This window comes from Coregonus lavaretus (genome assembly GCF_964263955.1).
Source record: "Coregonus lavaretus genome assembly, contig: HAP1_SCAFFOLD_716, whole genome shotgun sequence".
In the NCBI taxonomy this organism is placed as follows: Eukaryota; Metazoa; Chordata; class Actinopteri; order Salmoniformes; family Salmonidae; genus Coregonus; species Coregonus lavaretus.
In genome coordinates this window covers 1-70859 of record NW_028161759.1, presented here as the reverse complement: position 1 = coordinate 70859, position 70859 = coordinate 1, and the positions used below count along the sequence as shown (strand labels likewise).

Genomic DNA, 70859 nt, shown 5'->3' with positions numbered 1-70859 from the left:
TTTGTTGCCTTGGCCGTGTGTTTTGGGTCATTGTCATGCTGGAATACCCATCCACGACCCATTTTCAATGCCCTGGCTGAGGGAAGGAGGTTCTCACCCAAGATTTGACGGTACGTGGCCCCGTCCATCGTCCCTTTGATGCGGTGAAGTTGTCCTGTCCCCTTAGCAGAAAAACACCCCCAAAGCATAATGTTTCCACCTCCATGTTTGACGGTGGGGATGGTGTTCTTGGGGTCATAGGCAGCATTCCTCCTCCTCCAAACACGGCGAGTTGAGTTGATGCCAAAGAGCTCGATTTTGGTCTCATCTGACCACAACACTTTCACCCAGTTCTCCTCTGAATCATTCAGATGTTCATTGGCAAACTTCAGACGGGCCTGTATATGTGCTTTCTTGAGCAGGGGGACCTTGCGGGCGCTGCAGGATTTCAGTCCTTCACGGCGTAGTGTGTTAGCAATTGTTTTCTTGGTGACTATGGTCCCAGCTGCCTTGGGATCATTGACAAGATCCTCCCGTGTAGTTCTGGGCTGATTCCTTACCGTTCTCATGATCATTGCAACTCCACGAGGTGAGATCTTGCATGGAGCCCCAGGCAGAGGGAGATTGACAGTTCTTTTGTGTTTCTTCCATTTGCGAATAATCGCACCAACTGTTGTCACCTTCTCACCAAGCTGCTTGGCGATGGTCTTGTAGCCCATTCCAGCCTTGTGTAGGTCTACAATCTTGTCCCTTACATCCTTGGAGAGCTCTTTGGTCTTGGCCATGGTGGAGAGTTTGGAATCTGATTGATTGATTGCTTCTGTGGACATGTGTCTTTTATACAGGTAACAAGCTGAGATTAGGAGCACTCCCTTTAAGAGTGTGCTCCTAATCTCAGCTCATTACCTGTATAAAAGACACCTGGGAGCCAGAAATCTTTCTGATTGAGAGGGGGTCAAATACTTATTTCCCTCATTAAAATGCAAATCAATTTATAACATTTTTGACATGCGTTTTTCTGGATTTTGTTGTTGTTATTCTGTCTCTCACTGTTCAAATAAACCTACCATTAAAATTATAGACTGATCATTTCTTTGTCAGTGGGCAAACGTACAAAATCAGCAGGGGATCAAATACTTTTTTCCCTCACTGTATGTACTGTAAGAGAAGCAATCTCACATTGTTGTAATGTCTTATATTTCATATCTCCTAGTTTCGAATGATCTGCTGAAGTAAGATATTTACCAGGGTGAATCTCCACTGCAGAGCCAGTTTCATCACTCCATGGTTTCTTTTTCCCACCTATCAGTGCTTTAAGTCTTCATCATTATTTTGTTATTAATTATCTTGGAGATTAAAACAGAGACACAATTACTGACGTTACTGTAGATTGTGACACTGACACAACTATGTAGACTCTATATTACTGTATAATACTCTAATCGCTCTCATTGCATATTATTTGTAATCAGATGCTTGTGTAGCTAATGGTTTGATACTGAAAAAACTAAAAGTAAATCCATGTCTTTGTCTTCATTTCTTATACAGACTGATGGGTTGCAACCTGACAGAAAAATGCTGTGAAGCACTGGCCTCTACTCTCAGCTCTTCTCAACTGAGAGAGCTGAACCTGAAAAATAATGAGGAGTGAAGCTGCTCTCTGCTGGACTGGGGAGTCCACACTGTAAACTGGAAGTTCTTACGTGTGTACAATTGGAGTGTAAAGTATTATGTGACATAGGATTTTTTTTTTTATAAACATTGTATGTTTGAATGTGAATGACAATGGCCCCTTAATTGTATTAATGGCTTCATACTTTTGTGCAATAATTGGTCAACTGAATACCGGTGATCATATTTGACATGGGGTGCAGCTATGCCACTAGGTGAGTCCAAATCCTTCATTGAATGTTCTCTTCCTGCAGTTTGTCATTATGTGGAGTCACAGAGGAAGGCTGTGCTTCCTTGGCCTCAGCACTGAGTTCAAACCCCTCACACCTGAGAGAGCTGAATCTGGACTACAGTCACGTAGGAGACTCAGGAGTGAAGATTCTCTCTGCTGCACTGGAGCATCCAGACTGTAATGTAAAACTCAGGTAGAAATACAATGTATGGATGTAAAATGAGTATTTTAGTTAAATAAGGTATGTGTACAAATCATTGATTCCTCCTGACAGTTCTAGAACAGTATAGGCCTCCTGTTAAGGTGTTTATTTTCCACACTGAACTTCAAACACATGCTGTTTGTGTCACTGTGAATCTCTTTCTCCTACAGTGTGAACAATCATGCAGAGCACTGGTATCTACAAGTATCTGGCCTGAAGAAATGTAAGTGTGTAATTATGTTTGTTTTATAGACCTGACCAGCACAAAAACACACACAGTGAGTTAAGGGAGATCATATTTAGAAGGAGGTATTCTGGGAACTCTCTTGTCAGTTATTTCATTAATGAATAGTACATAGGATCTCATGATCACTATCAATCAAACATATTTGTCAAAAATACACTCAAAACATGTAATTATTTGTAATGTAATTAGTCTCTCTGTCTCCCTCATCAGATGCCTATGAGCTGACACTGGACCCAAACACAGCCCACTGACACCTCTCCCTGTCGGAGGGGAACAGAAAGGTGACGGGAGACAGAGGAGCAACGGTATTCTGATCATCCAGACAGATTTCAACGCTGGCCACAGGTTTTGTGTAGACAGAGGAGCAACCATATCCTGATTAGGGTTGCTGTTATCCAATACATGTATGATATAGGCTACTGCACATTACGCACGACAGAAAAACATAAAAGCCCATAGATGTAGCTAGCTATATGCTCTCTTGGGTAAATAAATGAAACTAGATCCAGTAGGCTAATCTTTTTTAGTGTGAACTGTATTACTGTACTGTGCTGTATTATATTGTATTATATGGACTGGAATTACGCACATTGTTCAAACCATGATAAAGAAGAAGAGAACTTGCGATTCTGATGCAGCACATGCGGCCAACAAAGTTACAAGTATAGGCTAGTGAATTTGATTTTAATTTTGAAATATAATAGGGCCTATTTGTATAATTAGTAGGCTGTCGCATATATACCTTTCATAATATTTCCCCTAATGTTATTAGCCTACCTCCGCTTTCTCTCTATTGTTGCTTTATTCCTTCCTTGCTTTCAACAGTTAAATGAAATACGTTTTGTTGTCCTTATCTTCATCATTCTAATGACACTTGAATAATATAGGACTAGAATTGGATGCAGAATGCTTTAATTTCTCTTCACGAAGATTGAATGATTATGGGTCTGAATAAATAACTGCTATAGCCTACCGCCATCGCACGCGTTCGCTCTTCTTTCAAATTACCCGTGAGTTCTATTGGCTGCTGTACTTAACAATCAGCAAAAAAGAGCTTATGTCCCTCTTCGAATAGTTTATTGGTATAAGAAATGCTAAACATATAATGTCCAGCTAGCTATTCTAGTCTAGCTTTTCCTGCATGGGATTGCAAGAGCTAATGAGCGTTGTTTAAGGCGAGGCCAGCGGAGCACAGGTGTGTGCGTATTGCGCAAGAGAAAAAGTATATACTGTAAATTAGACGCTTTTATGCATAACCCATAATTAATTAACTAAATATAAGGCTAATACTGGATTTAATGTATTCCCTGAAAGAGGTAGGCTACGACATCTATATATAGGGCTATATATCAATCGAGAACAGGATTATCTATTTTGGATGCAATTTGAATGGAGTTGATGGAGAGAGAGAAAGACTGGGCGAGAGTGCTCGCGCGTGCACTGATTTCAAGCAACGATATTCGAGTGGTAGGCTGTTTTAAAACTATGCAGCTGCAATTGAAAAAAGTATAATCTTTCAAAAAGCCAGATGGAGATGGGTAAATTAGACGGGCATTCGGTCTTTATATTACTGTAGCATAGGCTATGCTGCAGAAAATGTAGGCCTACCTGTCACAAGGAGTTACCATGATGAGATGATAGGTCTACATGCATTGTGAACTGCGCTCCATACTGAGATGGGCTGTCTGTCCCCACCCTGAGCGTTGATTCATCATGCAGACGCTGTAGAGAAGTCAGATTTAGACATTGCATATCATTTAACAGTTCCATTTCATGGCATGCTGTTCACATAAATAATTTATTATAATTTACCGGTTTCTCGCAGTTATTTATCCCGGGAAAAGGGAGTGGTTTTGGGGCGGTAAATCTCGGTAACCGGGTTCCCGCCATTCAACCCTAATCCTGTTCACCCAGACAGATTTCAATGCTGGCCACAGGTTTTGTGTAGGCCACCGTAGCTCAATTGGTAGAGCATGGCGCTTGTAACGCCAGGGTAGTGGGTTCGATCCTCGGGACCACCCATATGTAAAAATGTATGCACAAATGACTGTAAGTCGCTTTGGATAAAAGCGTCTGCTAAATGGCGTATTATTATTATTTTTCTTACTGGGTGTTGTTACTGGGAAGTAGAGTGGCATGGGACAGAAAGTATAGGAATGACCAGGGGCGCAACTGTCCCCCCTCCCCCCTCCCAGAGATCTCCTGCCACAGCCCAAGAGCGCCACCTCAGGCAGGGAAACATACCAGTCCCACAGGCCTGTCAGAGCCAGAACAGAACAATATAGAACAGTTTTACATTCTTTATTATTGTATTCATTATGTTACTCTGAGGACGATGTCTTCTGTCAAGTGAATGAAAGAAAACGACAACTGTGTCTGTGGGGAAATTTTGTAATCCATACATTTGTAACAGTGTAAATGATCTATAAAACGATTATATTTGTTTGTAACATGCCTTGATTTTATAGCCATTCATTATGAGTGATTTACACAGATGTACACAATAGACAAGTTCAGGTTTTATGGCGTTTGTAGCATGCTGTACTACAGTACTTATCTTACTAAAGACATTCCTGAAGCTAACACTAAATATATTTATTAAGATTTTTACCATATTTCTAAAATGTGTTGTGTCTTCCTCTGCTATAACTAAAAGGAGGTGTAGCATGATGTAATGCAGTACCAATGATGTTCTGTATCTGGTTTTATCTTACTAAAGACCTTCCTGAAGCTAACACTTTGGTGTCCCGTCTCATTATTAATACAGCATTGTACCAACGTTTAAAGTGCATGAAATGTGTAGAGTTAATGTCCAACTACCGGTCGGCCATCTGTGTACAGTACAAGAGATGATTTGTGAAAACTCATGTGCTATAGTCTATATAAGCTATTAATCATTCAATTAAATGTTTTTCTTCCAATTGTGGTTCATCATGAGTACATTGTACATAAAATTCTACTTTTAACTCCTTTAGATTTTGACTTGGGTCTGCCAGACACAAACACAGCACAGAGAAATAGTTTTACATGTTTATTCACAGAAACAAACACCTGTAACAAGTTTTAAAAAACAGCAACACTGAAACACACTAAGCCCTTTACATGTCAGCACAGGCAAAGATTAGGTAAAAATACTATGTAAATAGAAATGGCGGAAAAGTCATTTAAAATGCTTTTTTTAAATGTGATATTGAATATTAAATTCAGTCTTCAGTCTTTAGTCACATAATATAATAAGACAAAGCAAAACCTGCTTTAAAACTTTAAAAACTTTACAAAATATCCTGTGTGGCTTAGTTGGTAGAGCATGGCGCTTGCAATGCCAGGATTGTGGGTTCGATTCCCACTGGGGACCAGTAAGACAAATGTGTGTACTCACTACTGTAAGCTGCTTTGGATAAGAGGTTCTGATAAATGACCAACAAAAACGCAACTCCTAAATTACGATAAGCAAAGAGGAACAGGTCAACTGTCGTCTCTTTTTGTTACCACAATCAAACTATCTGTGTGAGATCTATTTGAAAGTCATCTTTGAAGAAACAGTATCTCCAGTTGTGTGTGTGTGTGTGTGTGTGTGTGTTACACACTCTCATTCCCCTCCTCGTAGTTGGGTCCAGGTGAAATGATGATGTCACCATAAGGTTCATCCTGCTGCACACATAGTCTCCTGGCAGTTACCATCTCTGTAGAGAACACACACACATCTGACTGTTACACACACACAAACACACACACACACATCTGACTGTTACACACACACAAACACACACACACACATCTGCATTGTCTTACCCAGTAGGGTCCAGAATGAGTGAGTGACACTACTGCGTTGGGCCAGTGGGGGCAGCAGAGAGTGGAACAGCACCCCTTCATGATCCTCAAGAGGCTCTGTCACTGTGCTGGATAAACACACAGAAAGAGGGTGAGTGAGCTCTTTAGAAGAAGAAAAAAAAAACTATAATTTGACGATGTAATAGCTAGATTATTACTCCAGTAGCTCTGCTGATAGGTCAGCCAGGGGTATGTGCTCTGGCTCTCTCTCCAGCGGTCCCTCGCCCTCCTCTGGAATGTCCATCAGTTTGGACACAGACCTGGGGACAGGAGACCTGAACACAACACAATATTACATTATCATGTATGTAACTACCAGTTGCACACAATATACAACTCCCTTCCTCCCCTCTCCCCACTCTTCTCCTCCCTCTCCTCTCACCCTCTGCTCTCGGGTGTGTCCAGAGGGGAGATCTCCCGGGACATGTCTCTATCAGAGCCCTCCAGGGACAGCGGCGACCGAGCTGGAGGAACACACAGAGTTAACATCTATCTTGAGATGGAGAGGGAGCACTGTCTGCAAGATGACCAAGCATCTTGCAGTCCCCCAGCCATATGAATGATCTATGGAATTATACTACAGTATTGTAATATCTTACTGGAAACATCAGGCTGGGACAGGCCTGACTCTGCCAACTCTCTAGGTACCTACACACACAGGGATAATTGTCGATATTGTCATTGTCCAGTTATTAGGTGCACACATGTGTAGTCACCTAAAAAACGGTTTGATCCCTCCTCACCTCTTTAGAGCTGAGCTCTTCCTCCTGCTCTCTGTCTCCCTCCTCCGCTGCCTCCATCACTCTCTCTCTATCCCTCTCTCTCTCTGACTCCGAGTCTGTCTCTGTCCTCCCTACCAGCAGGGCGGAGCCAGTGAGCGCTGTGACGACCGCCACCTGTTTCCATGGCAACAGCAGCTCCGGAGGGAGGGCTGAGGAGGAATAGAGACCTAACATTATTTCAGTGTTGATTAAAGGTTGTTTAACAGTGAGAAAGAGAGAGTATGAGAGTTGATACTCACTGGTGCATGGGTTACCAAGGAGATCAGCTGGAGACACTGTTCTCTTAGAGAGACCACTGATTACAACCTGGAACACACATCTTAATTACTCTCACACTTTCACTAACTGATTAACTTGTTTATGAATACCTTGTAAATGATAACAGTTTTGGGTGTATAGTTCAAATGTGTGTGTGTATGTATTTGTGTGTGTGTGTGTGTGTGTGTGTGTGTACCAGGGGCCTGGTCTGTATGAGCGTGTTGTCTATCTGTTGCTGCAGTGCCTCCTGGGTAATCTGTGTTTCCTGGTCGATGAAGAGCAGCTGCCTCCTGCGAGGTCGCTTCATTGGGGGAGTAACATCCTGTAGGGTGGGGCTATCTCTCCATCTCTCCCTCTCTCCATCCATCCTTCTCTCCTCTGGTTCACCGGGTGTGGAAGGGGGCAGAGGAACAGACACTGGGGTCCTCTCCTCTGCCAGCGCTGCAGACATCTCCATGGGCAGCAACTCTGTCTCCTCATCAGGCAGCACTGTGGGGTCCTCGCTGGATAGGGTGGTGGGCGGCAGTCTGACAGAGGAGACAGCAGGAACCAAAGTTACTGTGTGTGTGTGTGAGTGTGTCAGTATACATTAACCTACCCAATAAGGGATCCAATCAGCTCTCTTGTCCTCTCTATCTCTTCTTCTCTGTCTCTTTCTATTTCTTGTTCACTTTCTCCCTCTCTCTCCAAGTCCCCTTCTCCCACAGATTCTCCTTCTCTCTCCCCCTCTTCTCTCTCTGGGCCCCTCTCTCGCTCTGTCTCCATCTCTCCTGAAACACAGACTCATTTTTACAGCTGCCCTGTGTACAGGCGGCAGGGACAGAGGAGAATTCACCTGTCACTCACCCTCTGGGAAGTGATCCAACTGGTCCATCAGCAAGTCAATCATCCCCATGTCTTGATGTGTGACCTCAGTGAGCTCCGCCCCTTCAAACTGCCAGCGAGAGAGAGAGATGGTTTGATTGGAAGGTTAGTTTGATTGACAGCTGTACTGATTGACAGGTGTACCTCTGCTGAGGGGATGGTGATGGGTTCAGTCTCTATCAGAGTGATGGAGTCTGGAGATGCCGTGATACCTGGGAATGAATGAGGGATAAGACCATAAACAACAATAAAGGAAACCCAATGGATTACCATTTAACTCATGACCACTCTTCCTTTCCTCCACTCCCATTCCCCTTAATGTATTGAACTCCCCCCTCCTCTCTCACCGTCCTGAGGGGGAGTTCCTGGACTCAGAAGCAGGGGGCGTTCAGGAGTGGCATCCCTCCTAAACTCTCCACCCAGCTGACAGACAAGAAGAGGAACAGAACAAGAGATCAGAGAAAGACGAGATGTGTCAATTTACCACACATACACACACACACACACAGTCATTTGAGCCACTGTCTGATGTACCTGTATTAGTGTATTGGGGCTGGGTATGGCGTACCCAGAATGCATTTCTCCAAAGAAGGGGTGCGCGGCCCACCCACTTTCCTCCAGGAGAGACAACGCGTCAGGAAGAGAAAGAGCATGTCTGAGGGAAAGAGAGCGAGAGAGAGAGAGAGATCCTAATTCATGGCAGACATTTTGTGTCAGCGCCCTCGCCAGACAACTCTCTCTCCCCCTGGAAGAACATGAGAGTTGAGAAACAGGGTTTGTTGTACCCACCTGTCAGGCTCATCCACGTCGATCTTCTGGATGGTTCTGGTCTTGGCTAGTCTGTCCAGGATTTGCTGGATCTCCTCTGGAAACACACACACTATAGGTCAGAGGTCATAACTCTCCTGTCACACTATAGGTCAGAGGTCATAACTCTCCTGTCACACTATAGGTCAGAGGTCATAACTCTCCTGTCACACTATAGGTCAGAGGTCATAACTCTCCTGTCACACTACAGGTCAGAGGTCATAACTCTCCTGTCACCCTAATGTCAGAGGTCATAACTCTCCTGTCACACTACAGGTCAGTGGTCATAACTCTTGTGTCACACCACAGGTCAGAGGTCATAACTCTACTGTCACACTACTGTCTTTTCCACACCTCCTATTCTCCCCTACCTGCACCATCCCTCTCTCCAACCTTCTCTTTTCCTACTCACTCCCCCTCTCTTTCCCCTTCCCTCTCTCCCTCCCTCGCATTCCCTCTATGACTCCCCCTCTCTCCTTCTCTGACTCCCCCTCTCTCCTTCTCCCTCTATGACTCCCCCTCTATTCTTCTCCATCTATGACTCCCCCTCTCTTCCTCTCCCTCTATGACTCCCCCTCTTTTCCTCTCCCTCTATGACTCCCCCTCTCCCTCTATGACTCCCCCCTCTTCCTCTCCCTCTCCCTCTATGACTCCCCCTCTCTTCCTCTCCCTCTATGACTCCCCCTCTCCCTCTACGACTCCCCCTCTCTTCTTCTCCCTCTACGACTCCCCCCTCTTCCTCTCCCTCAATGACTCCCCCTCTTTTCCTCTCCCTCTATGACTCCCCCTCTCCCTCTATGACTCCCCCTCTTTTATCCTCTCCCTCTATGACTCCCCCTCTTCCTCTACGACTCCCCCTCTCCCTTTATGACTCCCCCTCTCTTCCTCTCCCTCTACGACTCCCCCTCTCTTCTTCTCCCTCTACGACTCCCCCCTCTTCCTCTCCCTCTGACTCCCCCTCTTCCTCTATGACTCCCCCTCTCTGACTCCCCCTCTCTTCCTCTCCCTCTATGACTCCCCCTCTCTGACTCCCCCTCTCTTCTTCTCCCTCTATGACTCCCCCTCTCTTCCTCTCCCTCTATGACTCCCCCTCTCTGACTCCCCCTCTCTTCCTCTCCCTCTATGACTCCCCCTCTCTGACTCCCCCTCTCTTCTTCTCCCTCTATGACTCCCCCTCTCTTCTTCTCCCTCTACGACTCCCCCCTCTTCCTCTCCCTCTGACTCCCCCTCTTCCTCTATGACTCCCCCTCTCTGACTCCCCCTCTCTTCCTCTCCCTCTATGACTCCCCCTCTCTTCTTCTCCCTCTATGACTCCCCCTCTCTTCCTCTCCCTCTATGACTCCCCCTCTCTGACTCCCCCTCTCTTCCTCTCCCTCTATGACTCCCCCCTCTTCCTCTCCCTCTATGACTCCCCCTCTCTGACTCCCCCTCTCTTCTTCTCCCTCTATGACTCCCCCTCTCTGACTCCCCCTCTCTTCTTCTCCCTCTATGACTCCCCCTCTCTTCCTCTCCCTCTATGACTCCCCCTCTCTGACTCCCCCTCTCTTCCTCTCCCTCTATGACTCCCCCTCTCTTCCTCTCCCTCTATGACTCCCCCTCTCTTCCTCTCCCTCTATGACTCCCCCTCTCTTCCTCTCCCTCTATGACTCCCCCTCTCTTCCTCTCCCTCTATGACTCCCCATCTCTTCCTCTCCCTCTATGACTCCCCCTCTCTTCCTCTCCCTCTACGACTCCCCCTCTCTTCTTCTCCCTCTACGACTCCCCCCTCTTCCTCTATGACTCCCCCTCTCTGACTCCCCCTCTCTTCTTCTCCCTCTATGACTCCCCCTCTCTGACTCCCCCTCTCTTCTTCTCCCTCTATGACTCCCCCTCTCTTCCTCTCCCTCTATGACTCCCCCTCTCTGACTCCCCCTCTCTTCCTCTCCCTCTATGACTCCCCCTCTCTTCCTCTCCCTCTATGACTCCCCCTCTCTTCCTCTCCCTCTCTGACTCCCCCTCTCTTCTTCTCCCTCTATGACTCCCCCTCTCTTCCTCTCCCTCTATGACTCCCCCTCTCTGACTCCCCCTCTCTTCCTCTCCCTCTATGACTCCCCCTCTCTTCCTCTCCCTCTATGACTCCCCCTCTCTTCCTCTCCCTCTCTGACTCCCCCTCTCTTCTTCTCCCTCTATGACTCCCCCTCTCTTCCTCTCCCTCTATGACTCCCCCTCTCTTCCTCTCCCTCTATGACTCCCCCTCTCTTCCTCTCCCTCTATGACTCCCCATCTCTTCCTCTCCCTCTATGACTCCCCCTCTCTTCCTCTCCCTCTACGACTCCCCCTCTCTTCTTCTCCCTCTACGACTCCCCCCTCTCCCTCTATGACTCCCCCTCTCTTCCTCTCCCTCTATGACTCCCCATCTCTTCCTCTCCCTCTATGACTCCCCCTCTCTTCCTCTCCCTCTACGACTCCCCCTCTCTTCTTCTCCCTCTACGACTCCCCCCTCTCCCTCTATGACTCCCCCTCTCTTCCTCTCCCTCTATGACTCCCCCTCTCTTCCTCTCCCTCTTACCCAGGAGCATCCCACACTGGCGGTGGAAGACGATGATGACACCATATTGGAGCTGGGAGGAGAGGTAGAGGGAGAAACGGGGGCGGGGCAATCCCGGCAGAGGGGGCGGGACTCGCACCAGCACATAGTCCATGATGTCATCACTGTAGGTGCACAACAAATGGGATATGGCATGATGGCATCCATGTAGACTACTATAGCACAGGGCTAAGAAAGGAATGATTAAAAAACTAAAAATTAAACAGTAGCCTATATTTATATACGTTTTCAATTGTAGAACACTGAAGCTAGCTATACACAAGGATGATGATGATGATAATCCCACCAGAAACGAATGTATGAAGCAAAAGTTTTTCAATGACAAACAGGCAAAGGCAAACCATCTCTTACCATGTTCGTTGGACATTGACTTTCAGGAAATCTTTTCGTGGGATCTTTATCCCTTTGGTGGCAGCCAGCCTAGAATCACCACACAACAGACAGATATTTCCATCATTACAGACAAATGGATATCAGCAATCAGATAGCCCGCCTGCCTTGCGATAGCCCGCACTGCTCCGTTTCACTGCACTGATATGGAAAAAACACTGGAAGCGGTATGATTGGACAGTAATGTCGACCGGAAACCTCTGAAGCGCTCTGATTGGACAAAAGTAGCAGAGCGTGCGCTCTTCGGGTTCGCGGTACATTGAAATTGCTGGACTGAGAGGCTGGCGGGGAAATCAAACTTCTCTTTCAAGCTTTCAGACTGATGATCTCTCTCCTATTCTCTAATATTTTCCTAAACGTTTAAAAGTTTGTCATTTTATGCGTCTCAGTTTAATTCTAGAGCGGCATTCATTGATGTGTCTCTGTTGACAATGAGAAGAGCACAAATGTTTTCTTTATGTTTCCTCTGTGTTTACCTGGTCTATCATTGTTATGTCTGGCTGTTGCACCTGTTCTCCTTTACATGACCCCAGACCCAGACACTAGCAGCTAGATTTAACAGCACGAGAAATATCAGAAAACCATTTTAGATAAATGTATATAGGATAGGCCTAACTAATATTATAATAGTGTTACATTATTATAATAGAGTTATAACTGTGTCTTATTCATTGCAAGGTAGGCCTACATTCATCTTTCATGAAGTAGTCTAGGCTGACTTAGCTATAATTGATCATACAGTAGGCTAGGTAGGCATGATAAGCAGGTAATAGTCAAACTAGGCTATGCCGTGGAGCTCGGGTAGGATTATGACAAAGTTACAAAAACATAATGAGAATCGAATGATCTATTATCCCCATACTTCATTAATATTGCTCCTTCATCCAAATGAAACGGTTCTCTAGCCTACATATCAAATATCAACCGCAATCTTTTAGCAACTTGGCCTACTCACCATATTGTGGAGAAGCAGCCTGTATGACGATTCAAAACGCTCTGGTAGAAAAACATGACTGGTTCCTTACAGATTGATGAGCTAAATAAATCTAACTTTACAACTTTAATTGAAATATAGAATGTAAACCGTTAGGCCTATGTAAAAAATATAATTTATCGTACTGACTGACTTGAACAAGAGGATTGAGGAACAATTTTATTTGATGCAGATGCCCTGACACAACTGCCAATAAGAACCGCCGCGAACTGACAGAAATTGGGCGCGTCTGCACATTTTAGACCATTCCATTGGTCCTTAAGTGAAATCGCCACTTACCTGTGGCACCGGGCCATGCAAAACGAACTCGCCCATTTACAGACATCGTTTACCATTGTCTGGCTCTTAACCAATAGACTGGTCGAACACATGTTGACAAGTAGCCACCTACTCAAGTAATGGGCATAGGGGAATCACATTTTACTCATCATATTTTCAATGAATGTGAATAATATGAACGTTGAAGTTAAACCACATTTATCAAACCCTGACTAATACAGGAAAATCTACTTGATCTTTTCATAACTTCACATGTTTTTTTTGTGCATTATATCCTTCAAATATGGTAAGCAGCAAAACAAATTCACTTGTCAATTAATGTTAACCCAGTCATCTAGGCTATAGACCTAGATCTAGGTGACCAAAAACGAAAACTGAAATAAACTGAAAATATACCTATGACTCCAGGACAAGCCTATTATAATACATTCCCATTAAAACAAATTATCATGATCTTGAATTTTGTTAAATAGAAAGCTTAATCTGGGTCCTTGAAACCTGTCAGAAATGTTTTAAAGATTTATAAACTACCATGGACTCCTGAGCTACATTTGAAGAGTATATTTCCAAAACCCTATTGCCGCGTTAACATGCTAGTCAGAATAGGAAACTCGAAAATGTCTGACTTGACAACTGGTGTAGGCTAGTTATACACGTGCCGCATTCAACCAGTTAGCAAGTCGGAAATATTCGAGTTACCTAGTTCCGACTATGCGCCATAAATCCACTAATTTTTCACATTTGTGTTTTTTCATCAGATATTATTTCTTATGGGTGGGTACCTTAATGTGTGTGTAAAATATTACTCTTCTCAAATTTTAGATGTGTACAAAAATGTTTTTTTGTTGCAAAACGTTATATATCAATTATTTAGCTGGAATGGAATGTTGTATCCTGTATATTTGACTGTGATATTTGGTTGTCTCACGTAGTTATCTTAAGATGAATGCACTTACTGTAAATCGCTCTGGATAAGAGCATCTGCTAAATGCAAAAGTTTTACATAATAGATTACTGTTTTTAAACATTTTTTAAATCATAAAAAAAAATATTGATGTCTCAAATGTAGCATTTTTACATTTCTTTATTAAAAATGTAGTTATTTGTTACATTTGATTGTGTAAAACCTAGCAGTACTAATTATTTATTTCAGAGTGAGGCGGATATACTGTATAGCATTTAGTAAAATAACATGATTATTTGTCTCTCTGAAATGAAACCATCAAGTGATATGACACACACACAGAGACAGACAGACAGACAGACAGACAGACAGAAATACAGACAGGTGTACAGTGAGCTGAAACACAGATAAATGTTAAACATAAAAGTGCCATGAGGGATAGAGCAATGACATTGTGACTGCAAAAATACCAATTACCTATCTATTGTACTGTATTGTATTCTATATTGTATATTGTGTAGTAAACACAACTGTGAACAGATTGACAAACTAATACAGAAAATACTTTACAGAGATCTACTAAAATAATGATTGTTTGTGTATTGATCTGAACTTGTTGTAATTTTACCTTTACACATTGTCTTTGCTGTGTACTTGCCTCTTGACCAGGTTGTCAATACAAATAAAAATGGCATCTCAATTGACCAACGTGATTAAATAGAAGTTGAAAAAACAAAAACAAAACAAAAAGCATTACTAAACACAGAGATTTCTATACAAACTTTAAGGAATAAAGGGGTAGCTGTAACAAAGTAACAGGTGGGATTCTCCCATGGCCTTAAACAACTGCACATTTGAATGACTTGGCATGAAATTATCTTTACCTGTGTTCTGTTACATCACTCAGCCCTTGGCTATGTTCCCAAAATGTTCCACGAGGACACCAACACCAGTGTGTATATAAAGAAGGGGACTGAGCCCAGTAGACTACATTAGTTCTGAAGAGACATTGTTTCAGAATGAGGGGTGCTGTAGCTCTGCAGGTGTTGCTGTTCTGTCTGTCTGGGACATGGGCTCAGGGAGAGAGAGGAGGGGTCAGTGAAGGAGGAGAGAGCAGAGAGAGGGATGCTGAACAGTTGACTACCCAGCCTGAAATCTGGACTGAGCTGAAGGAGCTGAGAGACATTGTGGTGTAACAGAGAGTGGAGCTGAGGAACATGGGGGCCAGACTGAGCACCAGTGAGAGCCAGGTGGAGGAGCTGCAGAAAGAGGTGGTGAACCAGAGAGTGGAGATGAGTGTCACTAAGAATTAACTGCAGTTCTACAAGAATAAGGTGGAGGAACTGGAGAGTGAGAAAACAGGTACTACGTTATGTATATACAGTATCTGAAAAGGATCTAGTTTGTAAATTGATATACATCAGATAAAGAGCCCCTCACATTTTTCTTATAATTCCAGTCCAAGCAGCAGAACTGTCAGCCATGGGGGCCAGAGTGACAGCTAATGAGAGAGAGGTGGAGGAACTGAAGAGAGAGAACACAGGTGAAAGAGGATATTCATTTGAATTTCAGTGTATGTTTGCAGTGGATTGGATTGCACATTCTTCATTCAGTATGGATTAAAAAGCCTCTCTTCATGTTATTGCAGGTTTGAAGGCCAGACTGAGTGCCAGTGAGAGCCAGGTGGAAGAGCTGCAGAAAGAGGTGGTGAACCAGAGAGTGGAGCTGAGTGTCACTAAGAATGAACTACAGTTCTACAAGAACAAGCTGGAGGAACTGGAGGGAGAAAATGCAGGTAAATTGAGGCAGCTATAACTTATGTTATTTGATTACTGTAATTAACAAATAACTAAGTTGGGTTTTGAAGTCATCAACAGTTTATTTGTATCTTTTTACATCATATTCTAGGACTGGAGGTCAGAGTGACAGCCAGTGAGAGAGATGTGGAGGAGCTGAAGACAGAGAATGCATGTAATGTAGCGATAGGAACATATCAGACTGGTCTCATAGACTAGATGTAACATAGTAAATAAATAAATAAAAGATATAAAAAAAGATATAAAAATGTCACATGCGCCGAATACAACAGGTGCAAATAAACTAAAGTAAAACATAAAATAAAAAGTAACAAAATAAAATAACAATAACGAGGCTATAAACAGGGGGTACCGGTACCGAGTCAATGTGCGGGGTTACAGGTTAGTCGAGGTAATTTGTACATGTAGGTAGGGGTAAAGTGACTATGCATAGATAATAAACAGTGAGTAGCAGCAGTGAGCTAGCTAATGTTAGCTTTAGCCACCTAGCCACCTAGCTAACGTTAGCAACAAGAAATTGGAATTCGTAACATTTCATAAATTTTACAAATTCGTAACATATTGTACGTTTTTAGAAAATTTGTCCCATATTGTACGAATTGCAATTTGGTACATATCATACAAATTCTAAACCGTAACATACATGAAATGGATAATGGATTAACACATACCATACAAAACCTAACATATCAAACTAAATGGAGTATCTCAGATATACAGTGGAGAGAACAAGTATTTGATACACTGCCGATTTTGCAGGTTTTCCTACTTACAAAGCATGTAGAGGTCTGTAATTTTTATCATAGGTACACTTCAACTGTGAGAGGCGGAATCTAAAACAAAAATCCAGAAAATCACATTGTATGATTTTTAAGTAATTAATTTGCATTTTATTGCATGACATAAGTATTTGATACATCAGAAAAGCAGAACTTAATATTTGGTACAGAAACCTTTGTTTGCAATTACAGAGATCATACGTTTCCTGTAGGTCTTGACCAGGTTTGCACACACTGCAGCAGGGATTTTAGCCCACTCCTCTATACAGACCTTCTCCAGATCCTTCAGGTTTCGGGGCTGTTGCTGGGCAATACAGACTTTCAGCTCCCTCCAAAGATTTTCTATTGGGTTCAGGTCTGGAGACTGGCTAGGCCACTCCAGGACCTTGAGATGCTTCTTACGGAGCCACTCCTTAGTTGCCCTGGCTGTGTGTTTCGGGTCGTTGTCATGCTGGAAGACCCAGCCACGACCCATCATCAATGCTCTTACTGAGGGAAGGAGGTTGTTGTGCAGTCGTCCTGTCCCCTTTGCAGAAAAGCATCCTCCAAACACGGCGAGTGGAGTTTAGACCAAAAAGCTCTATTTTTGTCTCATCAGACCACATGACCTTCTCCCATTCCTCCTCTGGATCATCCAGATGGTCATTGGCAAACTTCAGACGGGCCTGGACATGCGCTGGCTTGAGCAGGGGGACCTTGCGTGCGCTGCAGGATTTTAATCCATGACGGCGTAGTGTGTTACTAATGGTTTTCTTTGAGACTGTGGTCCCAGCACTCTTCAGGTCATTGACCAGGTCCTGCAGTGTAGTTCTGGGCTGATCCCTCACCTTCCTCATGATCATTGATGCCCCATGAGGTGAGATCTTGCATGGAGCCCCAGACCGAGGGTGATTGACCGTCATCTTGAACTTCTTCCATTTTCTAATAATTGCGCCAACAGTTGTTGCCTTCTCACCAAGCTGCTTGCCTATTGTCCTGTAGCCCATCCCAGCATTGTGCAGGTCTACAATTTTATCCCTGATGTCCTTACACAGCTCTCTGGTCTTGGCCATTGTGGAGAGGTTGGAGTCTGTTTGATTGAGTGTGTGGGCAGGTGTCTTTTATACAGGTAACGAGTTCAAACAGGTGCTGTTAATACAGGTAATGAGGGGAGAACAGGAGGGCTTCTTAAAGAAAAACTTACAGGTCTGTGAGAGCCGGAATTCTTACTGGTTGGTAGGTGATCAAATACTTATGTCATGCAATAAAATGCAAATTAATTACTTAAAAATCATACAATGTGATTTTCTGGATTTTTGTTTTAGATTCTGTCTCTCACAGTTGAAGTGTAATTACAGACCTCTACATGCTTTGTAAGTAGGAAAACCTGCAAAATCGGCAGTGTATCAAATACTTGTTCTCCCCACTGTACGTACAGAATAATACGAAATGCTCTGAGACCACGTTGGAAAATATCTACAGAATTGTGTTTTCATTAGTCTCTATCAGATTGAACACTGTAGGTATATTTCCTGTAATTCTAGTCCAAGCAGCAGAATTGTCAGCCATGGGGGCCAGAGTGACAGCCAGTGAGACAGAGGTGGAGGAGCTGAAGAGAGAGAATGCAGGTAATGGAGGCTATTTCATTGATCCCACTGATTACCATTTTGATAATTTGTTTTTTTATTCAGTATGGATCAGAAAGTATTTTAATATGGTTTTGTCTTTGGAGGACAGGGTGACAGCCAGTTGAAGGAGCTGAATAGAATATATATATATATTATACAGCATATTACATTATTGTGGAACCTCTGTGTTCACAGATAGACCTAAAGTGGCATTCCATGCTGGTTTAGAAAGAACGGTTGGACCCTTTGCTGATAGTAAAATAACTCTGGACTACACTAATGTCACCACAAATATTGGCCAAGCCTACAGCCCAGTTACAGCTCCTGCTTACACACCTGTATCAACTCACATGTCCACATTGGGTAACTACAGGCACCGACATCACTACCAGGCTGCTCCCTGTTTTTCCTCTGATGCAGGTGTCTTCACAGCACCAGTGAGAGGAGTCTACTACATCAGATTCACTGCCATGGACAACCTCTCACCAGCACGGGTAGTTGTGTCTATGTTCAAGAATAACCAGCTTATAACATGGGCAGCTCAGAACAATCACGGAGGCAACCAGTATCTATCCAGTGCGGTGACTCTGGAGCTGGAAGAGGGGGACTTGGTCTACATGCGCCTCCCCTCAGGCAACAAACTCTTTGATGATGATACAATTAGTCACAGCCCCTTCAATGGCTTCCTGCTCTTCCCTATGTGAGGGGAAATCAGATGGAAAGTCAGAGGGTTAAAAGAGCCCCAAATCTTCCTCTAACAACCTGATGACAGAAAAGCAAATTGACTTATTTCTGTTCTACTGATATAGATGTTTTATGTACTAGATTATATGCTATTTTTGAGATGACAGAAAATAACATAAGTCCATTTTGATTGAACTTTATTCATGTGTGTATATTCAGAGGTAATCTGAAGTACATAAACAAATGAATGAACAAATGAATAAATACATGATAAATACATAGGTAAATAACAAAAACAAACAAAGTAGGTTGGTGTTGAATACGTACTAGGTTCATTAACATACTGTAAATATCCAATAAAACTGAAGAACTGTGAACCAGTCATTAAGCAATGGAAATGATTTGAAGTGAGGAATGGTTAGATCAGAATGTTAAGACCAGGGAGTTCAGTCTCAGATCATCTCAATGTCAGCCTCCCTGGCAGGGTTCTTCTTGTGGTACTCAGAGATGCGGCTCTCCATGACCGGACGGAAGTGCCGGACCAGACCCTAAAGTGGAAGAGAAGGTTGGAGTGAAGGAAGAGAAGGAGGAGGGGGTCAGGATGTTACTTCACTAGTATCTCCACATCCGTTCTCATCTAACTCTTCACCCCACTCTAACAACCTGTATCAACCATTGACCTCAGTAGTCTCACCTGTTCCTGTATCAACCTTTGACCCCAGTAGTCTCACTTGTACCTGTATCAACCTTTAACCCCAGTAGTCTCACCTGTTCCTGTATCAACCTTTGACCCCATTAGTCTCACCTGTTCCTGTCTAACCTCTGACCGTAGTAGTCTCACCTGTACCTGTCTAACCTCTGACCCCAGTAGTCTCACCTGTACCTGTCTAACCTCTGACCCCAGTAGTCTCACCTGTACCTGTCTAACCTCTGACCCCAGTAGTCTCACCTGTACAGGCCATGCGGCCCCGTCCCCCAGGGCACAGATGGTATGGCCCTCAATCTGTTTACTCAGCTCCCAGATCATATCAATCTCTGAGTTGGCCGCGTCACCACGCACAAACCGCCACATCATCTTATCCATCCAGTCCACTCCTGGTGGGGGGGAGAGAGAGAGATAGGGCGAGGGACAGAGAGATCAACTAACCACCCAGTTACCTGGTTTTCTTTGTGCCACACAGATATCAAATTATCAGAAGTGAGATGGGGTTTTATGTTTGAGCAATAAGCTATATAGTAGCAAAACCTGTGGACATTATATTATCAAAATAATATAGGGTGGCAGGTAGCCTAGCGGTTAAGGGCGCTGGTTCGAATCCCCGAGCAGACTAGGTGAAGAATCTGCAGATGTGCCATTGAGCAAGGCACTTAACCCTAATTGCTCTGGATAAGAGCATCTGCTTAATGACTAAAATGTAAAAAACAGAGCATGTAGTACCTTACCTTCCCTACAGGGGGTGCACTGGCCACAGCTCTCATGTTTATAGAACTCAACCAGACGGGCGATGGCTCTGATTACGTCAGTCTGGGAGAATGGAGTACACACATATTCTTCACAATTTGATTTGTTCTTATAAAACAATGTTCATCAATATAAAGTAAATAGTGTGTGCGTGAGTGCATGTTTACAGATTTGTCCATGACGATGATGGCGGCAGTGCCCAGAGCGGACTCTGCGCGGACGAGGTCATCAAAATCCATCATGACATCATCACACACAGAGCGAGGGATAATGGGTGTGGAGGAGCCTCCAGGGATCACTCCCAGTAGGTTGTCCCAGCCGCCCCTCACACCTCCTGAACCAATCAGAGTCGAGGGGAAGGGAGTGTCAGGCGCACAAATATCAGCAGCACCAATAATATACCCACTCTGGCATACACACACAGTAACACAAATACAGGCAGTACTAGAAAACTTGTCACATTAACACTTGCACGAACACACACAGACGCACACACACCTGCGTGTCTCTCTATGAGTTCTCTGAGAGGAATGGACATCTCTTCCTCTACTGTGCATGGAGTGTTCACATGACCAGAGATGTTGAACAGCTTTGTCCCAGCATTCCTCTCTCTCCCAAAGCTTGCAAACCACGCTCCACCTCGACGACAGATAGCAGGCGCCACGGCAACCGTCTCCACGTTAGCAACCGTTGTTGGGCATCCGAACACCCCTGGAGACCCAAAGACAATGTGGTACATTGAGAGAAAATCAATAAGAAGAGCATTTATTTTCACAGTATAATCTACAGAAAACAATTGAACTGTCAGAAATGCAATGTACAGTTCCCTTATGGAAAAAAACCACATGAACCACATTCATGTTTTTATGTGATCACATGTGAAGTTAATGTGATAACATGTGACAACATGTAAAGCAACCTGTGATAACATGAAACTACACATTTTTCTGTTAGGGTTTTGGTAGACCATATTATCATTCTTTTGGTTGTTTCTTTTTTGGCAAGAAGGAGGTAAATCCAAAGGTGGTAGGTGTTTACCTATGTTAGCAGGTAAGTTAGAAAGGAGTGACAGGAGAAAGGGGTCAAAGATCAAGGTCAAAGGTGGTAGGTAATTTCCTCACCTATGTCAGCGGGGAAGGGTGGTTTGAGTCGGGGTTTCCCCTGCTTGCCCTCCAGGGACTCGATGAGGGCCGTCTCCTCCCCACAGATGTAGGCTCCTGCTCCCCGCATCACAAACACATCAAAGTCGTACCCAGAGCCACACGCGTTCTTGCCTATCAACCCTGCTACATACGCCTCGTTTATCGCCACCTGGTGGACAGGACAGGACATACTGTAAGTGTGTGTGTGCTCGTGTGTGGAGGAGACAGGAGAGGACATGACTCTAACCAGCCTGAGCAGGTAGTCTGACCTGTGTATTGGAGGACTCGTTGTAGAACTCTGACCTGTGAATTGGAGGACTCGTTGTAGAACTCTGACCTGTGAATTGGAGGAATCGTTGTAGAACTCTGACCTGTGAATTGGAGGACTCGTTGTAGAACTCTGACCTGTGTATTGGAGGACTCGTTGTAGAACTCTGACCTGTGTATTGGAGGACTTGTTGTAGAACTCTGACCTGTGCATTGGAGGACTCGTTATAGAACTCTGACCTGTGCATTGGAGGACTCGTTATAGAACTCTGACCTGTGTATTGGAGGACTCATTGTAGAACTCTCCTCTGATGTAGATGTAAGCGGCGCGGGCTCCCATGGCCCTCCCAGCCACCAGGCAGCCCTCCACCAGCTTGTGAGGGTCGTGACGCATAATCTCTCTGTCCTTACACGTCCCTGGCTCTCCTTCATCTGCATTCACTACCAGGTACTTAGGCCTGAGATACAGACACAGATACTGTATGTTATACACCAGTGGAGGCTCCTCTGAGGAGGAAGGGGAGGACCATCCTCCTCCGTGAATTTCAGAAACATTTAAATAGTGAAACATTTCAAAAGTGATCCTTTTTAGATAAAACTATACTAAATATATTCACGTCAACAAATAATTGATTAAAACACACTGTTTTGCAATGAAGGTCTACAGTAGCCTCAACAGCACTCTGTAGGGTAGCACCATGGTGTAGCCGGAGGACAGCTAGCTTCCGTCCTCCTCTGGGTACATTGACTCAATACAAAACCTAGGATGCTCGTGGTTCTCACCCCCTTCCATAGACATTTACATTTACATCATTTAGCAGACGCTCTTATCCATAGACTTACACAGTAATTATGACAACATCCAGAGGATGTCCTCCAACCTATAAGAGCTCTTGCAGCATGAACTGACATGTTGTCCACCCAATCAAAGGATCAGAGAATGAATCTAGTACTGAAAGCATAAGCTACAGCTAGCTAGCACTGAAGTGCATAAAATGTGGTGAGTAGTTCACTCAAAGAGAGAGAAAGACAATAGTTGAACAGTTTTGAACAAATAAATGTATTCAAAAGTGAAGGAGAAGCAAGAGAGAGAGAGAGCTAGTTATATTTAGTATTTTTTTCACTTTCACTTAGCTAGAGAATGCAGCTAGCTAGTTTAGCCTACTCAAACACCCGGCTCAGAGAGGTATGCTATGTTAGCTAGCTGACTATGGCTATCCAACACTGGAACTCTTCCAAGTCAAGGTAAGCTTTTGGTTGTATTAATTTATTGCCTCCGGGGCCCGCCGGTGTAACTACTAAACTCCTTGCTGATTGTACACTGTATTGCATGATTGTAGCGGGTTTACTAACACGTTAGTTCTAGTAGCTATGTTGACTATTTCATTATAATATGGTGACAACGATGTAGGCTGTGTGTTGCGGTTAGCGGTTATGATATGAAGGTTTGGCTTGGAAAGGTTTTTTCGCCTGGTTACAGACAGCTGATGTGTTGTGCACTGGAGTCCACAAGCGAAGTGAAAAGGTGAGAGGAGGAGAGCATGTAGATGCGAGAAGAAATTATCCAACGATCAAAGGGATCATGGTGTATGTACAGTACCAGTCAAAAATTTGGCCACACCTACTCATTCCAGGGTTTTTCTTTATTTTTACTATTTTCTACATTGTAGAATAATAGTGAAGACATCAAAACTATGAAATAACACATATGGAATCATGCAGTAGCCAAAAAAGTCTTAAATAAATCAAAATAGATGTAATATTTTAGATTCTTCAAAGTAGCCACCCTTTGCCTTGATGACAGCTTTGCACTTTTGGCATTCTCTCAACCAGCTTCACCTGGAATACTTTTCCAACAGTCTTGAAGGAGTTCCCACATATGCTGAGCACTTGTTGGCTGCTTTTCCTTCACTCTGCGGTCCAACTCATCCCAAACCATCTCAATTGGGTTGAGGTTGGGTGATTGTGGAGGCCAGGTCATCTGATGCAGCACTCCATCACTCTCCTTCTTGGTCAAATAGCCCTTACACAGCCTGGAGCGCAAACAGGTGGGATGGGGTATCGCTGCAGAATGCTGTGGTAGCCATGCTGGTTGCCATGCTGACCTGCCTTGAATTCTAAATAAATCACCAACAGTGTCACCAGCAAAGCACCCCCACAGCATCACACCTCCTCCTCCATGCTTCATGGTGGGAACCACACATGCAGAGATCATCCGTTCACCTACTCTGCGTCTCACAAAGACACGGCGGTTTTAACCAAAAATCTCAAATTTGACTCAAATTAACTTTTAAGAAGGCACACCTGTTAATTGAAATTCATTCCAGGTGACTACATCATCAAGCTGGTTGAGAGAATGCCAAGAGTTTGCAAAGCTTTCATCAAGGCAAAGGGTGGCTACTTTGAAGAATCTCAAATATAAAATATATTTTGATTTGTTTAACACTTTTTTGGTTACTACATGATTCCATATGTGTTATTTCATAGTTTTGATGTCTTCACTATTATTTTACAATGTAGAAAATAGTAAAAATAAAGAAAACCCTGGAATGAGTAGGTGTGTCCAAACTTTTGACTGGTACTGTATGCTGCTGCTATGAAAGTGAACTGTGTTTGCGTGTGATCAGGGGTGTATTCAATTTGCTTACCGCCCCAATAGATCCACAGATGATGCAATTGCCATCACACTGCACACTGCCCTATCCCATCTGGACAAGAGGATTACCTATGTAAGAATGCTGCTCATTGACTATAGCTCAGCATTCAACACCATAGTACCCTCCAAGCTCATCATTAAGCTCTAGGCCCTGGGTCTGAACCCCGCCCTGTGCAACTGGGTCCTGGACTACCTGACGGGCCGCCCCCAGGTGGTGAAGGTAGGAAACAACATCTCCACTTCACTGATCCTCAACACTGGGGCCCCACAAGGGTGCGTGCTCAGCCCCCTCCTGTACTCCCTGTTCACCCATGACTGCGTGGCCAAGCACGCCTCCAACTCAATCATCAAGTTTGCAGACGACACAACAGTAGTAGGCTTGATTACCAACAATGACGAGACTGCCTACAGGGAGGAGATGAGGGCTCTGGGAGTGTGGTGCCAGGCAAATAACCTCTCACTCAACATTAACAAAACAAAGGAGATGATCGTGGACTTCAGGAAACAGCAGAGGGTGCACCCCCCTATCCACATCACCGACAAACTGAAATGGTCCACCCACGCAGACAGTGTGGTAAAGAAGGCGCAACAGAGCCTCTTCAACTTCAGGAGGCTGAAGAAATTTGGCTTATCACCTAAAACCCTCACCAACTTTTACAGATGCACAATTGAGAGCATCCTGTCGGGCTGTATCACCGCCTGGTACGGCAACTGCACCACCCACAACCGCAGGGCTCTCCAGAGGGTGGTGCGGTCTGCCGAACGCATTACCGGGGGCAAACTACCCGCCCTCCAAGACACATACAGCACCCGATGTCACAGGAAGGCCAAAAAGATCATCAAGGACATCAACCACCCGAGCCACTGCCTGTTCACCCCGCTATCATCCAGAAGGCGAGGTCAGTACAGGTGCATCAAAGCTGGGACCGAGAGAATGAAAAACAGCTTCTATCTCAAGGCCATCAGACTGTTAAATAGCCATCACTAGCACATTAGAGGCTGCTGCTGCCTATTGAAATCACTGGCCACTTTAAGAAATGGAACACTAGTCACTTTAATAATGTTTACATATCTTGCACTACTCATCTCAAATGTATATCCTGCATTCTATTCTATAATATTCTTCTGTATCTTAGTCCATGCCGCTCTGTCATTGCTTGTCCATATATGTATATATTCTTAAATCCCATTCCTTACTTTTTTTGTGTGTATTGGGTATATGTTGTGAAATTGTTAGATATTACTGCACTGTCGGAGCTAGAAGCACAAGCATTTCGCTACACCCAACATATGCTAAACATGTGTATGTGAAAAATAACATTTGATTTGATTTGATTTGTATTCATTCCGCCGATTCTGTTGAAAACGTTTATTAAACGGACGCAAACGGAACAGGCTAGAGTGTACAAGGCGGTATTGAATGTATCAAATTTCTCTCGACCTGTGCACCTAGCGTACATGGTAAACTTTCATTCATAGGCTAGGTTGTAGCAACCTCATGATGGGTATAGGGAAAACTTGAGTATAATGTAGTAGCCTAAATCTATTGATGTTACATTGAGCTGGGTGAGTCCCCTGTAGCTCAGTTGGTAGAGCATGGCGCTTGCGACGCCAGGGTTGTGGGTTCGTTTCCCAAAGGGGGCCAGTATGAAAATTTATGCACTCACTAACTATAAGTTGCTCTGGATAAGAGTGTCTGCTAAATGACTAAAATGTGAATGGAATATAAATGACAGTCATCCAATATGCTATAATAGAAATAAGGCCATGCTTATAAAAAAATGGCACCGACTGCCACACATTTACATTTTAGTCATTTAGCAGACGCTCTTATTCAGAGCGACTTACAGGAGCAATTAGGGTTAAGTGCCTTGCTCAAGGGCACATCAACAGATTTTTCACCTAGTCGGCTCGGGGATTAGAACCAGCGACCTTTCGGTTACTGGCACTACGCTCTTAACCACTAAGCTACCTGCCGCTACCTACACACACACATACTTTCTCTCTCTCTCGCTCTCTTTCTTACCTGCCGTCACTGGGTTTGTTCATGAAGCCCCACTTCATGCCGGTGGGGAAGCCAGCTCCTCCTCTCCCTCTCAGACCAGACACCTTGACCTCGTTCAGGATCCAGTCTGTCCCCTTCAGGAGGATCTCTTTAGTCTTATACCAGTCACCCCGACGCAGAGCACCCTTCAGGCTGGGGACACAATGGGAAATATAGATGGTGTTTTTAAATAGGCCACTATCCCCTAATACTTCCTATGTACTTGGTGTATGTGTTGTTTTCAGATATCATGTATTCTCGGGTAGGTTAAGGGAAGGGGACAAGGAGAGGAGGACACTTTATGGATGGTTAAGAAGGGGGCAAGAGTACTGTATGTGCATAGATTTGATGGTATCCAGAGTGTGTATGTGCACAGTGATGTTATGTTGGGATGTTACTACCTCCAGTCATGACGGCCATACAAGTTTGTGAAAATCCGGTCCTGATCACTCAAGGGACCAAATTTAGTCTTCTTTGGATTCTCCTAGCAACCCAGATAAACACACAGAATAATTTATGTAACGATAATAGGCTAGATGGAGACCTAGGCAGTTGTAGCCTAGTCTAGAAAACAGAAATGGTTTAAACTACACTAGGTGAGAGAAGGCTACCTGTTGCTTCGCCGCGGTGCTGTAGCGCTGGCCCAGATGGGGCGAGAGGCACTGCTGCGCGGCCGCCGAGTGCGCACCTGCGCTTCCTAGCATCCGGCGCAGCGTCAACATCCTGAGAGTGAAGGGAACTTTGTTTGTAGCCATCTAGCTATCTAGTCCAGTTAGCCAGTTATTGGCCTAGTGCTCATTTAAGAATCTATACTTTAATAACGATTTAAGATACCTTAAGCAGCATATGGCAAATTATTCTATGTACATTTGGCCAAACAAATGAAAAAAAAAGCTTATTTACGGTTACTGGTCCAGTTAAATTAGCCTAGTTGAGCTAATTTAGCTGCTAATTTGTGCTGCTAAGAATGTTCTAGCTAACTAATCTCCATTCACCTTCCTGACGCTGTCATTAGATGACCAAGGATGTTGTTGATAACCTGAAAGGTTTCCCTCTTTGGGCCGTTGCTTCTCTCCTTGATTTGTTCACTGCCGTCTCAAAAATGACAAAACACTCCCAAATTCAGTTTAGTTAGCAGTGCGGTCGGTTGTTGGCCAGGCTACCTAGTTGGGTTAGCTAACTCAACTAGTGCTGCTAATCAGATTATGACGTTCTGTGGCCCGTGCGCCTGCGACAACCCAAAGCCACAGGTGTCGAGGCTGGCTGACATTCCTCCCTGCATCATTGGCAGAAGTGCTTCTGGCTACAGTGTATGTGAAAGACTGCAGCTAAGAAGCTAGGCCTACTCAGTGCATACATTTTTTGTTGTCCATAATAATCTACTATAATTGAACACTTTTTGCTGTGGGAAATCTATTGCATTGGGAATTGCAGTTAGGCTCTGATCTTGTATTGGCTAAATAAATGCACTAAATTAAAGTTCCAAATTACAACTAATTTACTACAATGTAATACAGCAGGAAGCAGGCTGTAGACTAATACATAAGGCCTAGGCTACCATCTATGGAACCATGCATTAGTGTCAAACAAACAAACAACACAATCAGACAGAGATAGATATTTGTTTATTTATCTGTTTTCTTTACATTATCTGAAACAAATTATGGGGAAATGAATTAATATCTCTGACAGAAGGTCCACTAAAAACGGAAAGACAAAAATGTATCCCTGATAGTGAGGTCTCTATTCAAAACAGACCCCAGATCCCTTCACCAAAGCCAAAGAAAACTACAAAGTCCCATAGAAAAACACAACGCTTCACAGCTGGCATACTGTTTATCTCTCATTCACTCACCAAGCTCTCCAAATGCTGGTAGCAACACCCCTCAGCATAGAAAACCTTTCAGCACAATGTGTGTGACTGGCGGGTTTCAATTGATGTACACTACATTGTGCACGTTTTACCATACAAATGGATATCTTTACTACTTCTGGATTTGCTTTTATCCTACTTCCTCATACGCATGTGGTACAAGGTGTTATATTGAAACCGTACTTTTGAGTGAAAGGTTTCACTACCCCCTTCAGACACATGTATGAACATACATAGGCTACATACATACACAGCATATCTCCCCCACAATTTTGCATAATTACTTTGTGCATTGCTCAAGAGTTCCTGAGAATAGTTGCAGCACAAAGACAAAACAAAAGACCAAGGCAGCTTCACCCCTTTACATAGCAGTCTCTTATCATCATTATTACACTAAGCAGTAGAAAGAATATAGACAAATGTTATTATCAAGAATTTAAGGAACGATATATAGATATCTTCTCTTACAATCATAAACGATACTGAGTGACGTCATGGAATGGATAAGGAGGTGAAACAAAAAACATAAAAGCTCTCAATAATTTTAGTGCAAATAAATCAGAAACAAGGAACCTTTTTTTCTACATAGCGTGGGATGGATAGCACACACAGGTCCAGTATGCTACAGCTACATAAGGCTAGAGTTACAGCCCTCGTAACTAGTTGTAAATAAAAAACACAACTCACTATCACCTAAAGAGTGACAGACTTTGAAGAAATAGTTGATTATCTGTAAGCAAAGCAGCCTTACTCCTGTAATGCGCCACCCAAGATGGCCGCTGGTCTCCTAGAGACAGGCCCCCTACAGGGCCTATCTTGGATTTATACACACAGCTTTGACAGATTACACAATAACATACAGTACATGTTGAATCAACAACACAGTTCTCTCCCTAAGTGCAGTTGATGCTTATCTCTTTAACTGAAAGTGTCAAATGGCTACGGTGCGACAGTCGTCTTGTGCTCTAGAGAGAGAGAGAGAGAGAGAGGCTCTGTCGGTCTCTTTTCCTTCTCTCTTTTCTGATCCCTTCTTTCTACCCCGGAGGATGGAATGTGCTGGTATTATTGCAGTACCTTTTCGGGGTGTGATGTGTTGTGCAAAACAAATGCAAAAGGAGGAAGAATAGCCAACAGAGGACCTATCACCCAACAGGGCACTGGGTGTATGGGTCTTTCTTAGCCGTCACTTTAAGCACAATGCAGTTTCTCTTTAGACTCAAAAGGAAGCAGGTACGAAGCACTTCAACTGTGCCAGAAGGGGACCGAGCCGAGTGGTGCTGCGGGTCACTGTGTCAAACCCTGGGTCGGATCACTGTGGATACCCTGGGTCAGGTCACTGTGGATACCCTGGGTCAGGTCACTGTGGATACCCTGGGTCAGGTCACTGTGGATACCCTGGGTCAGGTCACTGTGGATACCCTGGGTCAGGTCACACACACACACAGTTTCAACTGGAAAGCCACAATAAATAACAATAAATAAATAAATACAGAGCGATCAAGAGATCAAGGTCTCTCTCTCACTCCCTACTTCCCTCTTGGTCTCTCCTTTTCTCTCACTCTTTTTGCAATCAACAAAAAACAAGGAGTGCATGATCAGAAGACGTTCTAAAGAAGGAGACTTTGGAAAGGAATGGTCCCCCGTCAATGTCAAAAAGTAAACGCTAAAGCAACAAACACACACCTCTCATTAACAATCATCCAATGACCCTGCAAACGTAGTCTAGTTTTGGTCAGGCATTTTTCACAGTGCACTAGAGCTCCACAGAGAATCTAACCTATGGAAGCAGTCTTCAACCCTTCTATCACTCTGCAGCGGAGAACCGGGCAAATCAAGACAGGTCTTTGAACCAAACCTTGGCTCTAAAATCCCAGGATCCCTCTTAGAGCCATCCCACTGGGCACAGACATCAATTCAACATCTATTCCACGTTGGTTTCATGTAATTTAATTGAAATGACGTGGAAACAACAATGATTCAACCAGTGTGTGCCCATTGGGATCTCAATCTATAGCTCTGGTGCTCCTGTGCTTGATCAAACTGATTGATTAGGAAGAAATACATTGACATCTTTGGTATAATCAGTGCCTTATAAAAAGAAGGGCATGAAAATCTACTTACAACGGACAGCAAAATAATAAGCCTTAAAATAAGACCACTACGGTTAGATAATGGCTATCTTCAATAGGAAACCTGTGTGACTTGTTGCCATTGGAGACTAGCTCCACCAATAACCACTAGAGGGTAGTACATTACACCCAAAGTGGAACAGCAGATTCTACACCTACTACTATATTTACCTAATTTAGCAGGCGTAAAACAAATGCCTGAGCGGGTCGGAAGAAACCGGAAGCTACCGGTTTTCATGGCTTTGTGTCTTCTCTGCTTTTCCACTGAAAACCGGATGCTCCCGGTTTCTTACGACCCTGCTGAGAGTGCTACTATAATGACATGAAGAGTGATAGGGTTTAGTAGGCCTAGATGGATGTTGTACATACATTGTTTGAACTTCAATAACATTTGATTGTTATATTACTCTAACAGCACTCTGCTCAAAAATACATTATTTGTTGAATCATTTCTTGTTGTTATTTTTTTTACATTTGGACACCTTATTTTTCTCAGCTGTAGATTTCAGTTTGCATAGTGAGAGAAAATCACCCCATATCCCCATCAGTACATATATGCGCAAAACATTCCCTCAATAAAGCCTATTTTTATGTACAGCAAATAAGAATAACCAGAGCATTAAATAAAATAGCTCAAACATGAAATACAGTAAATTAAGACAACTAGAAACAGAACTCGAGACAACTGAAATAAAAACAGAGAGCCATGAAACAACAGTAAGAAATAAGAAAACCCGTTTTCCATTATTTTTTTGGGATTGTTTAGTCTTTCTCTAAGCGCTTTGTAAGAAGGAGCAGGTCCAGTCACCTGAGTGAGATCCCCATCCTTACTGTGGGTGCCACACACACACAAACACACACACACACTTATGCATATACAAATGCACATACGCGCACACACACACATGCACTCTCTTCTCTTCTTCTCTTCTCACTCGTCTTCCTCATCTTCTTCTGCCATTTCCTCCTCTGCCTCCTCCTCTGCCTCCTCCTCCCATCTTGCATGCTGAAGTGCAGGAGAGTGGCCCCCGCCTGCCTCCTCCCATCTTGCATGCTGAAGTGCAGGAGAGTGGCCCCCGCCTGCCTCCTCCCCTTCCACCCCCCTCGCCCCCAGCTCCAGGCTTCTCCACAGCAGACCAGTGTAGGGCAGCCTGTGAGGCCCTAAGAGGGCTAAAGCTCGCTCCCTGTCAGCCTCCTTCTGGAACACCATTTGACCTCCAGCCCCAGCCCCAACCCCAGCCTCATCCCCCAGGCCCACCATCCCAGCACGGGGGTGGAATGCTGAGGCGTGGGGCTGCAGGGCCAGATTCTCCAGAGGGTCGAGCTGGTCTGGAGAATGCCCTCTTCCTCCTCCTCCTCCTCCTCCTCCTCCTCCTCCTCCTCTAGCCCTTCTGCCCTCCTCCCCGTGGTCAGCCCCAGACCCGCGCCTTGGACGTGCCCGGGTACGGACCTCCAGGCAGCTGAGGCCCTTGCGGTGGCGCTGGAGGTGGTCCTCGCGGGCGAAGGCCTTGTGGCAGAGCGGGCACTCGAAGGGTCGCGCCCCGCTATGGAGAGACAGGTGGTTCTTCAGGTCGTAGGAATGCAGGAAGCGGGCGGGGCAGTGAGGGCAGGGGTACGGACGCTCCCCTGTGTGTTTACGCATGTGGATCTTCAACTTGTCATTCCTGAGAGAGAGCAGAGAGAGAGAGAGAGAGAGAGAGAGAGAGAGAGAGAGAGAGAGAGAGAGAGAGAGAGAGAGAGAGAGAGAGAGAGAGACAGAGAGAAACAGGTGAGAACAGAGGGAAACAGGAAAGAGGATAAGGGTTTAGCATCACATGTAGGACATTGCTAGCCCTGTAATCTGTTATAGTTAATAGTATTAAAATACAAACGTACGTACCTGGTGAAGCGGACCCCGCAGGTAGAGCACTCGAATGGTTTCTCCCCGGTGTGTGTTCTCATGTGTCTGGGCAGCTTCCCCGCTCCGTGGATGATCTTCTGACAGACAGGACACTGCTGGGGGGTCTGAGACTTCCTCTTCCTACCCCCTCCTCCTGGCCCCGTGGCCCCCCCTTGCTCTGCCAGGGGGGCGGAAGTAAAGCTGGGCACCCCTCCGTTCCCTACTCCCTCCATCTCCTCCTCGTCTTCTGACAGTCTGTCGTCTGAGAGAGGGAGAGGGGGGTGGGGGGCGAGGAGGCGCTCCTGAGGCCAGTGCACCTCTCCGTTGACTGCTGTACTCCCTCTACCTGCACCCCTGCCCTGCTTCCGATCCCCGTTCTGTCCCGTGGTGGAGGGGTGCTCTTCCTGCTCAGGGCTGGGGGGTCGGGTGGAGGGTTGAGAGCGGGCCCCATCTTGAACAGGTGAGGGGTGTGGAGGAGGAGTGGAGGGGTGCTGGTGTGTGTTGACATTCGGGCGATGAGGCAGTGGCTGGTGGTGTGACGACTCCACCTTGGTGACTCTCCGTCTGTCTATCTTCCTCCGGGAGCCTTTCTTCATCCCCCTCGCCACCTCGCTCTCCCTCTCCGCCTGTACCCTCTGCTCCCCCGTCTCCCACTCTACCTCCCCCGCCGTCTCCCCCAGTATGTCTCTACAGGCGTCAACCACACACTGGATCCCCAGTAACTGAGCCCCTCTCAACACATCTCTCATGCCAGAGCTGCGGATGGTCAGGGTGGCCGTGTAGGCGAACTCCAGCAGGGCATCCAGGGCATCGGGCGTTACACAGTCCAGCTGGCATACACTGAACCCTCCTCCTCCCCCCGCCTCTGCCCCCTCCTCCGCCCCAAACAGCCCGCGGAAGTAGAGGCTGACGGCAGCCATGACGGAGCGGTGGGTGGGGTAGCGGGCGCCCCGCGAGGTCAGGGTGAGGTCACAGAGTTGCCCCGCCCTGCGCTGGGCGTTGAGGCGAAACAGGAGCTCGCTGCTGTGCTCTGGGAAGGGGATCCCGATCAGACCGTCCTCTCCTGGAGACATCGCCACCTGCAGGAGGGAACAGTTGGTTAGAATAACACAGATATTGAAGTTCAGGCTGAGTCAAACTCATTCGGTGGCCACGGATGTATTTTTTAACATGGAAAAAAATAAGAATCAGAGAAAAATGTTTAACATTTCTTCTGGTGTGGTGACATCATCACAATATTGTGTATGCTTTTGATATAGATCACATTTCATTGCTTTTGATACCAGGAAACAAATGCACAAATACCTAGAATACCTCAGTGCATGCACGCGCCCTTTGACAAGTAAAACTGTGTTAGTTAATGCAGTCACGGTGCAGAGATATTTTGGTTGGTACTGTAGCCTTTCATTACTAGCGTGACTTACACAAGGAGCCCTCCTTCACGTGAGGGACCATATTAAACAAGAGCTTAGCGCTATCCTTCCTTCAATTTGTTTTACTTTTTTTTTTACATTTTTTGTCATTTAGCAGACGCTCTTATCCAGAGCAACTTACAGTTTAGTGAATACATATTTTTTTATACTGGCCCCCCGTGGGAATCGAACCCACAACCCTGGCGTTGCAAACGCCATGCTCTATTAACTGAGCTACATCCCTGCCGGCCATTCCATCCCCTACCCTGGACGACGCTGGGCCAATTGTGCGCCGCCCATGAGTCTCCCGGTCGCGGCCGGCTGCGACAGAGCCTGGATTCGAACCAGGATCTCTAGTGGCACAGTTAGCACTGCGATGCAGTGCCTTAGACCACTGCGCCACTCAATCACTGCTCCCCTCTCCCTATCACTCCTCCCCTCTTCCTCGAACATCCACCCCCTCAACCCCAGATTATGACATCAGGAAAAAGTGATTTTGGCAGAGGGGGTGGAAAGGGGGGACAACTTGGAGGATCAGAAGGGGTAGAGGAGAAGGGGGTGCCAGAGAGAGAGAGTGTGTGTGTGTGTGACAGAGAGTTTGATAGTATTAGCTCCTTGATTAAAAATAGAGAGAGAGACGAAGGAGAGGAAGAGATAGAATGAGGAAGGTGAAAGAGAGGAGTCAGACTGTACTGGGCCAAATCCAGACTTAGGACGACATCGACATACACAAGGTGTTAGAGCTTTTACGTATGTCACATCGTCAAAGGAAGATTCAAGTTATATGGGTATAGTTCAAGTCAGGATTCTGCCCACTGAATCTAACCTTAACAGTGTGTGTGTGGTATTTCCTGAAACAAACTTTTACATAGAGAAGGGTTAATGTTGGGTAAAACAAGACGTGTCTAGAAGTGTTTGTGTGAGGATAACAGAAGCTTGTTCTTCTCCTCCCTTCTTTTCACCACCTCATCACCCACTCTCCTGTCCTTCCTTTCACACATGCCCTCCAGGGGAGGTGTATAATGGAGGAAGAGAGAGTGAGACAGAGAGTGTGAAACAGAGAGAGTGAAACAGAGAGAGTGAGACAGAGAGTGTGAGACAGAGAGTGTGAGACAGAGAGTGTGAGACAGAGAGTGTGAAACAGAGAGTGTGAGACAGAGAGTGTGAGACAGAGAGTGTGAGACAGAGAGTGTGAGACAGAGAGAGTGAGACAGAGAGAGCATTTAGGCCTACAACAGAGAGTGAAACAGAGAGAGCATTTAGGCCTACAACAGAGAGAGTGAAACAGAGAGAGCATTTAGGCCTACAACAGAGAGAGTGAAACAGAGAGAGCATTTAGGCCTACAACAGAGAGAGTGAGACAGAGAGAGCATTTAGGCCTACAACAGAGAGAGTGAGACAGAGAGAGCATTTAGGCCTACAACAGAGAGAGTGAGACAGAGAGAGCATTTAGGCCTACAACAGAGAGAGTGAGACAGAGAGAGCATTTAGGCCTACAACAGAGAGAGTGAGACAGCGAGAGCATTTAGGCCTACAACAGAGAGAGTGAGACAGCGAGAGCATTTAGGCCTACAACAGAGAGAGTGAAACAGAGAGAGCATTTAGGCCTACAACAGAGAGAGTGAGACAGAGAGAGCATTTAGGCCTACAACAGAGAGAGTGAAACAGAGAGAGCATTTAGGCCTACAACAGAGAGAGTGAGACAGCGAGAGCATTTAGGCCTACAACAGAGAGAGTGAAACAGAGAGAGCATTTAGGCCTACAACAGAGAGAGTGAGACAGAGAGAGTATTTAGGCCTACAACAGAGAGAGTGAAACAGAGAGAGCATTTAGGCCTACAACAGAGAGAGTGAGACAGAGAGAGCATTTAGGCCTACAACAGAGAGAGTGAAACAGAGAGAGCATTTAGGCCTACAACAGAGAGTGAAACAGAGAGAGCATTTAGGCCTACAACAGAGAGAGTGAAACAGAGAGAGCATTTAGGCCTACAACAGAGAGAGTGAGACAGAGAGAGCATTTAGGCCTACAACAGAGAGAGTGAAACAGAGAGAGCATTTAGGCCTACAACAGAGAGAGTGAGACAGAGAGAGCATTTAGGCCTACAACAGAGAGAGTGAAACAGAGAGAGCATTTAGGCCTACAACAGAGAGAGTGAGACAGAGAGAGCATTTAGGCCTACAACAGAGAGAGTGAGACAGAGAGAGCATTTAGGCCTACAACAGAGAGTGTGAGACAGAGAGAGTGAGACAGAGAGAGCATTTAGGCCTACAACAGAAGGTTGTGTCTTACTCCATTTGACTAATCTCAGGCCACTGACTCCCAAGGTCCATAGACTACTTTCTAGGTAGGTTACCAGGTCTATAGAAGTCTATACTGTCTATGTATCCATATGATGAGGTTTATTTATAACACCAAGGGCTCTCCTCTCCTGTTCCCCTGGCTCTCACCTAACCCCCTCTCCTTTTCCACAGTACCACTCACACCTGAGCAGACCACATTTTCCACAAACAACAGACTGACTCCCCCCTCCTCCCCCACCTTTGTCTCGCTCCCATAGCATCCACCAACAGCCCCCTAACCATCCTATAATACTGTCCACATAGCACCCCGAGGGGCTCTCCTCGACGACGGTACATTCTGTTTCACCTGACTAACCTGCTCCAAGACACACCCCATTAAATACACACGTTGCGTGTCACTCTCTTGGCTCCCCGAGTCCCCATTGTTCAGTTCAGTTTGTGGTTTGTTGATCTTCATGCAATGTCAAAAACACACACACCCCACCCATACAGTCCACACACACTAACGTTCACATCGTTGCTCTTCAACAGAAACCCCAATCCCACCAGTCCCAATAGAACCTTACCTCCCAACCTCAACCCATCCAGCTGAGTCTAAACCCAAAATCCAAACGGGACCCCTACCTTTCCTGCCTTCATGACTGATAGTGGGACCGTCGACTGGAGGCGATGCTGTGTCTGTGTCATGGCATAAGTATTTTTGTACTTCAGTCTTCCTCGCTCTTACTTGCTCCTTCCTTCCTTTCTTCCTTTCTTTCTTTCTTTCTTTCTTTCTTTCTTTCTTTCTTTCTTTCTTTCTTTCTTTCTTTCTTTCTTTCTTTCTTTCTTTCTTTCTTTCTTTCTTTCTTTCTTTCTTTCTTTCTTTCTTCCTTCCTTTATTATAGCCTTCTATTCTCCCTCTCTCTCCTTAAACCTTTAACTCTCGAAGTTCAGAGAAGTTGGGGTTACGCGTTCATCCTTGGGGATGTCTACCTCTTTCTCGCTCGCTCACTCGCTTCCTGTTTTATGAAAAGAAGGTGTTCGGTGGCGGAGAGAGAGATTGAGAGATACCCCCTCCCCCTTCTCGCCCACACGCCCCTCTCTCCAAAATACAGCGGGTCGATTTTCCGAAACGAGCGATCGTAAGTTTCCGAAATACACAACTTCCTGGCCTGCCCCTTCCCGACCACAGATCTGACCTCTGACCTCGGCTGATGGACAGGTAGGAAGGATGTTTGTCCATCCGTCTCTAGACAGGTGGTGGGAACTTGGGTACAATAGTCTAAAGTAGCTTCTTCTCCTCGAAGAAGACGAAGGAAGCCATGCTAGACTATTGAGATGCAGCCCGTGGTTTCATCCTTCAGCCATCAGCCACCTACGCACAGAATTAAGGATCTCTATGCACCTACATTACTGATGAGGGACCTTGAACGAAGCACAAAAATACCCTACAACATTGTAAAATATGTGCAAATTTAACCTACTCAACCAACATCAAAATTGTAAGAACCAAAATCATATTGGTGCTGTGAGTCATAATAGAACCCGCCACAGACATCCAGGTAGGTATTAGATGAAACGTTCAAACAAACCAACCAGCCATATTACAGACGGTCTTACTATAGGACAAGTGATGATGATGATATGATGAAGTCACATTACAACAACCCATAGGGCAACTCTGACTGACTCTGTGAAGTCTTCTCCAAATGAAAGCTTGTTCACTAAAACAACTCTTGACATGTAACATTCTCGGTTTGATGCATTAAGCTATCGACACTGGCATGGGTTTGTACCACCGCCGCTCTCAGAGCGGGTAGGAAGTGATTTCAGGGAGATTTGTTTGAGGTGTCTCCTACGCTCGTAAGCACATCTAAAACAACGCATTGGAAAAAGCAGTAGACGAGGACGGAGACGATGCTGCCAGAAAGCTCAAAATCCCCACCGAAAACACTGTGTGTGTGTGTGTGTGTGTGTGTGTGTGTGTGTGTGTGTGTGTGTGAACCTGTCATGAGGCACAAAACAAAAAGCCAATAGAAAAGACAACTGTCCCAGCTGAGATTAGGTTTTGTTTAAGAGAAAACTCAACGTTAACAGAATCCACCTCAGAAATCTCAGAGGAGATAAAAAGAGAGATTAAGTTGGTGAAAAGAGCAAAAGAGGGGGTGAGAGAAAAATACAAATATGAGGAGCATACTAGTGTTTAGTTTCCGGCGTAAAATAAAAAAAGCTGTTAGGGGTGGTTTACGATTCCTCAGAAGGGGGATGTAAGAGATTCCTGTTAATGGAACAACCGTGAGTCACTTAATAACGGCACACCCTGAAATACACATACACACACACTATTGCACACAGTTAAAAAGTAGCAATGATCTTTGTTTGACGGTAAGACACGACAACCCCCCCCATCCCACCCCCACCCCCGCCGCCCCGTCTTTTCTCTCTCTCTGTCTGTCTTCACTTTCTCCCCTCGTCCCCTGTCTTTTCTCTCTCTCTCTTAGTCACCCTGTTTCTAGTTTCTAGTTCTTCAGCAGCCCCTATGCTAACAGTCAGGGACAGACATCTTCGTGCTGAAGCTGCTGATCACTCCTTAACTAACACTATAGCACTATAGATTACACAGCCACCCAAACATACACTGACACATGTTTAATAAAACACATACAAATTAGTACAAATTATTTGAAACACAGCTCCTTTTCCCACAAGAATGGAAGGTAAAATGAAGAAGAAAACAAGTGGAAACTATATGTGGAAAAACATGTCAGACGGTTATGTTCACGAAAACAGATAACGGCACACCACTTTACAAAACACAGCTTACTGGAAATGTGAAAAACACATTACGAAGCAGTGAAGACAAATGAATGTGACAAATGAATAAAATAGTAACTAAAACCCCATATTAAGAATTATTGTTGAAATATGCTGGACAACTGGTATAAACTGTAGACTACATTACACTGAATGACTAACTCATCATACTTCAAGTTTATTAAAACCGGTTGAAAACTGTTTATGCAGTAAAGAAGTTATTTTTATTTTCCAAAAATAAAACACTTTGTCATCCCTTTTTCTTTAATGATCGGTGGCCAACTTATCTCTCTGTTTCAGATCTGATTCTCAACTCCCACTCCTCTGTCGACAGTTGACTACTTTTCCTCCCCTCCGACAATACGGCTTCCTCTTCCCTCGCTTTCGTTATGTACATCACTCACGCTCTAAAAACGCTTAGAATGGTTCATTACCCCATTTTAACTCAAAATGTATTCGATTAATTTAGATCTTTCTGGACAGGAAAAAACAACACTTTAAATGGGGTCCTGATAGAATGAATAAGTAAAAAACAGTTGGACCATCAAAATAATGGCTAAACGTATTGCCATTTTGACTGCAACTTCAACTGAGTTCGCCAAGTGAGAGATCAATAGTAGTAGACACTGCTCTACCACAAACAAGACATTAGACTGTTATTACACTGGTGCTTATTTTCCCTTACAGCCTGTAACTTCTCCCAATCCACATCAATTATATCAGCTCTGCTCGGCTCTGAACGGCCCAGGGTGAAAATATGACTTTACTCTATTCACAGAAATGTGTTTAAATGAATTCTGATGTCAGACGCTTTCCAATGTGTGTGTGTGTGTGTTCATTCATAATATGTTTAAATGCGTTTCACTCGCAGTGTTTTTAGCAAACTTCTAATGCTCTAATGTGTTTCACATCCACGTGCCACAGGCCCTAACAATCCACAGCTTACCAGAAATACTGTACAAATATAAAAATAAAATGCAATGTAAGTTTACAAAATATAGCTATTCTTCATTTAGTTGAATTTTGAAAATAACATATTTTTTCCAGTGAAGGCTTAAATAAATTACTATAAAGAAAACAAGGAAACAAGGTTTTTGGAAATAATAACACAATGTACGAATATAAACTCAATTTACTAGGATATTTGTAAACAACAAAACAACATTTGTAAACCTGAAAATTGTATTTAAAATTGTGTGTGATAAAATATTACTTTTTTTGTTCTGATACAATAAAACTATGTATGAATGTATTAATATGTTATAAAGAGTATTATGCAAAGCTAAAGAGGGGTGGGTGGGAGTAAAACGTATTATTCCATTTTGGCTAAATAAACACACACAGACACTTTCACACAATGCAGACTTATGGAGATGTGTCATTAGACACAACATGACACATATTCATGGGAGGATAACAAACTAGGTCATTTCAGTCCATCAGAACTACACACAAACCAAACTAAACGAGAACTCAATTAAAGTCCAAATATGTATCATTTACATGAGACAACCAGAACAGCACAGTAGGAACCAAACAACTGCTGTTCCCAAATAAAACACAACACAGCAAGGCCTGAGTGGATGAAAATAGGAGTCATGAATCTCTGTTCATACCGTTTCTCCTCCTCCACGTGCTCCTCTGGCTCTCAGTGCTTTCTCGATCTCCTTCTCCTTCTCCCTCTCTCACACACTCGTTTTAGCCTCTCTCCCCCTCTTAAACATAGGGGGCTGGGAGAGAGTTGTTGGTTTAGGTGCATCTTCTCAGAGGAGGGGTGAAAGAGAGGTAAAAGGGGATGATGAGTTCCTGCCCACATAGAACCTTATTCAGCCCAACACAAGGAGTTGGCAACACTCTATGAACCACCTGTATGTAATGAATTATGAATACATTTACAGGCATTCATAAAGCAGTTATAAAGCATTCACAAGACGTCATGAAGGCTTATTGCAAGTATGAATTGTTATTAAATGTGAGACACTTCCCCGTTCTCCACCTCTTCCTCCATCATCATCTTCATCATTTACAGTATATCTTTACCATGCACCGTTTCTGAAGTACAATAAAACCCAGACCCTCTCCACTGATAGTTCTCCCTGAACCGGCTATTTGCATCTTTCAAAGAGATATGAAAACAGACACAGCCAGAGAGAATTTGAATCGTCATTTGAATTCGTTAAATGCTGGATAACGAGAATAAATACAATATTATGGTAATTACCGGTACATCCATTTCCTCCAAGACGTGGCTAAAGCAATTCTATAAAGATTAAAAATATCTGATTATATAGGGAATAATAATTGCACTCAACCTCAACCACGCAATAAACACTAGCGAGGATGGAGGAAATTCTTAATAGTGGCAAAGTGCATTTGAGTAAGAAAAACACACAAATCATATCCTCAAAAAAGGTTCCTTTTGTCCCTGCATCCAGCCCCTCTGCCTAGCTATACTGGGGCAATGTGTGTGTTGAGGTCTTGGTTCCAAGAACACATTACATTATTCATTTGGCTGGCAGAGTGGTACAGAACGGAGGTCCTTAACCCAGCCTTCCCATGCCACACCACACCGAGGACATTTTGCATGTTATCCTTCTTTACTGATGGGAATCAAGGGTTGTATTCAGGAGGGACGAACGGTACAGAACCTTCACATATAAACGTATTGTATAGAGCAGACACGTCTCTCTGTCAAAAACAGGAGCGAGAAGAGGAGAGGGAGAAAAAAAGAGAGAAATCTGAGGTTGGAAAGAGGAAAGGGGGTCTGAGATTTGAGGGGAGATCAAGGAGAAGAGAAGAAGACGGGGGAGGTTTGTTTGACTTAAGACAGACGTGTTCCTAGAGAACATACAAGGAAAGCAGAGAGTGGGAGAGAAGAGGTGGTAAAAGACTGTCAGCGAACGAGTGAGTGAGGGGTGGGTGTAAAGAAAGATGGAGAGATAGGTATAGAATGAGGTAGGGTGGAGTAAATCTAACAGGAAAGTATTTACCAACAATCTGTGTCAAAGAGAAGAAATAAGAGAAGAGTTATGTTCAGATAGAAGGGGAGAGGAGGGGGAGAGAAGGGGAGAGGAGGGGGGGAGGAGGGGGGACAGAAAGGCAGAGATGAGAGGGAGAGGAACAGTGACGTGAACAGAGGTTAGAGAAAGAGAGAGAACGTTAGAAAAGAGAAAGAAAGAGTGAGGGAACGAGAGTGTGACAGGAAGTAGCTGCAGTGAGTCCTTGCAGGTGTGTGTCTGCAGATGTCTGAGGGGAGATGTGGTAGCAATCGCTATCATTAGCAATCAGTGAAAGGGAGTTTCAGAAAGATGGGGAACACACACACAGTGCATATGTGCGTGTATGGGAGGGCTTTACTAGTTCTAGCACATGCTGACAAAGTGGTTTCACACCTTCTATCTGTATCTGGTCAGCAGTTTCAACCAACCCCCAAGACTACATGTGTGAACACGGAGTGTGTGAATGAGTGGTCCATTTATGTGCAGAACTTGTGTGAGTTTGTGTGTTTTCATGAACGGATGAAAAAAGCTTGTGTGTCTTTCAATGTGATAGTGTGTGTCTGTGACTTGTGTATTTGATGCACTGTGTGTGTATGTGTGTCTGCTTTCTGGGTGAAGTTGCCACATCATTAGGGAGGATCTCGACAGCTGCTCCTAGGTCTTACACACTACCTCCCTTTTCAGAGAATGATGTCGCAAAACACACACTAGGACGGACACACACAGAGACAGACACACGCACGTAGACACATACCCCTACAAACACACACACACACCGATGTCGCAAAACTAACTGATCCTGATCGGCTTCCTCTTCCTCTGCTGTGAGGACTGACGACCACGAGGTGAGATGGAGAGATAAATGGATGACAAAACAGACAGACAAGTAAAGGAGGAACGACCATGTCAGCTCTGAGAAAGAGACAGAATACAACTGATACCGTATATGGCTACATGGAGAAAGAGAGATATTGATAGTGGTAGGGGACAAGGAGAAAGAGAGATATTGATAGTGGTAGGGGACAAGGAGAAAGAGAGATATTGATAGTGGTAGGGGACAAGGAAAAATAGATATATTGATAGTGGTAGGGGACAAGGAAAAAGAGAGATATTGATAGTGGTAGGGGACAAGGAGAAAGAGAGATATTGATAGTGGTAGGGGACAAGGAGAAAGAGAGATATTGATAGTGGTAGGGGACAAGGAGAAAGAGAGATATTGATAGTGGTAGGGGACAAGGAGAAAGAGAGATATTGATAGTGGTAGGGGACAAGGAGAAAGAGAGATATTGATAGTGGTAGGGGACAAGGAGAAAGAGAGATATTGATAGTGGTAGGGGACAAGGAGAAAGAGAGATATTGATCGTGGTTGGGGACAAGGAGAAAGAGAGATATTGATCGTGGTAGGGGACAAGGAGAAAGAGAGATATTGATCGTGGTAGGGGACAAGGAGAAAGTGAGATATTGATCGTGGTAGGGGACAAGGAGAAAGTGAGATATTGATCGTGGTAGGGGACAAGGAGAAAGTGAGATATTGATCGTGGTAGGGGACAAGGAGAAAGAGAGATATTGATCGTGGTAGGGGACAAAGAGAAAGAGAGATATTGATAGTGGTAGGGGACAAGGAGAAAGAGAGATATTGATAGTGGTAGGGGACAAGGAGAAAGAGAGATATTGATAGTGGTAGGGGACAAGGAGAAAGAGAGATATTGATAGTGGTAGGGGACAAGGAGCTGGGAACTAGAGTATAAAAGAAGAATGACAGTTAGTCTGATATCCTCTCCAGACCATGTCAACATGTGACGAACAGTGTGTGTTAAGTTTAAAAGTCACAATCAAAGGTGGTACATTTACATTTACATTTTAGTCATTTAGCAGACGCTCTTATCCAGAGCGACTTACAGTTAGTGAATACAAATATATATATTTTTTATACTGGCCCCCGTGGGAATCGAACCCACAACCCTGGCATTGCAAACGCCATGCTCTATCAACTGAGCTACATCCCTGCCGGCCATTCCCTCCCCTACCCTGGACGACGCTGGGCCAATTGTGCGCCGCCCATGAGTCTCCAGGTCGCGGCCGGCTGCGACAGAGCCTGGATTCGAACCAGGATCTCTAGTGGCACAGTTAGCACTGCGATACAGTGCCTTAGACCACTGCGCCACTCAGTGGTCTAAGGTCAAAAGGTCAAAAGGCTGGACACTTCACTGACATCATCAGGACGATACTGTAGTAGTGTTCTCTGGGGTTTGTCAACAGGGGGGAGAGCGGTTGCTTTTACTGTAATTCGTGGCTGAAAGGGTTGACACAGAATATGCGGTTACTTCAGCTGTCCTCAGAGAAACACAACAAAGAAAGGTTCCTCTCTGCCCCCTTAGTAACTAAAATGTCTGCCTGACTGTCACTGGTCTGGCTTCCGAGTGGCGAGACTGCTACAGAACTGAGAATGATCACACCCATCCATCTATCGCCCAATTACAGCAGTACAGCGCTTTGACAAAAGATTCAAACGTTGACGGCGGGGAATTCTACTGATGCGTAGCGAGTTAGAGCTCATCGAATACCGCACTCTCAATGTCTCGATGACTGACTACCCATGGTACTGTACTTACAACAGCTACAACATCAAGCTGTCATTTCTCGTCAAAATTGATCTAAAGGTTAGGGGTCATTTTCACAACAAGATACAGGAGATGATTCTCTGTGGTGTGTGTGTCATTGTCTCTCTTTCCCTGAACCGCTGGCTCACTGTACCTGTTGATGAGCACCACCCCCTCAGTCTCTACACCAACATTTACACCATTACAAGAAAAGCTAATCATGTTCTCTCTCACTCCTTTTTAAAACTCTTTTCATCTTTAAGAGGTGTCTGTCTTTACAGGAAGTAAAGTATTGCCACTTCCTGCTCTTCCATCCCCCCCCGGTAGTAGGCGGGTGGTGTGAGTTGCTAGGCTGACAGGCCAGTGGTCGAGAGAGAGAGAGGGCTGTGAAACACGACAGAAACTGGAGACTGAAAAAGGGGAAACGCCATTTGTACTACTTCCTCTAGTGACACAGATCGACTGGAGGCAAACTAGGCTGTGATGTACATCAACATACAGTAGAGCACCTTAGTCAGTGGCACAGCACCTAGACATTATGGTTAAGGCCTACATGAAGGGTATTGGTTCAAATGTTTTTAGTGCCCATATATGGTAATAACCAAACGGAACGTGTCCCTGATTCTGACCATTGTGTGAATGGAATTATGGATAATATGCAAAAAACTCTAAGATGACGCTAAGAGAGTAGTCGAAAAGTTGAACCGTTCTAAGAGTGGGAAAATGAGGGAATATGGAAAGGGAGTATGGATGGATGGATGAATGAGCTGAGGAGATAAAGGAGGAATGAATGGGTGGTGTAGGGTAACAGGGAGAGGTATGAAGGGATGATGGGGGGGATGAGAGGAAGATACATTTGATATGAAGGAGTAAAGGTATAGAAGGAAGGGAGGGAGGAAGCTCTTAAAATCTGCTGATGCCACTTTGTCCTCCCCCTCTCTCCCCCTCTCTCCCCCGCCTCGTCCTCCCACTCAGCCTACTGTATGTATCTGAAACTGAAACCCCCATTGTGAACAGGGGGAATTTTTTATACGGGCCACATGCCCTAATTCATATACTTACTGGAATTGGGTGACTGCCTGTGTGTGTGTGTGTGTGTGTGTGTGTGTGTGTGTGTGTGTGTGTGTGTGTGTCTTATCTTAAAAGTTCATCTTTCCTTGAAAGACCACTCACTGTTGTTACACCCCCCCCACCCCACTGGTCACACTTCTGCACGGCCCCAACCACATGATCTGTCGCTCGAAAACACACACACTAACTCTAAGTACAGCGTCTGCTAAATGACTTTATGTAAATGTATGCCATTGCTGACCCTTGGATTTGCGTGTTCAAATGAACCGTATTCCAAACACTGAGTCCAAAACCCTGGCTGAGTATCAGTGAAAGAAGACAGAGTGAGACTCAGTCAGTTACCAGCATACACAATATACTGTACAGTACACATCAACTCTGGGGGGTTCCTTCCTGACACATACTGGACTGTACCAAAATCAGTATCTTATGGGGGTGCCCTCATTCAACACACTTTAACACGTATGGAGGTCCACTGATTTATTTTATGGGAGTGGCCTGCAGCACCCCAGGACAGCCATGTGATATAATCTGTAGTTTCTATACCTACAGTAGGACAGGACAGGAGCTGTCAACGACTGGCACACTAACACTTTCCTTAGTTCAATGCACTTATTGTGCAACACTCTGGATCAGAGTGGGGGCGGAGTTCATCTGAAAAGGACTCAACATTCCACACCTCTTACCTCCAGTCCATAAACTCAGAGGAGGACAGGTCCCTGCTCTCTTCTTCCCTCTGTATATTCCTCTTCTTCCTCTGTTTCTGTTCTTCTCCAGCAGAGCCAACCGGTTTCCAGGGATACAAAGCTGAGGGGATGAGATGTGTGGATAGTTAGATGATTTGGATTTGAACAAACTTTATTGATCCCTGAGGACTGACAGATAGACACCAAGATACACATACAGTGCCTTCAGAAAGTATTCAACCCCCTTGACTTTTTCCACATTTTGTTGTGTTACAGCCTGAATTTAAAATGGATTCAATTGAGATGTTTTGTCACTGATCTACACACAATATCCTAGAATGTCAAAGTGAAATTTAGATTTGAGACATTTTCACAAATTAATAAAAAATGAAAAGCTGCAATGTCTTGAGTCAATAAGTATTCAACTCCTTTGTTATGGCGAAATAGGTTCAGGAGTACAAATTTGCTTAACAAATCACATAATAAATTGCATGGACTCACTGCGTGTGCAATAATAGTGGTTAACATGATTTATGAATGACCACCCCATATCTGTACCCTACACATACAGATAATTGTAAGGTCCCTCAGTCAAGTCTCAGTCAAGTCCCTCAGTCAAGTTGTGAGTAGGTAAGTAGGGGTAAGCTACATGTAGTGTTGAGTAAAGCTTAACCATGTATTAGATCGTAGGTAGGTAGTTAGCTGTAGTTAGGTATTGTATTTATTGTAGGTTAGTATTGTTGTTATTGTAGCTTTCCGTGGGTAATTTGTGGGTTAGTTTCGAGGCATGAGGCTAGCTAGCTAGCGGGTAGCTATTGGTAACGATTAGCAACGCTGGAGAGCTGGTTCCAACGGTAATGTACTCCTACCCAACGTTTAACTTTTGCTTAACCATGTATTAGATCGTAGGTAGGTAGCTAGCTGTAGTTAGGTATTGAATTTATTGTAGGTTAGTATTGTGGTTGTAGTAGCTTTCCATAGGTAATTGTGGACTAGTATCGAGGCACGAGGCTAGCTAGCTAGCGGGTAGCTATTGGTAACGATTAGCAACGCTGGAGAGCTGGTTCCAACGTTTAATTATTATTATTATTATTATTATTATTTTTTTTTTTGCTGCGTTGTGAAGGGAACTCGACACGGACTTGAATTGTCTGTTTGGTGTGCTGACACACTCTTGGCAGTTTGTTGTGGCCAGGTGTTGATGCTAAGTTGTGTGTTAATGGATGCTAGCTTGCAGGTTGGCTACGGCGTCATAGCTAGGCTTCGTGGGTTGTTGTGGGTAGTTACTGTGTCTTGGCAGTGTCCTCGGCCGTGCCAGCTGTAGCACGAAGCTAGCTAGCTAGCCGTTCTTCAAACAGAGTCGACACAGTGGCCATTGCTAGCTACCCAACATGACCATTTGGCTGTACTGTAGTAGCTAACCACAATTTACTTGTCCTAGCTAGCCAACGTCTAATCATTGCTGCGTCATATAAGGAACTTGACACAGACACGAATGATCTGTTTAGTGTGATATCACAATATTGGTGGTTTGTTGTGACCAAGTGTTGGCGCTAAACGGTGTGTTATTGTTATTGGATGCTAGTCTGCTAGTTGGCTATGGAGTCATAGTTGGCTAGCTGAACAAAGTGGGTTGAGTCTACTCCTTTAAACATTGAACCGCTGTGGTTCACAACAATTCTGATTTCCAAAGGCGGAAGTTGGGAGAGTTTTTGTTCGGGTGGTTCAGTGAAACAATTTTAGTTTCCGAGCTAGAAGATTTGGTGAGGGAGGCCCTGCTCTCTCCACTCCCAGATGCTTAGCCCATTTCATTCCGATCTCCTCTGCATTTTTGTAGCCATTTGCTACAGCCTGTCAACTATGCCTCTGCCTATCCCTGTTCTCTCCTCTCTGCACAGGCTACACAAACGCACCACACCGCGTGGCTGCTGCCTCTCCAATTTGGTGGTCCCTGCACGCACCACCCACGTGGAGTTCCAGGTCGCAGGCAGCCTCTGGAACTGCCGTTCTGCTGCCAACAAAGCTGACTTCATCCCAGCCTATGCCAACCTCCAGTCCCTCGACTTCCTGGCGCTGACGGAAACATGGATCACCACTGAAAACACCGCTACTCCTACTGCTCTCTCCTCGTCTGACCATGTGTTCTCGCATACCCCGAGAGCATCTGGTCAGAGGGGTGGTGGTACAGGAATCCTCATCTCTCCCAAGTGGACATTCTCAATTTTTCCCCTAACCCATCTGTCTATCTCCTCATTTGAATTCCATGCTGTCACAGTCACTAGCCCATTTAAGCTTAATATCCTTGTCATCTATCGCCCTCCAGGTTCCCTTGGAGAGTTCATCAATGAGCTTGACGCCTTGATAAGTTCCTTCCCTGAGGATGGCTCACCCCTCACAGTTTTGGGGGATTTCAACCTCCCTATGTCCACATTTGACTCATTTCTCTCTGCCTCCTTCTTTCCACTCCTCTCCTCTTTTGACCTCACCCTCTCACCGTCCCCCCCTACTCACAAGGCAGGCAATACGCTTGACCTCATCTTCACTAGATGCTGCTCCTCTACTAATCTCACTGCAACTCCCCTCCATGTCTCCGACCACTACTTTGTTTCCTTTTCTCTCTCACTCTCCTCCCACACTACTCACTCTGCCCCTACACAGATGGTAATGCGCCGCCGCAACCTTCGCTCTCTCTCTCCCACTACTCTCTCCTCTTCCATCCTATCATCTCTTCCCTCTGCTCAATCCTTCTCCCTCCAATCTCCTGATTCTGCCTCCTCAACCCTCCTCTCCTCCCTTTCTGCATCCTTTGACTCTCTGTGTCCCCTATCCTCACGGCCGGCTCGGTCCTCCCCTCCAGCTCCGTGGCTTGATGACTCATTGCGAGCTCACAGAACAGAGCTCCGGGCAGCGGAGCGGAAATGGAAGAAAACTAAATTCCCTGCCGACCTGGCATCTTTTCACTCCCTCCTCTCTACATTTTCTTCATCTGTTTCTGCTGCTAAGGCCACCTTCTACCACTCTAAATTCCAAGCATCTGCCTCTAACCCTAGGAAGCTCTTTGCCACATTTTTCCTCCCTCCTGAATCCTCCCCCCCCCCTCCCCCCCTCCTCTCTCTCTGTGGATGACTTCGTCAACCACTTTGAAAAGAAGGTTGACGACATCCGATCCTTGTTTGTTAAGCCTAATGACACTGCTGGTCCTGCTCACACTGCCCTACCCTATGCTTTGACTTCTTTCTCCCCTCTCTCTCCAGATAAGATCCTGCGACTTGTGACTGCACGCCGCCCAACAACCTGCCCGCTTGACCCCATCCCCTCCTCCCTTCTCCAGACCATCTCCGGTGACCTTCTCCCCTACCTCACCTCGCTGATCAACTCATCCTTGACCGCTGGCCATGTCCCTTCCGTCTTCAAGAGAGCGAGAGTTACTCCCCTTCTCAAAAAACCAACACTCGACCCCACTGATGTCAACAACTACAGACCAGTATCCCTTCTTTCTTTTCTTTCCAAAACTATTGAGCGTGCCGTCTTTAGCCAACTCTCTTGCTATCTCTCTCAGAATGACCTTCTTGATCCAAACCAATCAGGTTTCAGGACTGGTCATTCAACTGAGACTGCTCTTCTCTGTGTCACAGAGACTCTCCGCACTGCTAAAGCTAACTCTCTCTCCTCTGCTCTTGTCCTTCTAGATCTGTCTGCTGCCTTTGATACTGTGAACCATCAGATCCTCCTCTCCACCCTCTCCGAAATGGGCATCTCCGGCGCGGCTCACTCCTGGATTGCGTCCTACCTGACCGGTCGCTCCTACCAAGTGGCGTGGCGGGAAGCTGTCTCCGCACCACGTGCTCTCACCACTGGTGTCCCCCAGGGATCGGTTTTGGGCCCTCTCCTTTTCTCCCTATACACCAAGTCACTTGGCTCTGTCATATCCTCACATGGCCTTTCCTATCATTGCTACGCTGACGATACACAACTAATCTTCTCCTTTCCCCCTTCTGATCACCAGGTGGCGAATCGCATCTCTGCATGTCTGGCAGACATATCAGTATGGATGACGGATCACCACCTCAAGCTGAACCCTGGCAAGACGGAGCTGCTCTTCCTCCCCGGGAAGGACTGCCCGTTCCATGATCTCGCCATCACGGTAGACAACTCCGCTGTGTCCTCCTCCCAGAGTGCGAAGAGCCTAGGCGTGACCCTGGACAACACCCTGTCGTTCTCCGCCAACATCAAGGCGGTGACCCGCTCCTGCAGGTTCATGCTCTACAACATTCGGAGAGTGCGACCCTGCCTTACACAGGAAGCGGCGCAGGTCCTGGTCCAGGCACTTGTCATCTCCCGTCTGGACTACTGCAACTCGCTGTTGGCTGGGCTCCCTGCCTGTGCCATTAAACCCCTACAACTCATCCAGAATGCCGCAGCCCGTCTGGTGTTCAACCTTCCCAAGTTCTCTCACGTCACCCCCCTCCTCCGCACACTCCACTGGCTTCCAATTGAAGCTCGCATCCGCTACAAGACCATGGTGCTTGCCTTTGGAGCAGTGAGGGGAACGGCACCCCTGTACCTTCAGGCTCTGATCAGTCCCTACACCCAAACGAGGACATTGCGTTCATCCACCTCTGGCCTGCTGGCTCCCCTTCCTCTGCGGAAGCACAGCTCCCCCTCAGCCCAGTCAAAACTGTTCGCTGCTCTGGCACCCCAATGGTGGAACAAGCTCCCTCACGACGCCAGGACAGCGGAGTCACTCACCACCTTCCGGAGACATTTGAAACCCCACCTCTTTAAGGAATACCTGGGATAGGCTAAAGTATTCCTTCTAACCCCCCCCAAATTGTAAAGTGGTTATCCCACTGGCTATAGGGTGAACGCACCAATTTGTGAGTCGCTCTGGCTAAGAGCGTCTGCTAAATGACGTTAATGTGCCCTTGAGCAAGGCACTTAACCCTAATTGCTCCTGTAAGTCGCTCTGGTTAAGAGCGTCTGCTAAATGACTAAAATGTAAATGTAAATGTAAATGTGAACCTTATTTATATAAGTATTCAGACCCTTTGCTATGAGACTCGAAACTGTTTCCATTGTCCATCCTTGAGATGTTTCTACAACTGGATTGGAGTCCACCTGTGGTAAATTCAATTAATTGGACATGATTTGGAAAGGCACACACCTGTCTATATAAGGTCCCACAGTTGACAGTGCATGTCAGAGAAAAAACCAAGCCATGAAGTCGAAGGAATTGTCCGTAGAGCTCAGAGACAGGATTCTGTCGAGGCACAGATCTGGGGAAGGGTACCAAAAAATGTCCGCAGCATTGAAGGTCCCCAAGAACACAGTGGCCTCCATCATTCTTAAATGGAAGAACTTTGGAACCACCAAGACTCTTCCTGGAGCTGGCCGCCCAGCCAAACTGAGCAATCGGGAGAAGGGCCTTGGTCAGGGAGGTGACCAAGAACCAGATAGTCACTCTGACATTGCTCCAAGAACCAGATGGTCACTCTGACAGAGCTCCAGAGTTCCTCTGTGGAGATGGGAGAACCTTCCAGAAGGACAACCATCTCTGTAGCACTCCACCAATCAGGCCTTTGTGGTAGAGTGGCCAGACGGAAGCCACTCCTCAGTAAAAGGCACATGACAGCACGCCTGAAGTTTGCCAAAAGGCATGTAAAGGACTCTCAGACCATGAGAAACAAGATTCTCTGGTCTGATGAAACCAAGATTGAAGTCTTTGGCCTGAATGCCAAGCATCACATCTGGAGGAAAAACCTGGCACCATCCCTACGGTGAAGCATGGTGGTGGCAGCATCATGCTGTGGGGATGTTTTTCAGTGGCAGGGACTAGGAGACTAGTCAGGATCGAGGGAAAGATGAAAGGAGCAAAGTACAGAGAGATCCTTAATGAAAACCTGGTCCAGAGCGCTCAGGACCTCAGACTGGGGCGAAGGTTCACCTTCCAACAGGACAACAATCCTAAGCACACAGCCAAGACAACACAGAAGTGGCTTTGGGACAAGTCCCTGAATGTCCTTGAGTGGCCCAGCCAGAGCCTGGACTTGAACCCGATCGAACATCTCTGGAGAGACCTGAAAAAGCTGTGCAGCGACGCTCCCCATCCAACCTGACAGAGCTTGAGAGGATCTGCAGAGAAGAATGGGAGAAACTCCCCAAATACAGGTGTGCCAAGCTTGTAGCGTGATACCCAAGAAGACTCGAGGCTGTAATTGCTGCCAAAGGTGCTTCAACAAAGTACTGAGTAAAGGGTCTGAATACTTGTGTAAATGTGATATTTCCATTTCAAAAAAACTGTTTTTGCTTTGACATTATGGGGTATTGTGTGTAGATTGATGAGGGAAAAAAAACAATTTAATCAATTTTAGAATAAGGCTGTAAAGTAACAAAATGTGGAAAAAGTGAAGGGGTCTTAATACTTTCCGAATGCACTGTATTCAACCACAAAGACCAGGCTTTGGATGGTGTATCAACACACCCAGTCACTACAAAGATACAGGCGTCCTTCCTAACTCAGTTGCCGGAGAGGAAGGAAACTGCCCAGGATTTCACCATGAGGCCAATAGTAATTTTAAAATAGTTACAGAGTTTAATGGCTGTGATAGGAGAAAGCTGAGGATCGATCAACAACATTGTAGTTACTCCACAATACTAACCTAATTGACAAAGTGAAAAGTAGGAAGCCTGTACAGAATAAAAATATTCCAAAACATGCATCCTGTTTGCAACAAGGCACTAAAGTAATACTGCAAAAAAAATGTGACAAAGCAATTAACTTGTTGTCCTGAATAAAAAGTGTTATGTTTGGGGCAAATCCAACAAAACACATTACTGAGTACCACTCTCCATATTTTCAAGCATAGTGGAGGCGACATCATGTTATGTGTATGCTTGTAATCGGCAAGGACTAGGGAGTTTTTTAGGATAAAAAGAAACAGAATAGAGCTAAGCACAGGCAAAATCCTACAGGGATAACCTGGTTCAGTCTGCTTTCCAACAGACACTGGAAGACGAATTCACCTTTCAGCAGGACAATAACCTAAAACACAAGGCCAAATCTACACTGGAGTTGCTTACCAAGACCACATTGAATGTTCCTGAGTGGTCTAGTTACAGTTTTGACTTAAATTGAGTTGGGAATCTATGGCAAGACTTGAACATTTTAAAAAGAATGATGGGCAAATATTGTACAATCCAGGTGTGCAAAGCTCTTAGAGACTTAGCCAAAAAGACTTACAGCTGTAGTTGCTACCAAAGGTGTTTCTAACATGTATTGACTCAGGGGGTTATTTTACCCATTTACCAATAGGTTCCCTTCTTTGCGAGGCATTGGAAAACCTCCATGTTATGTGTGGGGTATAGAGATGAGGTAGTCATTCAAAAATCATGTTAAACACTATTATTGCACACAGAGTGAGTCCATGCAACTTATGTGACTTGTTGAGCAAATTTGGACTTATTTTGGCTTGCAATAACAAAGGGGTTGAATACTTATTGACTGAAGACATTTCAGCGTTTCATTTTTAATTAATTTGTAAACATTTTGAAAAACATACTTCCACTTTGACATTATAGGGTATTGTGTGTAGATCAGTGACAAAACATCTCAATTTAATCCATTTTAAATTCAGGCTGTAACACAACAAAATGTGGAAAAAGTCAAGGGGTGGGGATTCTTTCTAATGTTTCACTTTTCATTAATTTTTGAAACATTTTAGAATTTTTCTTCCACTTTGACATTAGAGTATTTTGTTTAGATCACTGACAAAAAATGACAAATCAATTTTAATCTCACTTTTTAACGCAACAACATTTTGAAAAAGGTGGTTGAATACTTTCTCTAGGCACAGTATACAGCATTTGATATCTGCTACGTGAGAGACAGAGAGACACAGGGAAGGGAAAGGGACAAATATTGAGGGGATAAGGTGAAGGAAGAGTGAAGGAGGGAAAGGAGAGACAGAAACAGGAAATCAAAAGGTAAATGAGAAACGGTAAATAAAAAGCGTGAATAAAAATAAAGAAGATGAACGACCTAAACACACACACAGACGGGGGAGGGGGCGGAGACAGACCACTTCCCACTTCACCATGCCCCAGAGCAGAAGTGGCCTACACTAACAATGAACAGGGCTGGGAAACAGGCACAGCACACACCTGTGTAGGACCACATACATACTCAGACACACACAAACACACACTCCACTATCCCATACTCAGTGGAAAGAGCAGAGACTATACCCATTACCTGTCATAATTGAAAAGGCACATGTAAATGTAATTTGGTGTTTGTGAGTGTGTACATGTGAACATGTGTGTGTGTGGTAGGGAGAGTGAAAGAGAGAGAGAGAGAGAGAGAGAGAGAGAGAGAGAGAGAGAGAGAGTGTGAGGGCATGAGAATAGTCCAATCTAGTAAATGAAAGGAGTAATTAAGTTACCATGACACCAGAAGGAGAGATGGAAGGAGAGATGAGAAGAGAGGGAGGGGTAGATCAGTTACCACTAAAGCCAAAGACAGTTTACACAGACTTTCCAGGCCTCCCAACTGTCAGTTTGTTGGTGATAAGACTGCTTCAGTTCAGACAAGGTGCAGTTAGGGGTGACAGTGCAGAACAACGTTTCTGCTTCTCGCTGGGCTTTCTCTTCCATCACTCTCACACATAATAGTGTCATTATTCACTGAGTTGTGGTTGGTGACAAATCTAATCTGCATCGCAGACGTCAACAATACCTATTTGTCAAGCATACACACAGAAACCCACTGTACAAATATTAGCCTACATACTCTTACAGGCCAAATATATTCCTTATTCCTTCCAAGTGCACTGAAGTTTAGGTCTAGAACCAACACTGTTTGGAGAATTATTGTGTGAAAAATAAATGTTTAAACCACCAAATGAATATTGTAGACCAGAAACCCTTCAGTGTATTGGACTAATAACATGGTGTCCATAAAGTTGTAAATGAAACAACAAACTCAGAGAGACGACCAAACCCAAGCCAGTTTGGCTGGTTCAGCCGGTCTGTCTGTACCACAAGAGGGGCGAGTCAGCAACGCACACACGCCCACCCACAACTAATGCAAAGTCACAGCCCCCCACCATCCATAGTTATACATTTAAAAGCCCTCATCCATCCAACATTAATACACATTTCAATAACTTTACATCAGCAACAGAGCTATATAATTTAAGACGAAAGATATATCAAAGTGTGGTGACAACAGCATTGCCTACTGAAAGGGTCTTGGAATAATATAATTCGAGGCCAAAGTTGCCCTGTGGTGGAACACATGGCTTGTTGCCTACAGAGGCCGGTGATGTGCGTGAGAACAGGTTAGGTTTTGGATGTCAGCCGGTGTTCGCTGCTATAATTAGAAGCCAAGCCTCCAGAAGTGTACCCGTCGACCCTGCTTGTTCACCTGGCCACATCCACACAGGTAGCAACACAAAGCAACTAACCTGAGATCAAATACATATTCGCTGCTAATGTAATTTAAATAGTATGCGTGCTTATGTGTCAAAATAAGCCTCTAGGAAAAGAGAGCGCGAAAATTATAGGGAGAAATTGTCGACACGTCACACGGGAGTTACCGAATACCCATGACGTAGTCCTCCCGTGACCCCGGTTAGGACCGATAGGGAGGGAGGAAGGGGGAGTTCAGGGGCGGTTGTTATAGAAAATGGGAAAGACTAGCGTAAAATCCTAACTTTAAGAATTCCATAATTTCCCCAAGAAACAGAGAGCGAGTGGGTTTACCTGTGCGCCGGTGTCACCTGTGTTGTCTCGTCGCCTCCCACCTGACCGGCTTCTGTACTTCCTGGATTCGCTCCCACCCGCCTGGCTCCCCCCCCCCCCCGTCGCTCCCCGGGGGTCACCGCTCTCTCCGCACTGTCCAAAATCTCAAACTAGTCCCTCTGACGAACCACGTATCACCCGGGAGTTCACTGTAATATCCGTCTCTTCTTGTCTCTCTGCCGGCGTTTATATCCCCCTGCCTCGGCTCTCTCTTCGCAGACCGCCGGCTTGCTGGGCTGCTCTCCCCCCTCTCTGACTCCACTGGCCCATTCCTACTCCAGGCAGCTCCTCCTTGAACAAGGAAGCGGCTTGCCCTACTTACACCCCGCTGCGGATTGGCTCTGGCGGGGCTGGAGAGGGACCGCTGGGGTGGGCAGGGCACAGGGGGGTCGGCCACGGTGCGATAGGCCAACAGCAGTGTCTGTCGCAGCGAGGTGGGAGGGAAGGAAGGCAGTGGTGGGCATGTTGGTCTAGAGACTCCCGGGGCAGGTTGGAGGTCTGTGAGGGATCACAGCGGGGCTGAGAGGTGGGCACAGAGAGGGAGAGGAACGTTGGAGGGCATATGCGTGTGCCAGCTGCAGCGGACATTTCCACTGGAAATATATCGCCTTATTTAAACGCGCTATTTATGATACTCATGCTGTGTAACTGCCTCTACCTGGCTGTTACTGTACATCTCTCTCTCTCTCTCTCTCTTCTCCGTCTCTCTCTCCCTCTCTCTCTCTCTCTCTCTCTATGCGCGCCTAAAGTGACTCAGCATTTCATTTGCAAATGAAGCCATGGCGACCAAGACAAAAGGTGACCATAGAGACAGAGAAACCAGCATGTGCAGGTGCACATACAGTAGATATGTAGGCTACTACTCAGCCTCAGTCACAAGTCACACCCCTTGCCTCATGGTGGCTTGCTGAGTCTTAAAATAACTCCAGTCTACTTATAATAACTCAGAGACTTCTCCCCAAATTCTGAGAAGACTAGAGGCAGTACAGGCTACAGTAGCTGGGGTACACCCACTCTATTGAAACAGCTAAGAATAATATCTCACTGTGTGTGTGTGCGTGTTAGTGTGTATGTGTCTATGTTAGTGTGTGTGTTATCTTGTGATATACTGAAGGCAATTCAAAATCGAATTTTTGGTAAAGAGGACCTTTTCTACTGTAAGTGATTCACTGTTTCCAGTACAGAGGGAGACTGAAGTGTGTACGACAACACAGGGCTGATGCAAGAATCTCGAGACATACTAGAGAGAGAATGAGGTTAGCGTCACACACGCACGGCTCACACAACCCTCCCCTCATAGCGAACTACACACACATCAGCTTCCTGTTTGAAGTGGTAACTACACAGCAGAAGGAATCACCTTATCCTTTCTAAGTTTTGCATCGTGTGCTCTTTGCTCCCGCATACACTATAGACCCCCTCTCTCAAACACCTCCCCTGTATGTGTGTGTGTGAGAGAGATGGCAGGTTTTGAAGTGATGGGAAGTCTAAATATAACATCTTGTGGTTTACCCACCCAGCCCACCGAGCCCACCTTCCCCTTGCCGCCCCCTAACCTTAAATCTGTGCTCTATCTGCGGTCTGGCTACCTGTCTTGCTGCTGTTGTGTGTGGTGTGTGTGACGTGTGTGTTACTGCAATTCACACTACCCACTGGGCAAAAACTGGTTGAAACAACGTTGTTTCCACGTCATTTCAACTAAACAAAATCTATGTGATGACATTGAATCAATGTGGAAAACTAATTGGATCAGCGAAACGTCATCAACTAAAGGCATTTTATATTTTTTTCACCCAATTTTTAACCTAGATCCAATGACATGGTTCATTTTTGGGGGGATTTCACACTGAATTCATGTTAGTTGACAACTCAACCAAATGTAAATCAAAACTAGACATTGAACTGACATCTGTGCACAGTGGGTAACCTTGTTGTTCACCTAAAAAAGTTAAAGGGCAAAGATCAAATATTGTTTTATTGTCCCCCAAAATCTCGCTGAATTCAACTTCATTTAGCAAATAATCTAATTATGGATTTCCTTGCAGAAGTTCAAATGCATTGACAGTAGTGGAACTAATGCACACCCTCACACAGTTGGCCCAGCAGTCAAGAGGAGTGTGTGACCCACCTGGGTGTGCTGAATCCAAGTCTACCCTTATAGACTTAATAACCTGTTACATGATGGGGGATCAGAGTTTCCACTGTCACCTCGCTCTCTGCAGGGAGACACACACACACCACACACTGCAAATACACACACAATCCTTAAAACACTGACATATATACTGACAAAATAATTGAAATCCATTTCTCTTTTTGTCCATGTCCTGCAAGCCCTAGGTGATCCTCTAAGACATTCCGGTGTGATTCCAGTGCTGTGGCCCCAGAATAGGGCTTCCCCGCAGGTCCTCTAGTTCAGAGCCAGAGTGACAGGCAGCAATTACAGTCCTATTTATTCTCTACTAATCCTGTGGTCTGCCACTGCTGTTAACCTCTTACATGCTTCTACAGACTCCACATCTCTCCACATATTCCACATCTCTCTACATTTTCCACATCTCGCCACATATCTCTCCACATATTTCTCCAGTCTCCACATATCTCTCCACATATTCCACATATTTCTCCACATATATCTCCAAAGCTCTCTTATCTCATCTCAATCTAAGGGCCTGTCACACCTCACCATGGTGAAGGTAAAACAATGTGTAACATAAACTGTGTTGTTATCCTAAACTGCTACCTTTTCCTGGAATGCAGACAGGAGTCTGGTTTAGGTGCTGAGCCCCATCTAGTGGTCAATGAGGAGATGACAGCTTGGTACTTACAAGAGTTCACTGCTTAAATGTGTCTGAAGGGTAGGCCTACATCTCTCACAAGAGTATAGCTATACAGTCTCTTGTTATAGGTTTAAAGTATATAGTTCTTTAATCTCTAGATTTAAATCCAAAGGTATGAACAAACTTGTTTGTATAGTATAGTATTTGGTGTCTGCTAAGTAAGCGTCTGAGAACAGCCTCTGAGTCCCTTTAGAATAGAGTAGAATGTACACAATAAGTCTCTATACATCCCTCTAACAATCATGCATCCCTCCAAAGATCATGATTGTTCCCTTCAGTACAATATTTAATTTCAGGCCGTAATGCAAATCACTCTTGAGTGTAAATCCAACACTCTAATGCCTCACAATCCACCAAAGGTGAAAAACAATACAATCACCACCAAACATAACATAGTGTGGAGATGAGACTTTTGAACCCCTTTGAACACAGATTAGATGGAGTGAGAGAGAGAGAGAGAGAGAGAGAGAGAGCGAGAAAGAGAGAGAGACATAAGTCAGGAGGGTCAGGCTGTGTATTAGATATGGTATAATCCTTCCCAGTGCAGGAGGATATTGATTTAGTTAGAGTCGAGAGCAACAGTGATCCCAGTGTTTCATCCACAGGCATCATCTTGGATACGAGTCTGCTTCACCTCTGGAGGTGTTCAGGATTACCGGGCAGGACACACGCACGCACACACAGACACACATATATACACACACACACACTGTCTCTCTCTCTCTCTCTCTCTCTCTCTCTCTCTCTCTCTCTCTCTCTCTCTCTCTCTCTCTCTCTCTCTCTCTCTCTCTCTCTCTCTCTCTCTCTCTCTCTCTCTCTCTCTCTCTCTCTCTCTCTCTCTCTCTCTCTCTCTCTCTCTCTCTCTCTCTCTCTCTCTCTCTCTCTCTCTCTCTCTCTCTCTCTCTCTCGTCAATGACACCAAAGACAAACTGACTTTCTTAAATGTGCTTTATTCTAGCTATCATCATGAGCATTCTTACCATCACCATAATCATGGTCCTCCTTATCATCCTAATAATCATCATCATCAACAACTATCATTTAATTGATTTTACTCAAAAGCTAAAGCTGTGATCACAAATAAAAAAAATTACATTTGGTCCTTAAATATAATCTAGGCAACATGGTATCAAGGGTTAAAAGAGGAATGTTGCTACCCACAGAAAAACATCAACAGCACTGGACATGACACCAGGACAAGAGAGGGAAGAAAGGAGGGGGGGAGGGAAGGAGGTATGGAGGGAGGGAATGATAGAGAGAGAGAGAGAGAGAGAGAGAGAGAGAGATGGGTTGAGAGTACATTATGAAAGGCAGGTGACAAAATGATTAAGAAAGAGAGAGCGATGGAGACAGTAGATAGAGAGAGAAAGTGAGAGATGGAGAGACAGTAGATAGAGAGAGGAAGCGAGAGATGGAGAGACAGTAGATAGAGAGAGGAAGCGAGAGATGGAGAGACAGTAGATAGAGAGAGGAAGCGAGAGATGGAGAGACAGTAGATAGAGAGAGAAAGCGAGAGATGAGAGACAAGTAGATAGAGAGAGGAAGCGAGAGATGGAGAGACAGTAGATAGAGAGAGAAAGCGAGAGATGGAGAGACAGTAGATAGAGAGAGGAAGCGAGAGATGGAGAGACAGTAGATAGAGAGAGGAAGCGAGAGATGGAGAGACAGTAGATAGAGAGAGGAAGCGAGAGATGGAGAGACAGTAGATAGAGAGAGAAAGTGAGAGATGGAGAGACAGTAGATAGAGAGAGAAAGTGAGAGATGGAGAGACAGTAGATAGAGAGAGAAAGCGAGAGATGGAGAGACAGTAGATAGAGAGAGGAAGCGAGAGATGGAGAGACAGTAGATAGAGAGAGAAAGTGAGAGATGGAGAGACAGTAGATAGAGAGAGAAAGTGAGAGATGGAGAGACAGTAGATAGAGAGAGGAAGCGAGAGATGGAGAGACAGAAAAAGTGAGATGGAGAGAGGTAGAGAACATCTGTGAATGTCTCTGGAACAGTAGTTAACTACAAAAGCTCAGTGAAAGATGAAAGGAGGATCAGACAGACAGAGATGAAAGACAGGATGAAAGCAGACAGGAGCCAGAGGAGGTGAGGAACGAGGGAACAGGAGGGAATAGAGAGAGAGGCATGCATTTACAGGGAGCTATGCGGAACAAATAAATCCACATCCACAGTTTACGAAGGAGCAGTATTAAGTGTTGCACCAAAAAACACAATTCCGTTACAGAAGTTGTGTGAACATATTGGTCCGAAGCTAACCACCACACACCTTGGACAACATAACTACAAGTTGATTAATCGCTCCTATAGTTACTGATCAATATGATGATCAATTTTACAGTGATTAGTAATCTCACATTATGGATTAATCATATAATGACAAAATATTACACGTTGGTGAAAAGCGACAGGCAAAAGGGAGGTGGGGCTGGAAATCAGGAAATGCCCATCTTATTGGTCGCCTTAGAATTGGCCACCTAACCCTCCTCCAGGGATAAAATTGTAGACCTGCACAAGGCTGGGATGGGCTACAGGACAATAGGCAAGCAGCTTGGTGAGAAGGCAACAACTGTTGGCGCAATTATTAGAAGCCCCATTGCTATCTTTGTCTTCATCATCCTCATCTTGTCTGACAGCTGTATCGTCCCTCCCACTGTGTGCTGCCATTACCTTTCCACTTCATCTCTCTTGCTTGCTCCAACCATCACTGACACAGATATGTATGTACATGTTTTGACTTTATATACAGTGGGGAGAACAAGTATTTGATACACTGCCGATTTTGCAGGTTTTCCTACTTACAAAGCATGTAGAGGTCTGTCATTTTTATCATAGGTACACTTCAACTGTGAGAGACGGAATCTAAAACAAAAATCCAGAAAATCACATTGTATGATTTTTAAGTAATTAATTTGCATTTTATTGCATGACATAAGTATTTGATACATCAGAAAAGCAGAACTTAATATTTGGTACAGAAACCTTTGTTTGCAATTACAGAGATCATACGTTTCCTGTAGGTCTTGACCAGGTTTGCACACACTGCAGCAGGGATTTTGGCCCACTCCTCCATACAGACCTTCTCCAGATCCTTCAGGTTTCGGGGCTGTCGCTGGGCAATACGGACTTTCAGCTCCCTCCAAAGATTTTCTATTGGGTTCAGGTCTGGAGACTTGCTAGGCCACTCCAGGACCTTGAGATGCTTCTTACGGAGCCACTCCTTAGTTGCCCTGGCTGTGTGTTTCGGGTCATTGTCATGCTGGAAGACCCAGCCACGACCCATCTTCAATGCTCTTACTGAGGGAAGGAGGTTGTTGGCCAAGATCTCGCAATACATGGCCCCATCCATCCTCCCCTCAATACGGTGCAGTCGTCCTGTCCCCTTTGCAGAAAAGCATCCCCAAAGAATGATGTTTCCACCTCCATGCTTCACGGTTGGGATGGTGTTCTTGGGGTTGTACTCATCCTTCTTCTTCCTCCAAACACGGCGAGTGGAGTTTAGACCAAAAAGCTATATTTTTGTCTCATCAGACCACATTAACTTCTCCCATTCCTCCTCTGGATCATCCAGATGGTCATTGGCAAACTTCAGACGGGCCTGGACATGCGCTGGCTTGAGCAGGGGGACCTTGCGTGCGCTGCAGGATTTTAATCCATGACGGCGTAGTGTGTTACTAATGGTTTTCTTTGAGACTGTGGTCCCAGCTCTCTTCAGGTCATTGACCAGGTCCTGCCGTGTAGTTCTGGGCTGATCCCTCACCTTCCTCATGATCATTGATGCCCCACGAGATGAGATCTTGCATGGAGCCCCAGACCGAGGGTGATTGACCGTCATCTTGAACTTCTTCCGTTTTCTAATAATTGCGCCAACAGTTGTTGCCTTCTCACCAAGCTGCTTGCCTATTGTCCTGTAGCCCATCCCAGCCTTGTGCAGGTCTACAATTTTATCCCTGATGTCCTTACAGATCTCTCTGGTCTTAGCCATTGTGGAGAGGTTGGAGTCTGTTTGATTGAGTGTGTGGACAGGTGTCTTTTATACAGGTAACGAGTTCAAACAGGTGCAGTTAATACAGGTAATGAGTGGAGAACAGGAGGGCTTCTTAAAGAAAAACTAACAGGTCTGTGAGAGCCGGAATTCTTACTGGTTGGTAGGTGATCAAATACTTATGTAATGCAATAAAATGCAAATTAATTACTTAAAAATCATACAATGTGATTTTCAGAATTTTTGTTTTACATTCCGTCTCTCACAGTTGAAGTATACCTATGATAAAAATGACAGACCTCTACATGCTTTGTAAGTAGGAAAACCTGCAAAATCGGCAGTGTATCAAATACTTGTTCTCCCCACTGTATCAACTGTGATTCTACTCTAGCCTGCCCTACTCACCAGAGCCATAGACATACAGAGTCTGCCCAACTCCGTTTCAATCTCGAATTTTGGCATGCCATGTTGGCAACAACAGTTAAAACCTAGTCGCAAGTCATGGACCATTTGGAGGATAGTTTGTTGAACTCAAATCCGCAGTACCTTACTTATTCCCTACAGTGTGCTACTTTATATGGGGCATGGGGTGTTTTGTGACACAACCTACACACTATATCTGGCCCGAAAAGTCCATCCTCCAATCAGATCATTTCCTACAGGACCATCACATGTTGGCAGGCAGTTTTTGTCTCAGTCCCTATTAGCCTTTCCCTGTCTGAGACAGCTAAGGGTCCTTCTTGCCCCCCTTGGGGGAGGCGGAGTGGGCAGAGGCGGCTGGGGGGCAGGATGTCTGAGGGAGGGAGGTGGCTGGGCCTGGGGCCAACTGAGTGGGTGGGAGGGTGGTAGTGGAGGTTTGGACAGGTGTTACGGGTGTGGTTAGCTTTGGAGCTTGGGAAGGGGCCAGTGTGGGAGCATGAGTGGTGTAAGGGGTAGATGTAGGTGTAGGGACAGGACCTAAAGGTTGGGTCTGTTTTGGGGTATGGGTTGAGGCAGGTTTGGGGGTGGAGGATTGTTTTGAGGTATGGATAGGAACAAGTGGGATTGTGGGGGTAACAGAAAATGTAGAAGTGGGTTTTGGGGCAGGGGTTTGGACTGGGGTTTGGACTGCTGGGGTCTGTTTTGGGGTGTGGGCTGAGCCTTTTGGGGCTTGAATTGGAGCAGCGGAGGCGATGGGTGCAGGACTAAGAGAAGCTTTAGAAGTGGGTGTTGGGGTAGGGGTGGAGGTTTGAACAGGGGCTATATGTGGGGTCTGTTTGGCAGTATGGGTAGGGGGAGGTTTGGGGGTAGGAGTTGGAGTTGAGGTTGGGGCCGGAGTTTTAGAACTGGTAGATGTTGGGGTTAGAGTTTGGCTTTGCGTAAGGGCAGATGAAGGGATAGAGATAGGGGTGGGAGGTTTACTGGAAGAAGGAGTGGGAATCAAGGTTGAGGTTGGGGCTAGGGTGGGAGTGGTGGCTGGGGTGGGGGTTGCGGTTAGGGTTTGGCTCTGAGTGGGAACAGGACTAGAAATAAGGGTAGGGGGACGATTGGAGGGTTGAGAGAGGATAGGGGTAGGGGTACGAGTCTGGGTAGGGATTTGAGAAGGGGTAGGAGTAGGGGTTTGAGAAGGTGTTTGAGAGGGGGTAGGGGTACATGTCTGGGTAGGAGTTTTAGAAGGGGTAGTAGGGGTTTGAGAAGGTGTTTGAAAGAGGGTAGGGGTACAAGTCTGACTAGGGGTAGGGGTTTGAGAAGGGGTAGGGGTTTGAGAAGGTGTTTGAGAGGGGGTAGGGGTACGAGTCTGGGTAGGGGTAGGGGTTTGAGAAGGTGTTTGAGAGGGGGTAGGGGTACAAGTCTGGGTAGGAGTTTTAGAAGGGGTAGTAGGGGTTTGAGAAGGTGTTTGAGAGGGGGTAGGGGTACGAGTCTGGGTAGGGGTAGGGGTTTGAGAAGGGGTAGGAGTAGGGGTTTGAGAAGGTGTTTGAGAGGGGGTAGGGGTATGAGTTTGGGTAGGGGCTTTAGAGGGGGTAGGGGTGGGCCCAGATAGAGGGGAAGGGGAGGGGGGTGTAGGGGAGGGCTTGATTAGGGGGCTCTGGAGAAGAGTGGGGGAGGAAGGTAGGGAGGAGGAGGGGGGAGAGGGGGATGCGAGAGAGGACTTGCGCCCATGGGTTTGTGGAAGTGGGAAAGGGGCACTGACAGAGGAGGGAGGGGGAGTGGAGGAAGGAGAGGGTGAAGAAGAACGAGGGGGAGGTGTAGGGATGGGTTTAGAGCGAGGGGTTGAGGTGAGGGGGGAAGATGTGGTTACAGAGGAGGGAGGGGGAGTGGAGGAGGGAGAGGGGGAAGAAGAGCGAGGGGGAGGTGTAGGGATGGGTTTGGAGCGAGCGGTTGAGGTGAGGGGAGTAGTTCCGGCAGAGGGAGGGATGGAGCAGGGGGGAGGAGAGGAGGAGCGAGATGGGGGTGTAGGGGTGGGTTTGGGGCGAGGGGTCAGTGGCAGGGCTGGGGTGAGGGAGGAAGGAGTGGGAGCAGGGGAGGGGGTGGCAGAGGAGAGGGGGGTTTGTTTGGGGGAGGAAGAGTAGGATGCCAGGGGAGAAGCTGAGGTGGGTGTGGCTGCAGGTACAGTGATCGGATGTGTGTGTGTGGCTGTGTGTGTGTGTGCAGGGCAGTGTGTAGAGACAGGATCAGGGAGGGTCTGTATAGAGCCCCGTGTCTGTGCTTGTGTCTGTGCATTGAAGGGGGGCATCTGTAACCGTTGTGCTGGGACTTGGACTGGTAGGGGAGTAGTCAACACCCCCACACTGCCACCCCTGGTTAGCTGCGTCCCAGCCAGGAACGAGGCTGGCAGCAGGTTACCTCCAGAGGCCTTCCGCTGGAGAGGGGGGTGAGGCTGCACGCTTGCCCAGGATCGATGAGGCAGGGTGGGCTGCGAGGCGGAGCGGAGCCTGGCCTCCTGGGTGAGCCTCCCCAGTGCAGGCAGGCCCTGGTTGCTGCCTCCTCCGTGACGCAACAGTGCCTCCTTGGCCCCCTGCTGGCCAGCCATGGAACTGCAAGTATCTGACATGACACTGGTGGCTGCAGTTGGATTCACGTGGTAGAACAGATGTGGTGTGGTGGCCCCTCCTACCTTGGGGATTCCTGGGGTTCCACTCATCACTGAAGGGTGTTCCGGGTGGAGGCGGAGACTGTAGTGCAGGGTCCTTCCTAATTGGACCGACGTGGGGACAGAGGAGGCCGGTGTGGGTGGGGTTTGAGCAACAGGGGGTGATATCACACCTCCCGGGGGGGCCATGGGGAAGGGCGAGGGGGAGGGGAAGGCAGGAAACCCCCCTCTAGGGGACAGCCCTCCCATCCCTCCTACCCCCATCATCCCAATGAGGGAACTCACAGAGGGGCGCAGGGGCTGCAGGACAGGGGGCCGCGGGGGGGAGAGAGGGAAGGAGACGGAAGGTGATGGAGAGATGGAGGGGAGGAATATAGCGCCCCCTAGCGCATGTTGCTGCTGTAGTTGATGTTGTAGCTGCTGTTGCTGCTGCTGCTGGTGCATGAGGGCGATGGCCACGTTAGTCGTAGCGGCCGCTGTCTGGAGCGGAGCGTGGATCAGTGGAGCCCAGATCAGTGGGTGGGGCCTAGGGGAGACCGTACCACTTCCTCCCGTGGCCCCTCCCCTTCCAGCTGCGGCAGCAGCGATGGCCTCCTGCATGGCTGGCATGCTGTCGTGTTTAACGATCTGCTGAACCAGCATGCTGTCACAGGAGCCCAGCCCCCCCATGGCTAGCCCCGCCCCCCCTCCTCCTCGACCCCCACGCCCTAAACCGCTGCCCCCCGCCATGGAACCCGCCTGGGACGACTTCCTCATCAGGATAGAGTTCTTCCTACCTGCAGAGGAGAACAAAGAGAGAGAAGAGACTAGAATGAAACGATCAAAACAGAAACAAACTGATAGAGGGGATGGTTACTGTTCTTGTCTGACACAAATGGCCGAAAACAAGAGCAAGAACAAAGTTGTAGAAAATAAAGTGACGATCAAACAACACAGGTGTAATGAGGCTGACAGGGCTGAGTGGCTGATTAAAGATCACAAACAGAACCAGGTGTCTGCTCTTACAGTGAGGGAAAAAAGTATTTGATCCCCTGCTGATTTTGTACGTTTGCCCACTGACAAAGAAATGATCAGTCTATCATTTTAATGGTAGGTTTATTTGAACAGTGAGAGACAGAATAACAACAAAAAGGAGTGGGACAGAATCCTTCCTGAGATGTGTGCAAACCTGGTGGCCAACTACAAGAAACGTCTGACCTCTGTGATTGCCAACAAGGGTTTTTCCACCAAGTACTAAGTCATGTTTTGCAGAGGGGTCAAATACTTATTTCCCTCATTAAAATGCAAATCAATTTAGAACATTTTTGACATGCGTTTTTTCTGGATTTTGTTGTTGTTATTCTGTCTCTCACTGTTCAAATAAACCTACCATTAAAATTATAGACTGATCATGTCTTTGTCAGTGGGCAAACATACAAAATCAGCAGGGGATCAAATACTTTTTTCCCTCACTGTAGGTCTCTGTTCTATTAGCTCTCTGAGATTTTCTTTCAGTTTCTCTCTCCCTTAACCTGCCTTGAAGGGCTTCTGCAACTGTAAGGTCACTTTACAAAGCGCTTTAGAAATAAAATCTGAATTGATTAGAAAAATGCTATTCACTGGCAAGGTCTTTGCACAAAGCGCTATAGAAATGAAACTGAATTGAAAACTGCAAGTCATTGCAAGTAATGGACCGATTGGCAGAGGCATAGTACCGATGCGGTCCAACCGGTCGACGGCAACGGTCTCGAAGGCCCGCCTCATCATGGGGTGTTCCTCCAGGACCTCGTTGAAGCTGTCCACGCTGAGGGAGTAGAGACGACAGTACGTATCCGCTCTGACGCTCGCCGTCCTCCGGCCCCGAGTCAACAGACAGATCTCTGAGAGAGAGGGAGAGAGAGGGAGAGAGAGAGAGAGAGAGAGAGAGAGAGAGAGAGAGAGAGAGAGAGGGAGATTAGGAGAGAGAGAGGAGGAAGGGGAGGTGTGGATAAAGAGGGAGAAGGGAAGAGGGGTGGGAGAGAGTGGAAAAAATAAGATTTTGTTGAAGAAATTGTAAAATTGAAGAAGTGATTAATCTAACTCACAACCACACCTCTCCCCTTCTCTTTTTCCTCACCCTGTCCTTATCCTCACCCCTCCCTCCCCCTTCTCCCTCCTCTCCTCACCCCCAAAGTAGGACCCGTCACTGAGTTTGGTCTCCTTGTTTCCGCGGGTGAGTATGCCGACTCGTCCGTGTTGGATGAAGTACATCTTGCGTCCCATCGTGCCCTCACGGATGATGAAGTCATTGGGCTGGAACACCTCGAAGCGAAGCTTGGTCAGCACCGCCGTCACAAAGTTAGGGTCCGCGTTAGCAAACAGCGGCATGTGAGCCACCAGGCTACGGCAGTTAAAGCTAACTATCGCCTGAGAGAGGGAGAAAAAGAGGGGGAGAAAGAGAGAGGGAGAAAGAGAGGGGGAGAAAGAGAGAGGGAGAAAGAGAGGGGGAGAAAGAGAGGGGGAGGGAGAGGAGTTGGGAAGTGAGTTAAAATGCACAAGAACTGAATTGTATCAGTACGTTTTAATTTTATTTAATGTAAAATGTGTTTGAGTTGTTGTTATGCTACAGCTAGCTTTCGTAACTTGTAACTGTGTGTGTGCGTGTATGCCTGCATGCGTGCCTCGTGCGTGTATGCCTGCATGCGTGCCTCGTGCGTGTATGCCTGCATGCGTGCCTCGTGCGTGTATGCCTGCATGCGTGCCTCGTGCGTGTATGCCTGCATGCGTGCCTCGTGCGTGTGTACGTGTCTCGTGCGTGTGTGTGTGTGCACGTGCATTGTGCATGTGTTACCTCCTTTAGCGGTTCGCTGAGTTCACCCAGTATGTTCTCCTCGTCAAACATCTTGCCCTGGAAGCGATGCTCGTAGTACTCATGAATCCTCTGACGGACATCTGCAGGGAGCTTATGGAACGACATGTACTGCTCCACCTGCTTATACTGGAACACAACATCAATACAACGTCAATACAACGGTAATACAACGTCAATACAACATCAATACAATATTAATACAACGTGAATACAACAGTAATACAACGGTAATATAACGTGAATACAACATTAATACAACGTTAATATAACGCAATGGAGAGAGAGATGGAGGGAGGGATAGAGGAATGGAGAGAGAGAGATGGAGGGAGGGATAGAGGAATGGAGAGAGAGAGATGGAGGGAGGGATAGAGGAATGGAGAGAGAGAGATGGCAGGAGGGATAGAGGAATGGAGAGAGAGAGATGGAGGGAGGGATAGAGGAATGGAGAGATAGATGGAGGGAGGGATAGAGGAATGGAGAGAGAGATGGAGGGAGGGATAGAGGAATGGAGAGAGAGATGGCGGGAGGGATAGAGGAATGGAGAGAGAGATGGCGGGAGGGATAGAGGAATAGAGAGATAGATGGAGGGAGGGATAGAGGAATGGAGAGAGAGATGGCGGGAGAGATAGAGGAATGGAGAGAGAGATGGAGGGAGGGATAGAGGAATGGAGAGAGAGATGGCGGGAGGGATAGAGGAATGGAGAGAGAGATGGAGGGAGGGATAGAGGAATGGAGAGAGAGATGGCGGGAGAGATAGAGGAATGGAGAGAGAGATGGAGGGAGGGATAGAGGAATGGAGAGAGAGATGGAGGGAGGGATAGAGGAATGGAGAGAGAGATGGAGGGAGGGATAGAGGAATGGAGAGAGAGATGGAGGGAGGGATAGAGGAATGGAGAGAGAGATGGAGGGAGGGATAGAGGAATGGAGAGAGAGATGGAGGGAGAGATAGAGGAATGGAGAGAAATGGAGGGAGAGATAGAGGAATGGAGAGAGAGATGGAGGGAGGGATAGAGGAATGGAGAGAGAGATGGAGGGAGGGATAGAGGAATGGAGAGAGAGATGGAGGGAGGGATAGAGGAATGGAGAGAGAGATGGCGGGAGGGATAGAGGAATGGAGAGAGAGATGGCGGGAGGGATAGAGGAATGGAGAGAGAGATGGAGGGAGGGATAGAGGAATGGAGAGAGAGATGGAGGGAGGGATAGAGGAATGGAGAGAGAGATGGCGGGAGGGATAGAGGAATGGAGAGATAGATGGAGGGAGGGATAGAGGAATGGAGAGAGAGATGGCGGGAGGGATAGAGGAATGGAGAGAGAGATGGCGGGAGGGATAGAGGAATGGAGAGAGAGATGGAGGGAGGGATAGAGGAATGGAGAGAGAGATGGAGGGAGGGATAGAGGAATGGAGAGAGAGATGGAGGGAGGGATAGAGAGGGTCCTAATCTCTTACTTTCTCCTGGTACTGTCGTCGTGAGGAGTCCAGGGACTGTATGAGAGCGGTGGCATGGCCGATGAACATGGCATAGCAGGTGGCACCAATGATCATACTGAGCATGGTGAGCCACACGTCTGTCATGCCCTCTGGAGCCTGGGCACCGTAGCCAATACACAACATGTGGCTCATCGCCTTGAACAGGGCATATGAGTATTGGATCCCCCACGTATCATTCTGGACAGTGAGAGAGATAGAGAGAGAGAGTTAAACAGGCCATTGGAGACCGCCCACATGTCATTCTACAGAGGGAGACAGAGAAGAAGAGGAAGAGGGAGAGGAAGAGGAAGGTGGAAGAGAGGGAGGGAGGTAATAGCTACAACCTAGGCTATAACTGGGACTGTAAAGTGCTCATTGCTTTTCCACTTCCTGCTGTGTAAAACAGACTACTCACAGGCAAAAAGCTAGAGAATAATAATAATCATAATCATCATAAAATGGCCCTAAAATATGTTATAAACCCAGTGTGTGTTAGCCAATCATGCAATGAAGCATGATGAATATTAGAGACCTACAGTATACAGTATTTATCTCAGGCTGAGTGTGTGTGAGATTGTGTGTGTGATTGTGTGTGTGTGTCTGTATGTGTGAGTGATTGTGTTTGTGATTGCTGG

At 45.8% G+C, this 70859-nt stretch overlaps 4 protein-coding genes across 5 annotated transcripts; all 4 read right to left on the bottom strand.

The window, feature by feature from the left end:
• Positions 1-5910: 5910 nt before the first annotated feature.
• LOC311120147 (meiotic recombination protein REC8 homolog) lies at positions 5911-12861 on the bottom strand (the record flags this gene model as incomplete). Its single annotated transcript, XM_084194764.1, has 14 exons — positions 5911-6014; positions 6124-6230; positions 6321-6422; positions 6545-6626; positions 6762-6810; positions 7020-7093; positions 7184-7250; positions 7399-7729; positions 8203-8278; positions 8414-8489; positions 8852-8931; positions 11422-11564; positions 11812-11880; positions 12806-12861. 14 exons carry the CDS (start codon positions 12859-12861, stop codon positions 5911-5913), a joined length of 1416 nt encoding a protein of 471 aa, XP_084050890.1.
• Positions 12862-19095: 6234 nt separating this feature from the next.
• LOC311120140 (NADH dehydrogenase [ubiquinone] flavoprotein 1, mitochondrial-like) lies at positions 19096-27694 on the bottom strand. Its single transcript, XM_084194756.1, has 11 exons — positions 27481-27694; positions 27097-27208; positions 26887-26969; positions 26468-26638; positions 22060-22243; positions 21498-21687; positions 20875-21087; positions 20544-20710; positions 20358-20439; positions 19864-20009; positions 19096-19462 (listed from the first exon to the last, which is right to left on the bottom strand). Exons 1-11 carry the CDS (start codon positions 27495-27497, stop codon positions 19367-19369), a joined length of 1461 nt encoding a protein of 486 aa, XP_084050882.1. The 5' UTR covers positions 27498-27694; the 3' UTR covers positions 19096-19366.
• Positions 27695-28093: 399 nt separating this feature from the next.
• Positions 28094-56326, bottom strand: LOC311120146 (zinc finger and BTB domain-containing protein 7B-like). Of its 2 annotated transcripts, XM_084194763.1 has the most exons (5): positions 55990-56296; positions 46228-46348; positions 40488-40630; positions 32367-33445; positions 28094-32151 (listed from the first exon to the last, which is right to left on the bottom strand). In XM_084194763.1, exons 4-5 carry the CDS (start codon positions 33437-33439, stop codon positions 31419-31421), a joined length of 1806 nt encoding a protein of 601 aa, XP_084050889.1. In that variant the 5' UTR covers positions 33440-33445; positions 40488-40630; positions 46228-46348; positions 55990-56296; the 3' UTR covers positions 28094-31418. The 2 variants fall into 2 exon arrangements, with proteins under 2 accessions (XP_084050889.1, XP_084050888.1); XM_084194762.1 differs by lacking the exon at positions 40488-40630 and having other exon boundaries at positions 55990-56326.
• Positions 56327-63129: 6803 nt separating this feature from the next.
• On the bottom strand, positions 63130-70417 carry LOC311120145 (uncharacterized protein). Its single transcript, XM_084194761.1, has 5 exons — positions 70204-70417; positions 68736-68882; positions 68071-68311; positions 67621-67785; positions 63130-66702 (listed from the first exon to the last, which is right to left on the bottom strand). The coding sequence occupies exons 1-5, from the start codon at positions 70375-70377 to the stop codon at positions 63584-63586; spliced, it is 3846 nt and encodes a 1281-aa protein (XP_084050887.1). The 5' UTR covers positions 70378-70417; the 3' UTR covers positions 63130-63583.
• Between the last annotated feature and the right edge of the window lie 442 nt (positions 70418-70859).

Excerpts from the sequence above, each read along its gene's own strand:
- LOC311120140 (XM_084194756.1), bottom strand. Across the intron at positions 26,970-27,096 it reads GCACCGCGGCGAAGCAACAG|GAGAATCCAAAGAAGACTAA; the intron begins GTAGCCTTCTCT and ends CTGGGTTGCTAG. Across the intron at positions 26,639-26,886 it reads TATGGCCGTCATGACTGGAG|CCTGAAGGGTGCTCTGCGTC; the intron begins GTAGTAACATCC and ends TTGTGTCCCCAG.
- LOC311120145 (XM_084194761.1), bottom strand. The coding sequence starts at position 70,377 with ATGAGCCACATGTTGTGTATTGGCTACGGTGCCCAGGCTCCAGAGGGC. Across the intron at positions 68,883-70,203 it reads GACGACAGTACCAGGAGAAA|TATAAGCAGGTGGAGCAGTA; the intron begins GTAAGAGATTAG and ends GTTGTGTTCCAG. Across the intron at positions 67,786-68,070 it reads TGACGGGTCCTACTTTGGGG|AGATCTGTCTGTTGACTCGG; the intron begins GTGAGGAGAGGA and ends CCTCTCTCTCAG.
- LOC311120146 (XM_084194762.1), bottom strand. The coding sequence starts at position 33,439 with ATGTCTCCAGGAGAGGACGGTCTGATCGGGATCCCCTTCCCAGAGCAC. Across the intron at positions 32,152-32,366 it reads TGCGGGGTCCGCTTCACCAG|GAATGACAAGTTGAAGATCC; the intron begins GTACGTACGTTT and ends GCTCTCTCTCAG.